This window comes from Lampris incognitus, chromosome 13, assembly GCF_029633865.1.
Source record: "Lampris incognitus isolate fLamInc1 chromosome 13, fLamInc1.hap2, whole genome shotgun sequence".
In the NCBI taxonomy this organism is placed as follows: domain Eukaryota; kingdom Metazoa; phylum Chordata; class Actinopteri; order Lampriformes; family Lampridae; genus Lampris; species Lampris incognitus.
The window spans coordinates 30,419,304-30,491,392 of NC_079223.1; the positions used below are offsets into that span (position 1 = coordinate 30,419,304).

General features: G+C 47.6%; 5 non-coding genes across 5 annotated transcripts; all 5 read right to left on the bottom strand.

The window, feature by feature from the left end:
• Window positions 1-33,514: 33,514 nt before the first annotated feature.
• Window positions 33,515-33,586, bottom strand: trnad-guc (transfer RNA aspartic acid (anticodon GUC)). The gene has a single exon. It is a non-coding gene; the product is annotated as a tRNA-Asp (tRNA).
• A 613-nt stretch (window positions 33,587-34,199) lies between these two features.
• On the bottom strand, window positions 34,200-34,271 carry trnad-guc (transfer RNA aspartic acid (anticodon GUC)). The gene has a single exon. It is a non-coding gene; the product is annotated as a tRNA-Asp (tRNA).
• Window positions 34,272-34,892: 621 nt separating this feature from the next.
• trnad-guc (transfer RNA aspartic acid (anticodon GUC)) lies at window positions 34,893-34,964 on the bottom strand. Its single transcript has one exon. It is a non-coding gene; the product is annotated as a tRNA-Asp (tRNA).
• A 5,057-nt stretch (window positions 34,965-40,021) lies between these two features.
• trnad-guc (transfer RNA aspartic acid (anticodon GUC)) lies at window positions 40,022-40,093 on the bottom strand. The gene has a single exon. It is a non-coding gene; the product is annotated as a tRNA-Asp (tRNA).
• An 8,624-nt stretch (window positions 40,094-48,717) lies between these two features.
• Window positions 48,718-48,789, bottom strand: trnad-guc (transfer RNA aspartic acid (anticodon GUC)). Its single transcript has one exon. It is a non-coding gene; the product is annotated as a tRNA-Asp (tRNA).
• Between the last annotated feature and the right edge of the window lie 23,300 nt (window positions 48,790-72,089).

Here is a 72,089-nt window from a genome sequence, read left to right on the forward strand (position 1 = left end):
GTGTAATGAGATTCTTCATCTCTTGGAACGCCTTGTCGTGGACTGCATCCCACACAAACTCACTGTCCTGTTTCAGAAGCTGTCTGAGGGGTGAGTTTATCTGTGAGAGGTGTGGAGCGAATCTGGCGAGGTAGTTGATCATGCCGAGGACTGTCTCCAGCTCTGCTTTGTTCTGTGGGGGTTGCATGTCCTTGACCGCCTTCACCTTGTGTGGGTCTGGTTTGATGTCTTCGTGTGAGAGCGTGTGGCCGAAGTAGCTTACCTCGGACACGCATATGTGACACTTGTCGGGGTTGAGCCGCACCCCTCGCTCCCTTGTGCGCTTCAGCATCGCTCTGAGACGCTGGTCATGTTCCTCTTTAGTCTTGCCGAACACTAGTATGTCGTCCACTATGGCCGTCACACCGTCCAATCCTTCATATGTTTCATCCACGCGTCTCTGGAACTCGTCTTGAGCGGACACGATTCCGAATGGCAGTCTGAGGAAACGATACCTGCCAAACACTGTGTTAAATGTCGTCAACATTGAGGATTCAGTGCTCAGTTTGATGGCCCAATAGCCTGACCGCGCGTCTAACACGCTAAAGTACTCAGCTCCAGCGAGCTTTGTGGTGGCGTCCTCCAGAGTGGGGAGGGGGTAGTGAGGTCGTTGTATCACTTTGTTAAGAGCTCTGGGGTCTAAACACACTCTAAGTTTGCCTGTCTTTGGCTTCTCAACAATGACGAGTGCGTTCACCCATTCTGTGGGTTCTGTTACCTTACAGATTATGCCGCCTTTCTCCATGCTGTCAAGCTCGTCCCTCAGTTTGCTGCGTAGGGCGATGGGGATTCTGCGTGGCAGGCAAACGACCGGCGTTGCATCTGGTGTGACGCGGAAGGTGCACTCGCCTGGGAACTCTCCTATTCCCTGGAAAACATCTGCATACTCATCCATTATGCTCTGTGATGTGACATTGTTTTCCTCGCTCACAGCCATCACTATTTTTACCAAGTTTAGGTCACGGCATGTTTTCATTGCCATGACTGGTGGGGCGTTTGTGTCAATGACGTAAAAGTCCAGCATCATTGCATTGTCTCTGTACTTACATTTGAGTTTGCATGTGCCTTTCACGCTCAGCGCGCCTCCTCCATATTCAGTGAGTCTGTGTATTGCTGGTTTCAGTGTCACATTTTTGAACAGCGCCTGGAACAGGTTGGTGGGAATAGTATTGGCCTGTGCCCCAGTGTCTAGTTTAAACTTTACCTTCTGTGGGGGTGTGCCAATTCCAACCTCTACGTAGGCCTGCTCGTTGCTTTTTCCGTTGTTCTCTATTGAGATGCAGTCTATGTACAGCTCTGTCTGTTCTCCCACAGCGGTGCTCTCCACTGTAATGTTGTCGAAGTACAGTTCTTCCTGCTCTCTGTCAGTGGTGTACTCTTCTGGGTTCTCTCCGACGGCATGTACTGTGCCGCGGTAGTACTTTGTCTGTCCCTGGGAGCTAGACTTGCATACTTTAGCAAAATGATTGAGCTTCTTGCATTTAATGCATTGTTTACCCTTAGCTGGGCAAGTGGCTTTAGCGCCGTGTAGCCCTCCACAATAGCTACACACCCTAGCGGCGGTGCTAACGTTACCCTCCCTTTGTCTGAAGTTAGCGTTAGCTGCTTTGGGTGCGTTCAGTTTGTAAGTCTTTCTGCCTATTGCGTGCACCGTTTCATGTGTGCTGCCCTGGCCCATAAACTTTAGCTGTTGCTTTGCTAGCTCGTGTGAGCGGGCTACATCTATGGCGTTTTCTAGCGTTAGCTCAGCTCCCTGGCTAAGTAGCTTTTCTCTCACTCTGGGTGAGTTGGTGGCAAACACGATGCGGTCCCTGACCATCTCGTCGGCATTTGGGTAGCCACAGTCTTTGACTAGGAGCTTTAGCTCAGTTACAAATTGTTCGAAGGATTCACTCTCTCCCTGCATCTTTTCATGAAATTTATATCTGGCATAAATCGGGTTTGCTTTGGGGGTGATGTACTCAGTGTACTTATCGTAGTACGTTTCTAGCTTCTTGGCTTGTTCTCCGCTGAGTGTCCAAGTGTTGTGCACATCGCGCCCTTTTTCCCCTATCCAGAGCAGGAGGTAGCTGCATTTCTCCTCTTCGTTCTTCCCGCGCAGGGGGCCCGTGAACATTAGCTCCGTTGTTTGTCGAAATCGTCTCCATGCTTCAGGTAAGTTCGCCGATTCCCAGTCCAGCCGTGGAGCTGGAACGCCGTACGAATCCATATTGGGTATTTAAACTCCGCTACTCTGACACCATGTAATGATCTGTGCCCTCTGGCTATGTTAACTTATAACATTAATGAAGCAAGGACGACTTCTCTCGTGCTGGGTGTTTATTGACCGACCGGATTCCCACTGACGTTGTTACGTACATCACGTGACTTTGTTGTGGCGCTACGGAAAGCCGTAAGGGACATTAGCAAATCAAATATTACTAGCAAATATTACAGTGTGCTGCTTACTCTTGACTGCATTTACATTACCTGGTTCATAGTTCATCTTAGTCAGAGAAGGACTAAGGAAGACTCGGAAAGTACCTTGGGACTATCAGAGAGAAGGAACTGTCTGACAATTTGGTTGGTCCCTTATCTTTGAGCACCCACATTGAATACATGGACAGGGCAGGAAATTGTATTTGAGGCGTCCGGGTAGCATATCGGTCTATTCCGTTGCCTACCAACATAGGAATCACTGGTTCAAATCCCCGTGTTACCTCCAGCTTGGTCGGGCGTCCCTACAGACATAATTGTCCGTGTCTGCGGGTGGGAAACCGGATATGGGTATGTGTCCTGGTTGCTGCACTAGCGCCTCCTCTGGTCGGTTGGGTCGCCTGCTGGGGGGAATAGCGTGATCCTCCCATGCGCCACGTTCCTCTGGTGAAACTCCTCACTGTCAGGTGAAAAGAAGCGGCTGGCGACTCCACGTGTATCGGAGGAGGCATGTGGTAGTCTGCAGCCCTCCCCGGATCGGCAGAGGGGGTGGAGCAGCGACTGGGAAGTGGGGTAATTGGCCGGATACAACTGGGGGAAAAAGGGGGGGGAAATCCTCAACAAAAAAAAAAGAAAAAAGGAAATTGTATTTGATGCCTCTTGCATGATGCACATGTAGCGGACTTTGGATGACCTGATGAAACCAGTCGGGAATTGGGTTAAATACTGTCACTGTGAATGCACACATTTTTACAGTAAAAATATTTCACATCTCTTGCATGAATAAGTGATCTTGTTTTCTGCAATTTTTTTGTCTCTGCACTTTACTTAGTAAATATACTTGATGTAACCCAGTCACACAATGGGTCATTAATAATACCTGGTTAGATGCGATCCAGTTATCCCAGCAAAGGGTTAATATTGTGTTTTGATTGATTTGTGTAGAGCTATGCTTTCTAGCCAATGAGAAGCGTCTGCCTATCCGGAAGTCCCGCCTCCATTGCAGTCAGCTGCTGTGTGCGCGAAATTGTTAGAACGCGCCACAGAAAACACGCATGCGATCTCTCGAGCTAAAAGTGAGAGGAAAAAAGAGTGAACGAAAGAATTCGCCATTGTCCATCAGCGGGGAGACAATCGTCCTGTCTTCTCGTGTCTTTGTGTTGATTTGTTATCAGAGAAGTCTTAAGTTGAGTTGATAAAAGTTAGAGACATCACCAGCATTCCTGTTTTCCACCGGGGCTCCGGTGGAATTTCTGCATCATTGCTGCGTGAGAAACGTCCGTCTTGGTTGGGTCTTTTGAGTGATTGATTGTTCCTGACGAGGAACTGGCGAGCCACCGCTCGGAACCAAGAGAAAGAGAAGATTATCCACCTACTATCTTCCACACGTCTGGTGTGGTAGGACACTGAATCTAACCCCACAAATCTCCCACACGCCTGGTGTGGTAGGACTCTGAAAAACACACACTTTTATTTTTATTTTCTTTATTGAACCAAAAGCGCTTACTGTATTAGGACCCGAGTCATTGAGGGGTAATTGTATATTGCATTGTATAATTGTATGTGTACCTTTGAGTGTTGCAACTACAACACTAAATATTTCTACTTACCATTTTATCCTGGTTGTCCGGCTCCTGTCATTTCTTAGTCCAGTTAATCACGACTCCTACGAACCTAGTAAAGAGGTGTACTTACCCTATGGTTACTACTACTTACCTTAGATGGTTATTAATCATCCTTGCAGGTTATTCCTTATCCAAGTGGGTTACATTTACTATTTATTTCCCACAAACATTTGAACCGACAAATGTTCAAATCAACCGTTTCAGTAAAAACTCTCTTCGAAAGGGTTTTTCATATTCAGCACCTCTGTATGCATAGTTAGGAATTGTATGCTGTGCCGCTTTTTGGAATTATATTTCTTGAAGACGCATCACCAATCCTACAGTGCTGGAAGTGGTCTCTCACACTCTCACAACATGACTAGCATAAACAGATCTATCTCTCTCTAGATGTGACTGTTTGATGCCAGATCAGACAAAGACAGCAGGCCGGACATCAGATCTTTGATCTACCTGCCTTTTGTGTGACTGTGTGTGTGTGTGTGTGTGCTGCATGTATGTGCATGTGCGTGTGTGTGTATACATGGATATTCTCTGCTCTTACTATTTCATATTAACAAGAAACCCTTGAGAATAAAAGGAGAAACCAGCCTTTTGATCCCAAGCTTAGTTTTGTGTATGTGTGTGTGTGTGTGTGTGAGAGAGAGAGAGAGAGAGAGAGAGAGAGAGAGAGAGAGAGAGAGAGAGAGAGAGAGAGAGAGAGAGAGAGAGAGAAACAGAGAGTCGTCATATGAGCATGGCTGTGAGTGGGCCTATGCAGTATGTCTATGGATGTGTGTGCACCAAATCTGAAGGCCATCAAACCTCAGCGACCTGTTGTCTATGATGTGGCAGTAGCGAACATGGATGGAAACAAGATTACAAGGCAAGATGGAGAGAAACCAAGAAAGTGAAGGGAAAAAAACGTGATAAAGAAAGAACAATGATGAAAGAAGGAAGGTACAGAAGGCTGACAGTGCGGAAATGACATACCATTTGAGGAAGAGAAAAAAACTAACACAATGTTTTATTAAAAAAAAAGTTTTTCACACCCGTTCATGTTGTCCTATCAAAATACCAAGGAAATTTAATTCTATCAATAAACACGGTAACCACTTCCAGTAATGTCAGTAGAGGCAGACAGTCCACATGAGGGATGCAAAGTCACATATTGTCAATGCGTCACTTGTGTTAGCTCAACAAACTTGTAAATATCCAACTTGAGTATGAAAGATGATGAGAGGGCAATGGAAACTTGCATCCAGTAGCTATATACTATGAGAGCCTTCAACCCGAGAGCTCGAGAGCAGTTGCCATTTTCACAGACCCAAATCCAATTGGCACCCTCCGTCTGAGTCCATTCACTTAACATCAGCTTCAAAACACATCATATTGCCATATGTACACACACACAGCAACTCAGTATGTACTGGAAACATTGCTGGGGTAGGTGTATGTGTGGGGGACACCATTTGTACTGGTTTTGTTGTCAGCAAGGGAAATAAGCATTTTAATCATGCTGTTGTCTCATTCAGTTTTAAAATGATATCAGGATATCATTAGGAGCCGGCCCATGCTATTCCATTCTATTGCACTTTATCCCAAGACATCAGAGAGATTGATGGTACAAACATTTCATCTCGTCTCTACCGAATCCAAATTACATTCCAGGTAAAGCAAAGGCAATGGGGTCAGCTTGTAATCTGCTAAACCATAATCACTCTCATGCATAATACAATGGTCTGGGGTGTAATAATAATGCAGACATGAAGATAGCTAGCTGCATGGGCAATCTGTTATTTGCTGTAGACATTTCCATTTGACATTTTGGGCATTTAGGCTATGCTTTTAGCCAAAGCTATACTTATAATAAGGATGTGGACATGAAAACGAACGGGAAGAGGGCCTGTTCCATCATAGACCCCTGACAGCACAATGACCTGCCCAAGGTGATCAGGCCATCAAAGAAACACTATAAGCCTTTAAAATTTTTTACTGATGCAATTTCCAAGATCTAGTTACTATTAGTATGTTGGTGGTGGTGAGAATGTGAACCATGGGACTTTGTCAAGTGCCACTATTTGAAAATGCAAGCTGAGAAAATGGTAGGACTAATGAAAACTTTACTGGCTGATGTATCCACGATTTCAGGATGACTCTTAGGTCTTAGCCAGTTTAAAATCAATACACAACCGAAGTTAAGAAATGCATATTTAGTGACTCAGCGGTATTGCTGAGAGAGAGCCATCATGTAAAATTAAACAAATCTAAATCTAAATATTTGGTAATGATTTACATTAACTACATTACACAGCACATTACACTACACATTCATTTCACTACTATAGACAGTCTGTAGGTATGTCATAACTAATCCAGTATGAGTCATAAAGCTTTTATTCATATGTTATGATTCCACCTAGCAGGGTGATAATTCTTGTGTTAGGCCTACTGACTGGTTTCTTGCTTCCACTAATGTTTGCTGTTGCTGTATGCTTGATGATCATACCATACCACATCTGGAGAGCTGAATATTCAGTCAAGATGAGAATTAGGTCTAACACAATAATTTTAATTCTTGGCTTCCCCAGAGATGCACACACAATCAGAAAAGACTGCAGGTGTTTTTTATGCGGTATCCCTGTTGCAGACAGACAGCGATAAGGTTGAATATTGGTTTAATTTTCCATTTAAAGAAGGAAATCAATCAGCTAGCTTCATCTAATCAAGTGTTTTCTGACACTGTTTCTGGAACAACGGTCAATTTTGTCTTGGACTGCTAGGGGCATTCGAGTGTCAAAAGGTGTTTTTACACAGAGATTTCGCAATAACGCCATAATGAATCGTCGTCATTACACTGGCTGTGTTGATTTTTAAAAAAAAATGTTTTTTACACAGAACCAAACAAAGGTGGCATAATCATGCCCCAGTGTGTGATTTTACATAGCGTGCCGGAGTTCTGGAATCAGAGGCGTCAAGATGTGTAACACAACAGCGTCGGCTGTCCCTTTACACAGCCAATGATTTGGCTTTGTGACTACCTCCCTAATGCCAGATCAACAATCACGCCCATTCTGTCTTTGTCCCTCACTTAATCAGTATTAATAAACATAAGCCCAGGTTTCTCTTTGACACTGTATCTAAACTTACTAAAAAGCAGCCATCTATTAGCTGCTTGCCATTTACGGCCCATGAGTTTTCTGCAATAAGGTTGATGAGATCATAAACAAAATTAGTTCTTCAACTCCAGCTACTCCTGCAGATCCTGTCTTACCAAATGCATATCTATACAATGAGTCACCGATAGTCCCTGTTATTACAGCTATTGAGAACATCTCTCGATACTTTGACTAAGCTTAGGTCATCTTCTAAACAAACTACTTGCCTACTTGACTTCTTGCCAGCAAAACTTTTTAAAGACTTTGGCTTTTCCTGAGAACTACAGTGCTAGACATGTTAATTTATCACTTACTACTGGCACTGTTCCCAGCAGTTTTAAGACAACTGTGGTTACTCTACTTAAAAAACAACCCCACCTCGACCCAGGGTCTCTTAATAACTATCGACCAGTCTCTAAACTTCCATTCTTTTCTAAAGTACTAGAGAGAGTTGTGTATCAACAACTTTCGACCCATATAGAAGAAAACCATCTAAGAACTTTTTCAATCAGCTTTCGGGGCCTGTCACTCCACTGAAAGTGCTCTGACCAGAGTGCTGAATGATCTTTTACTTGCAATAGACTGATTCCACTTCTTTGTTTTTACTACCAGACCTCAGTGCAGCCTTTGGCACCATTGATCACTGTATACTATTAGACAGATTAAATTGTAATTTTGGTGTCTCTGGTTTATCTCTCTCTTGGCTTAAGTCCTACTTATCTGGAAGAATACAATGTGTCTACTATAGTAATTCATTCATTATCCAAAGTCCTTATCCTGCTCTCAGGGTCATGGGGATGCTGGAGCCTATCCCAGCAGTCACTAGGCGGCAGGCAGGGAGACACCCTGGACAGGCCGCCAGGCTATCACACGGCCTTGGTTCAAATCTCCAAGGATAAATTTGGGGGCATCCAGACAGATTGAATCGAGCCTGTGTGTTATGTCAGCAATCAGTTGTGCAGCGGCAGATGCATTAACTCGCGGATGAATGTACACTATCTGTCACGTATCGGGAAAGAACCCAAAAGCAGACGGGACAACCAGGTAAGGGAAGAATCCAGTCTTTATTGAAGTGACCGATCTCAGGGGTAGAGCAGGAGGTGGCTCTGTGGCAGGTAGGCAGGCAGGCAGAAGTCCATGAATGGCGACGTTCTAGCGAAGACTGGTCCATAGTGGAGGCCTTTTAAGGGTGAGGGCGATTGCCGGGGTGAAGGGGGGGTCAGCAGGTGTCAGCTGGCATAGCAGGTGTCAGCTGGTGTAGCAGGTGTCAAATAGTGTAGCAGGTGTCAAGGGCGATCGCTTTGATGTCAAGGGCGAGAGGCTGTGACAGTACCCCCCCTCCGAGGGGCGCCACCGGGCGACCTACCAGGCCCGTCAGGGTGCGTCCTGTGGAAGTCCCGGATGAGGTTCGCGTCCAGGACAAGGCGACAAGGGACCCAACACCTCTCCTCCGGGCCATATCCCTCCCAGTCCACGAGATACTGCAGGCCACGACCGTAGCGACGAGAGTCCAGGAGACGACGAACGGTGTAAACCGGATGATCGTTGATCGTATGAGGAGGTGGGAGCGGGGGGGGCGGAGGAACTAGAGGGCTGGTAGAGACAGGTTTGAGGCAGGACACATGGAAGGAAGGGTGAACCCGGAGAGTGCGGGGCAGCTTCAGACGGACCACAGAGGGGTTAATGACTTTGACAATGGGAAAGGGACCAATATACCTGGGGGACAGTTTTTTAGCGTCCGATCTCAAGGGTAGATCCTTGGTAGAGAGCCATACCTGGTCACCGGGGGAGTAGTCCGGAGCAGGGGTGCGATGACGATCCGCCAAGCGCTGGTAACGGCCGGAGGCCCTGAGCAGTGCAGCACGGGCTCGCCACCAGGTCCGACAGCACCGACGGACATGGGCCTGGACAGACGGAACCGGAATGTCTACCTCTTGAGAAGGAAAAAGGGGGGGCTGATAGCCGTAAAGGCATTGAAAAGGGGACAACCCAGTAGCAGACGATGGCAGGGTGTTATGGGCATATTCTACCCAGGGAAGTTGTGAGGACCAAGAGGATGGGTTGGCAGACACCAGAAGTGGGAGGACAGTCTCCAATGCCTGGTTGGCCCTCTCAGCCTGGCTGTTGGTCTGAGGATGGAACCCCGATGACAGGCTGACGGTGGCACCGATGGCAGAGCAGAAAGCCTTCCAGACAGCAGAAGTGAACTGGGGGCCACAGTCAGACACTATATCACGGGGAAGACCATGGACCCGGAAAACCTCCCTGACCAGCAGATCCGCAGTCTCTCGGGCCGAAGGCAGTTTAGATAAGGGCAAAAAGTGAGCAAATTTACTGAAGCGATCAACAACAGTCAGTACAACGGTGTTACCGTCGGAGGCAGGCAGACCAGAGACGAAATCCAAGGACAGATGCGACCAGGGACGGTGTGGAACAGGCAGGGGGCGCAGCAGACTGGCACTGGCCCGAGTGGAGGGCTTATTCTGGGCACAAACAGGACAGGCAGAAACAAAAGTCCCAGTATCCTCCGTCATGGAAGGGCACCAGAACCGCCTGCGGAGGAAGGCTAGGGTACAGGTTATTCCAGGATGGCAGGTAAGTTTGGAAGAGTGAGCCCACTGCAACACGCTAGATCTAACAGCGTCTGGAACAAACAAGCGCCCGGGGGGACCGTTACCTGGGTCAGGCTGAGTCTGTTGTGCTGCCATGACCTCCCTTTCAATGTTCCAGGTGACAGCCGCAGCCGCAACCACACAGGTAGAGGGAACGATGGTGTCAGGATGGAGATGGGCTCAGACTCCTCCCCATGCACACGAGACAGAACATCGGGCTTGGCATTCCTGGAGCCAGGTCTGTACGTCAAAGAAAAATTAAAACGACCAAAAAAGAGCGCCCACCTGGCTTGGCGCGCGGTGAGTCGCTTTGCTGACTGGATGTATTCCAGGTTCTTATGGTCAGTCCACACTATAAAAGGAAGCTCAGACCCCTCCAGAAAATGTCGCCATTCCTCCAGTGCCAATTTCACCGCCAGGAGCTCACGATTCCCCACATCATAGTTCCTTTCAGCTGGGGCGAGACAGGCAGGCACAGGGGTGTGTCTTGCCATCCTCACTGGAGCGCTGAGAAAGGACCGCCCCCACCCCAATCTCAGAGGTGTCCACTTCTACAACAAACTGCTTGGTTGGGTCTGGCTGGATGAGGATAGGAGCTGTGGTGAAGCGGTGCTTGAGGGCTTGGAAAGCTGCCTCTGCTACAGGGGTCCACAGGAACGGTCTGGAGGTGGAGGTAAGAGCGGTTAGTGGGGCCACAATGCGGCTGTAGTTGCGGATGAACCATCAGTAGAAGTTGGCAAACCCGAGGAACCTCTGAAGCTGCTTACGGCTGGTCGGGCTTGGCCACTCAAGAACCGCTCTGACCTTGGCGGGGTCCATTCTCACCTGCCCATCGGCCACGATGTAGCCCAGGAAGTTGACTGAAGGGGCATGGAATTCGCACTTCTCTGCTTTTACGAAAAGGCGGTTCTCCAGAAGCCGTTGAAGGACTTGGCGGACGTGCATGACATGCTCTGACAGGTCTCTGGAAAAAATCAGGATATCATCCAGGTAAACAAAAACGAAACGATCCAACATGTCACGTAGGACGTCATTGACCAGACTCTGGAAGACAGCTGGGGCATTAGTGAGACCAAACGGCATCACCAGATATTCAAAATGCCCCAGGGGGGTGTTGAAGGCAGTCTTCCATTCATCTCTGTCTCGAACCCAGACCAGGTGGTAAGCATTGCGGAGGTCTAGTTAAGTGAACACTGTGGCTCCCTGGAGAGAATCAAAAGCGGAAGTCATGAGGGGCAGAGGGTACTTATTCTTGACTGTGATGTTATTGAGGCCTCTATAGTCAATACACGGCCAGAGGGTCTTGTCCTTCTTGGCCACAAAAAAGAACCCCGCACCAAGGGGTGATGATGACGGGCGAATAAGACCAGCAGCCAAGGAGTCCTTGATGTACCTCTCCATGGACTCCCGCTCAGGCTTGGAGAGGCTATATAGGTGGCTGCTGGGGAGGGGAGCTCCTGGCAGCAGGTCAATAGCGCAATCATAGGGGCGATGAGGAGGTAGGGAGAGAGCTTGCTGCTTGTTGAACACGGCTTGGAGGTCATGGTACTCTAGAGGCACCAGTGACAGGTCAGAGGTCTCAGAGCTTGACACCTGACAGGGGACAGACTGAGGCAGAGCAGACTGGAGGCATATGGCATGACAGACGGGACTCCAACTTGAAATTCTGGCCGATGACCAATCAATATGGGGACTATGCTTAACCAGCCAGGGATGACCAAGTATAATGGGAACAAGGGGAGAATTGATAACGAAAAAACTTAGCTCCTCTTGATGGTTTCCCGACAACAGGAGGTGCACAGGCTCGGTCTTAGAGGCTGGTCCAGACTCACAGTGGCAAGACCTAGCTGCTTCACAACACTTGCATCCAAAAAGCTTTCATCAGCTCCAGAGTCAATTAAAGCCAAAAGTTTAGTGGACTGACCTTTAAAACTGATGGTAGCTTGCAACTGGGTACGTGGACGAGGAGACAGAGGGCAGACAGTTGGGCTCACGAGGATCATCCCCCTCCCTCGTGAGCCTGCTAGTTTGACGGAACGGTGAGGGCAGGAGGCGAGAAAGTGACCAGGCTGACCACAATACAAGCAGCTGTTCTCGGTGATGCGGCGTTGATGCTCCTCCGGGTTGAGCCGGAAGCGGCCGAGTTGCATCGGCTCCGAAGCTGGGGAAGAGTCACGCCTCGGGCTTTCTCGGAGGACGTCAACCTCAGTCGAGCGAGCTCGGCCCCCAGAGTTTGGAGGTGTGGCCCGTGGTAAGTTGTTGTGACCAGGAAAGCGGCGCGTCCTCTCTCGCCTCCTGCTCCCGGAGACGGTTGTCCACGCGAATGGCCAGGGTAACCAATTCCTCCAACGCTCCAGGCTCGGGGTAGGAAACCAATTCGTCCTTTATGGATTCGCTTAACCTGTTGGAAAAGCTGGCCAGGAGGGACTCGTTGTTCCATCCGCTCTCCGCTGATAGTGTACGGAACTCAACTGAGTAGTCAGCGACGCTGCGGGAACCCTGGCGGAGAGAGATCAGTCTTTTTGATGCATCCTTTCCCCGCACGGGATGATCAAAAACCTGGCGAAAAGCAGTGGTGAACTCAGCGTAGGATGAGGAAGTGGAGGCCCGCATCTCCCACACCGCTGTAGCCCAATCCAGGGCGCTTCCCCGGAGAAGACCCATGATGTAAGCGACTTTGGCTCCATCCGTGGAATATGACTGGGGCTGCTGGTTAAACACAATCTCACACTGCATCAAAAAAGGGCGACAAAGTCCAAAATCTCCATCATACTTATCGGGCGAGGCAACCCATGGTTCCTTAGCCGAAGTTGATGGCGTCGGGGGTGGCGGAGCTGGAGGGGCAGATCCCGGGCTAGCAGAGGCACTAAGTTGGGTCTGGATTCCGGAGATCTTTGAGCTGAGCCCACGGAGGGCGTCAGCCATCCCCTGTAGCACCTGGCTGTGCTGGCCGAGGACCGATTCCTGGTTGGCTACAGCCTGGCAGACCGTGGCCAGGTCTGTGGTGGAATGGTCTGCTGGGTCCATAGTGGCTGGAACGTACTGTCATGTATCGGGAAAGAACCCAAAAGCAGACGGGACAACCAGGTAAGGGAAGAATCCAGTCTTTATTGAAGTGACCGATCTCGGGGGTAGAGCAGGAGGTGGCTCTGTGGCAGGCAGGCAGGCAGGCAGAAGTCCATGAATGGCAACGTTCCAGCGAAGACTGGTCCATAGTGGAGGCCTTTTAAGGATGAGGGCGATTGCCGGGGTGAAGGGGGGTCAGCAGGTGTCAGCTGGTGTAGCAGGTGTCAGCTGGCGTAGCAGGTGTCAGCTGGTGTAACAGGTGTCAAGGGCGATCGCTTTGATGTCAAGGGCGAGAGGCTGTGACACTATCGTGAAGAACAGCTGTTCAATCTTATGTTCGGCTATAGTAATATTACATCAAATTTCCCTGATGTTAAATATGGCGTACCTCAGGGTTCTTGGCCCTCTACCTTTCTCTCTTTATATCTCACCTTTTGGCCAAATTATATACAGTTATGGAATAAATGTCCATTGCTATGCGGATGATACACAGCTGTATGTGCCTATAAGGGCTGATGATCAAACTCAAATGACTAATTTAGAAGCCTGATTGGCTACCGTGGAAAATTGGATGTCACTAAACTTTCTGCTTTTAAATTCAGATAAAACCGAGATGCTGGTCACTGGCCCTGCTAGACAGGAACACCAATTTGATCAAGTAACGATAATAATCGACAACTCTGTGATTTCACAAAGGCAGCCAGAAATCTTGGTGTTATGTTCAATCCCAGCCTTTCCTTTGATAAGCACATTAAAGAAATCACCAAGACTGCCTTTTTTCACTTTTGTAACATAGCTAAAATTCAGTCTTTCCTGTCCATGGCTAATGCAGAGACTTTAATACATGCATTTGTTTCATCCAGACTTCCGCCAAACTAACCACCAAACTCCTACATTAGTGAAGACCTTTCCTGGACATCAAACACCCAGGCCCTAGGGAAAAAGGCCCAACAATGCCTGCATTTCCTGAGGAGGCTGAGGAGTGCCTGTATATCCCCCGCAATTCTCACCAACTTCTACCACTGCACCATAGAGAGCATCCTGACCAGCTGCATCTCAGTGTGGTACAACAACTGCACCTCAGTAGACCAGAAAGCTCTGCAGCACGTTGTCAAGGTGGCCCAGCATATCACCGGTACCCAGCTCCCAGCCATAAAAAACATTTATCAAAAACGCTGCCTTCAAAGGGGTCTCTCAGCATCGGCAGAGATCCCACCCACCCCAACCATGGACTGTTTTCCCCCCTGCACTCTGGAAGGCGCAACAGAAGCCTCAGAGCCTGCACTACCAGGCTCAAAAACAAATTCTTTCCCCAAGCTGTTACCCACCTGAATGCGGCTACCCATTGAATGTCTGTAAATATGTTTATACTCGTGCTCTTTTTTTTAACTTATCAGTAGCATTTGGTCTTCATTTGTATATATCTTATACTATGTTTGCTGTGTTTGTCTATGTCTGTCTTGCGCTGTTCGGCGAAGCCACCGCCCTTATTTCGTTTTTAACATGTGCCTGCACATTGTTTTTAATGACAATAAATTGAATTTAATTTAATCGAATTGAGTTAAATTACTGTAATGTTCTGTTTTCAGGTCTGCCACATGCTATTACTAAAAATCTTCAGATGGTTCAGAATGATGCAACTAGAATCCTAACTAAAACTAGAAAATTTGACCATATTACACCAATTCTTGCCTCCCTTCATTGGCTTCCTATCCATGTTAGATCAGACTTCAAGGTGTTTCTGATGATTTATAAAAGCCTGAAATGGGCTTGCCCCATCTCACCTGTCTGATCTCCTTAAACCATACATTCCATCTCGAGCTCTTCGGTCTCAATATACAGGGATCGGGTATGTATCCAAAATTAAAAAGAAGTCAGCTGGTTGCAGGGCCTTTTCCTATCGGGCCCTGTTCTTGTGGAATAACCTGCCTGCTGCCACCAGACAACCAGAGTCTGTTGAGTCCTTTAAATCCAAACTTAAAACTCATCTTTTTGCCTTAGCCTATAAGTAGTTGCCTTTAAATTGAGTGCTTCACAACCTGTACTGCATGGTGGGTCGGTTTCTGTCTCTATGAATTTACCAAGCATTGTTCTGCCAATGAGATTATAGCATATAGATTACTGACTATTGCAAACTGTTTTCTTCTCTCAAGTCTTTTCTCTTTCTCTGAATGATGTCTTCTTTCTCTTTTTCTGTGTGTGAATGGTGTCATGTGAGTCTCCCTTGTGTGCATGTGCAGTCTGTCCTCCTCCCAGGTCTCCATGGTGATAGTGGTCACCACCTAGACACTGCTTGGCATCCCCCTCCATCACATTTTCTATTTATGTATCTTATAAATCCAAATTATTTTGTTATCGTGTTTTAATTTTATATCCTTCTGTTATGGCCCTAGTGCCGTGTGTCTGTAATGTTCCCTCTCCTGTGGAGCTGCTGATTGAGCGCAGGTGATTCCAATCCTCATCAGCTCGGTATAAGCCTTGGAGAGATCTGGCCAGTGGGCCAGTGTTGGTGGCAACAAAAGTGAGAGAAATGGTGAGTGGGTCATTGTTGGCAGCCAGAGTCGGCTAGTGGGCAATTGTTGTCAACCAGTGTACGAGCTCTTGTGTCGATACCCAATACTCCTTGAGATGGAGCGTGAAACCTGTGTTATTGTTGTTGTTGTTTCTTTCTTTTTTGGTCTGATCTGAGGTTGTTTTGTTGTCTGAGCCTGGTTAGTTAAGAGCCAGGTTCTTTAGTTGCCCTTTTTATTGTATATATTGATTTTAGGGTTCATACATGGTTTTGTTATTATACCTCCGCCTCCCACCCTTCTTATTCCTCCGGGACACTTTTATTTACTTTTGTTACTTCCCCCTGGACCTTTTAATGGGGAACGTAACACCTTCTCTCACGAAGATGTGTGACCAAGTTTTTTTTTTTTTTTAATATGGCGATGCTGGCTGGTCACGTGGCTCGGGTCTCGGGTTGTTCCGCTGCCGTCTGGAGACTGCTTGGCATCCTCCTCATCACATTCTTCATATATCTTATAATTCTGTCATCCTCTTTCAGTGTTGTATTGTGTAAACACAACATCCATTGCATGTTGTCCGTCTTTGGAGAGAGATCCCTCCTCTGTTGCTCTCCCTGAGGTTTGTTCCGGTTCTTCCCCCCGCAAAGGAATTGTTCATTATGCGGTGCGAGGGTCTAAGGATAGGCGGTTGTATTGCTGTAAAGCCCTTTGAGGCAAATTTGTAATTCGTGATATTGGGCTATACAAATAAAATGGACTTGAAGTCATACATTTTACACAGAACAGTGAGACGGTGTAATAATGGCGCAACATCCCTGCCTTGAAAAGGCTGTGTACAAAGCCCAAAAGATGTTCCCATGAGCTGTTTTTAGAGACTTAAAAATCAACCCATATGTAGACCCAAATTAAATCTGTGGTTTTATTTATTTTTGCATTTTCTGCATCCCTTTTTTTTCTTTGATGAAAAGCTGCAGAATTATTTTAGTTTCTCGGATATATAGCAGTCATTTTTAAGTTTTCCTTTTTTATTAATTCCCTTGGGAAATTCAGTTACTGCAAATTAACCCATCCTAGCTAGCAGCAGTGGGCTGCTGCCTTCATGCTGCGCACGGGAAACTACTCCAGTTCTTTTCCCATTGCCTTGGTCAGGGTCACAGACAGGAGTGTTAACCCTAACATGCATGTTTCTTTTGGGGGTGGGGGAAACCGGAGCACCCGGAGAAAACCCACTGCAGACACGGGGAGAACATGCAAACTCCACACAGGACGACCTGGGATGACCCGATGACCCCCCCCCCCAAGGTTGGATGACCCTGGGGTTCGAATCCAGGATCTTCCTGCTGTTAGGCGACAGTGCTAACCACTGGGCCACCGTGCGTCCATCGTAACATAAAAAATGGTAATAGTAACGTAAAAAAATGTATTTTAGAAATTCTGGCCACTTAAGATGGGCGTTCTTCAGTATTTGTGAAAATTTAGAGGGGCAGCGCAATGGCCATGAATTTTCAGTTTTTTGTTTTGGTGATATTTAACCCACTCTTCCGAGCCGTTTCAATCTCTGCTCCACCCGCTCTGTCGATCCGGGGAGGGCTGCAGACTACCACATGCCTCCTCCGATACATATAGAGTCGCCAGCCGCTTTTTTTCACCTGAGAGTGAGGAGTTTCGCCAAGGGGACGTAGCGCATGGGATGACGCTGTTCCCCCTCCCCCTTGAACAGGCGCCCCGACCGACCAGGGGAGGCGCTATTGCAGCGACCAGGAAAAAATGCCATCCGGCTTCCCACCAGCAAACACGGCCACTTGTGTCTGTAGGGACGTCCGACCAAGCCGGAGGTAACGCGCGGACTTGAACCGCCGATCCCCGTGTTGGTAGGCAACGGAACAGACTGCCACGCCACCCGGACGTCCCCAAGTTTACCGTTTTTATTATTTTTTTTAAAAAGTCTCTTTAAAGGGTAAATGCAATCATGTGGAAATTGCAGGAAAGAAGAGACGGACAATTTCTCTCACTGACTACACGAACGCGTGTCTTATTTCTCTGTCCAAAACCAGCAGCCCGAGCAACATGGCGCTGCCCCAACCAATCGTCGCCGTAGCTCACCCTGTTAACCCGGAAACACTTTCTTAAAGCGACCAGAACCGATTATGGGACAATATGTCTGTCATGTGCATAAACGACAGGCAAGGGAGCCGCGATTAATAACGTGCTGTGGTGGACACGTATTGGGGACAGAATTCACCCCAGGAACTAAGGGTTAAGTCAGGGTTGCCCTGGCAGGTTACCGCAGGGTTAAGTTATGGTTGTCCAGCCAGTTTTCTGAGGATTCTTGCCGCCTCCGCTCAGTCGAGCTGTGGTTTTGTTGTCTCTCTGATTTACCGTGGATTAAAGAAAGTTGCCTACACGGCTAAAGTGTGAACCTACGGTCTTCTCCGTTCCTTCGGCTCTACACTGGTGACCCCGACGTCGGTTTTCGGATAAGTTTTCTGAAACCACACACATTATGGCTACGAACGCCGTTGCAATTAAACTGCCGGAGTTTTGGGAGTCTTCCGCGGCTACATGGTTCGCGCAGGCTGAGGCACAGTTCGGGCTCAGAGACATAACAGCAGACGAGACCAGGTACTACTACGTAGTGGCAGCGCTGGGGGGCGCTACGGCTTCCAGGATAAGCGGTTTCATAACCAACCCACCGGCCGATCGTAAATACGCCGCACTTAAGAATCTCCTCCTTGAAACTTTTGAACTGTCAACAACGGAGAGAGCACGTCGCCTCTTCGCAATTCAGGGCTTGGGAGATGGCAAACCATCGGAGCTAATGAGCAGGATGTTAAACCTACTGGGTCAAGAAAAGCCATGTTTCCTGTTTATGGAGCTGTTTCTGCGCAACATGCCGCCCCACGTCCAGACTGCGCTCGCTAACTCCACCATCACTGATCCCCGTGAGCTGGCAAAGGAGGCTGACCGATTCTTCGTCGCTACACAACGTTCCTCCCATGCCGGGGTGCCGGCTCCTACCTTCACTGGCCCCCCACCGACATCGCGGGCGTGGCCCGACGGTGGCGCCACAGCGTCAGACCGCTACAAGCCCTCTGGACTCTGTATGTACCACGCTCGATTTGGTGCGAAAGCGAAACGGTGCCGTTCCCCCTGCAACTACAGGCCGACGGGAAACGAGAGGGCCAACACTCAGTAGTGGCCATGAGTGTTGGCGATACGAGCAGGCTACTCTTCATCCTCGACACCATCTCCGGTCGGCGATTTCTCTGTGACACGGGCGCACAGAGAAGTGTGCTCCCTGCTACTGACGTCGACATCATGGGCGGGGAGCGGGGCCCCCAGTTGGCGACGGCTGACGGCAGCCCTATCCACACCTACGGCGTGCGGTCTGTAGAACTGTGTTTTGGTCGACAACGTTTCACGTGGGAGTTCGTCATGGCCAATGTAACACTTCCCCTCCTCGGAGCTGATTTTTTTTGTGCGCTTACGGTTTGCTAGTGGACATTCAGAACAGCCGTCTGGTCGACACTTTAACCTTCTCCTCCTTCGCATGTACGCGGAGGGAAGCGGCCTATGCAGGTCTAGCCAACTCTCTCTCAGAGGCAGACAAGTTCAACCGCCTCCTCGCTGAGTTCCCTGACCTCACCCAGCCTACCTTCTCTGCACCCACCGCTAAGCATGGGGTGGATCATCACATTGCTACGAAGGGGCCCCCGGTCTACGCCAGAGCCAGGCGTCTCGACCCCGCCAAACTCGCCATTGCCAAGTCTGAGTTCGAGCACTTGGAACGCATGGGGATCATCCGCCGCTCTGACAGCCCGTGGGCGTCCCCACTCCACATCGTCGCTAAGCCTGATGGAGGTTGGCGCCCATGCGGGGACTACCGCCGACTAAATGACGCCACCACGCCCGACCGCTATCCTGTCCCGCATATCCAGGACTTTTCTGCAAACCTGTCTGGCAAACGCGTCTTCTCAAAAGTCGACCTGGTCCGTGGTTATCAAGTTCCCGTGCACCCCCCGGACATCCCCAAGACAGCGGTGACTACCCCATTCGGCCTATTTGAATTCCTACGAATGCCATTTGGACTCAAAAACGCAGCCCAGTCCTTTTCAGCGGCTGATGGATTCAGTGCTCCGTGGCCTTCCTTTCATCTTCGTCTATTTGGACGACATACTCATCGCCAGCGCCTCCGAGGAAGAACACCTGTCCCATCTTCACACCCTCTTCACACGCCTCAGCCAGCATGGGCTGATCGTCAACCCGGCGAAGTGCCGGTTCGGGCTGACGGCCATTGGTTTCCTCGGGCACCGCATCACTGGGGACGGGGCGGTCCCCCTGCCCTCAAAGGTGGAAGCGGTGGCGGCCTTTCCACGCCCCCAAACAGCTCGTGCGCTCAGGGAGTTCATCGGGATGGTGACATTCTACCACCGCTTCATTCCCCGAGCCGCCTTTATCATCCGGCCACTGTACGAGGCGCTGAAAGGCATGTCCCCCAACCAGGCGGTCGACTGGACAGCAGAGCGGGACCGTGCGTTCACCGAGACTAAAGCTGCGCTCTCCCAGGCTACCCTGCTAGCGCATACTTCACCTACAGCGCCTATTTCCATAACCACGGATGCATCGGACTATGCTGTTGGTGCGGTTCACGAGCAGTGGGTGGGGGGGGGGGGCTTGGCAGCCTTTGGCCTTTTTCAGTCGCCAGCTTACACCCCGAGAGCGCAAGTATAGTACTTTTGACAGGGAACTCCTCGGTCTCTGGCTCGCCGTCAGGCATTTCCGTTTCCTGCTAGAGGGCCGCGAGTTTACTGCGTACGTGGACCACAAGCCCCTCACGTTTGCCATGTCCAAGACGGCCGAGCCATGGTCCGCTCGCCAGCAGCGACAACTCTCCTACATTTCGGAATTCACTACCGACATCCAGCACGTCGCTGGTAAGTCTAACCAGGTAGCTGACTGCCTCTCTAGAGCGGTCCACCTAGGCCTGGACTATGCACAGATGGCCACGGACCCGAGCATCCTCCGTCTCGGGCTCCACCTGCAGGACGTTCCTTTCAGCGACACAGGTGTCACCCTCCTGTGTGACATCTCCACAGGACAGCCCAGGCCCATCGTCCCGGACAGCTGGAGACGCCCCGTGTTTGAAGCTGTGCACGGCCTCTCTCATCCAGGCGGTAAGCCATCCGTGCGCCTGACCTTTGCTAAGTTTGTGTGGGAGGGACTTAAGAGAGACGTGAAAGCGTGGGCCGACTCGTGTGTTGCCTGTCAGCGGGCTAAGATACACCGCCACATTAAGGCGCCCCTGGAACGCTTCGCAGTGCCAGAGAGACGATTTGACCTTGCCCACGTCGACCTGGTTGGTCCCCTACCCCCCTCCCATGGGTTCACCTACCTCTTCACTGTGGTGGACAGGACTACGCGCTGGCCTGAAGCTGGTCCCCTGGCATCCACGACGTCTGCTGATGTGGCCCGGGCTTTTATTGGGTCGTGGGTCTCACGTTTCGGTACACCTTCCGACCTTTCATCTGACCGCGGGCCACAGTTTACCTCAGAGCTATGGAATGCTGTGGGTGAGGCTCTGGGCGTCAAGCTTCACCGCACTACCGCCTACCACCCTCAGGCGAACGGCCTATGTGAGCGCTTCCACCGGTCCACGAAGGCTGCGCTTCGGGCTACTCTCAAGGACTGCAACTGGGTCGACAAGCTCCCATGGGTCATGCTGGGCCTGCGGACCGCCCCGAAGGAAGACCTACAAGTCTCCTCTGCGGAGCTGGTGTACGGCACGCCACTGCGAGTCCCAGGCGATTTCATGCCCAACGCGTCCCTGATCAGCTGTGGACCAACGAGCCTCCTTGCTGGACGGGGTCAGAGCTTTCACACCCGTCCCTACCGCCCAACACGGCGCTCCGGTGTCCCAGGTGCCCCCAGGTCTGCAGTCAGCGGACTACGCGTTCATCCGTCACGACGCACACCGCCCCCCTCTGCAACCCCCTTAAGACGGCCCCTTCCGCATCCTGGAACGGGGAACTAAGCACCTAGTGGTGGATTTTGGGGGCACGGCCGAGTATGTTTCAGTGGACCGAGTTAAACCCGCACACCTGGACTTGACGCAGCCGTTGGAGTTAGCCCAACCTCCTCGTCGCGGTCGTCCCCCGGCTCCGCCTCCTCCCCCCATGGAGGCCCGCGCTGCCTCTTCTGCTCCTCAGGCCGACCTCTGCAGGCCCACGTCAATGCCTCCCAGAGACACTCCGGCCCCTGTTACCTGGAGCCGCCGCGGACGGCCTGTCGTCCCCCCGCGCCTGCCTGACTTCGATTACTAGGGCTAATTCTGGGGGGGCTCATGTGTTGGACACGTATTGGGGACAGAATTCACCCCAGGAACTAAGGGTTAAGTCAGGGTTGCCCTGGCAGGTTACTGCAGGGTTAAGTTATGGTTGTCCAGCCAGTTTTCTGAGGATTCTTGCCGCCTCCGCTCAGTCGAGCTGTGGTTTTGTTGTCTCTCTGATTTACCGTGGATTAAAGAAAGTTGCCTACACGGCTAAAGTGTGAACCTACGGTCTTCTCCGTTCCTTCGGCTCTACAGTGCTTTATTCAGCCATCTGCTTCCCGACCCGGACCATCCCCAGAATGCCCCAGTACAGAACCGCGCTAAAACATATGGTTGCGTGCCCCTCCTCTTACGTACACAGCATGCTGGGCACTGTAGTTCTCATCACATCTCCCTCCTTTTAAAGAACCTGTACACTCACCGGCCACTTTATTGGGCACACCTGTCCAACTGCTCGTTAACGCAAATTTCTAATCAGCCAATCACATGGCAGCAACTCAATGCATTTAGGCATGTAGACATGGTCAAGACGATCTGCTGCAGTTCAAACCGAGCATCAGAATGGGGAAGAAAGGTGATTTAAGTGACTTTGAACGTGGCATGGTTGTTGGTGCCAGACGGGCTGGTCTGAGTATTTCAGAAACTGCTGATCTACTGGGATTTTCACGCACAACCATCTCTAGGGTTTATAGAGAATGGCCCGAAAAAGAGAGAATATCCAGTGAGCGGCAGTTCTGTGGGCGAAAATGCCTTGTTGATGTCAGAGGAGAATGGCCAGACTGGTTCGAGCTGACAGAAAGGCAACAGTAACTCAAATAACCACTCATTACAACCGAGGTATGCAGAAGAACATCTCTGAACGCACAACACGTCGAACCTTGAGGCAGATGGGCTACAACAGCAGAAGACCACACCGGGTGCCACTCCTGTCAGCTAAGAACAGGAAACTGAGGCTACAATTCGCACAGGCTCACCAAAATTGGACAAAAGAAGATTGGAAAAACGTTGCCTGGTCTGATGAGTCTCGATTTCTGCTGCGACATTCAGATGGTAGGGTCAGAATTTGGCGTCAACAACATGAAAGCATGGATCCATCCTGCCTTGTATTAACGGTTCAGGCTGGTGGTGGTGGTGTAATGGTGTGGGGGATATTTTCTTGGCACACTTTGGGCCCCTTAGTACCAATTGAGCATCGTGTCAATGCCACAGCCTACCTGAGTATTGTTGCTGACCATGTCCATCCCTTTATGACCACAGTGTTCCCATCTTCTGATGGCTACTTCCAGCAGGATAACGCGCCATGTCATAAAGCTCGAATCATCTCAGACTGGTTTCTTGAACATGACAATGAGTTCACTGTACTCAAATGGCCTCCACAGTCACCAGATCTCTATCCAATAGAGCACCTTTGGGATGTGGTGGACCGGGAGATTCGCATCATGGATGTGCAGCCGACAAATCTGCAGCAACTGCGTGATGCTATCATGTCAATATGGACCAAACTCTCTGAGGAATGTTTCCAGTACCTTGTTGAATCTATGCCATGAAGGATTAAGGCAGTTCTGAAGGCAAAAGGGGGTCCAACCCGGTACTAGCAAGGTGTACCTAATAAAGTGGCCAGTGAGTGTATGTTCCAATGGAAACAATAACATTGCTAGATTATAAAACATAGCAACAGCAATACCATATTAGCAATTTACTAATTAACAGCATAACCAGCTAACAATGAAGACATGCACTTCAAGATTCAAAAATTAACATGAAGGGTGGGGTAGACGGCCCAGCCCTTCGACTGAGTGTGGGGATTATTCTGCCCCATTGCTCACTCAGTATCTAAACATCATACCGCTTTGGGGGTTTTACAACTCTGCCACTGGAGGTGATGGTGAACCCAGAGGGCCTTGCTGGCACGTCCGGCTGCGTGGGAGTGCCCGATGAGGTGGTGACCGGTGGGCTGAGTTGTTCCTGCTGCAAGTCATTGCTGTCTCTGGCTGGTTGGGTTGCAACAGTTGCAGGGGCAGGCATGGATTGCAGGTGCCTGCGGTTCCGTCTGAAGACAGCCCCGTCTTCCGTACGCACCGTGTAGGAGCGTGGTTCCCCTGAGGGATTCACCACGACTGCGGGCATGTTCCACCCTTTTTGCCCGTCTAGTTTGACTCGTACCTTCTCACCTGAGTGCAGTTCGGTTAGGGCACATGCAGAGTGTCTCCTGTCGAAGAAAAACTTATAAGCCTCTTTTGCCCTTCTGTCATTCTTCTCCACCTCCTTGTGGTCAAAGAGCTGTGGCTGGAGTTTCCTCTCCAGCACAGGCATGTTGGTCCGGATCTGGCGGCTGGTCATGAGCTGCGCGGGGCTCGCACCTGTGGCAGCAATTGGTGTGGCGCAGTAGCACATCAGCGCTAGGTGAGGGTCAGGCTGCCGCAAAATTCTTTTGGCCATCCCGACGGCCCTTTCGGCAGCTCCATTTGTCTGGGGGAAGTGGGGGCTGCAGGTTGTGTGGCGGAAATCATTGTTCCTACAAAACTGCCTAAATTCGGCTGACGTAAACTGTGTGGCATTGTCACTAATGAGTTCCCCAGGGATGCCCCATCGTGCGAACATACCTTTCAGCTGCTCAATCACTTGTAGACTGGCGGTGGTCCGTAGCTGGGCGATCTCAATGTCCCTGGAATAATAATCAACCACCACCAGGTAGTTTTTTCCATCCTGCTCGCAAAGGTCTGCCCCAATCTTGTGCCATGGGCCGGACGGCAGTGGCGTTGTACGTAGGGGCTCTTTGTACTGTGAGGGCTTATTGATTTGGCAGACTGTGCACTGTGTAACTTTCCGGTAAATGTCCGATCTGATGCTGGGCCACCAGACAGACATCCTGGCTCTTTCATGACACTTTGTAAGGCCTTGGTGCCCTTCGTGAATCCTGTGTAGGATGTCTTCCTGATACACGGGGGGAATTACAATCCTGTCTTGGTACAGGAGCAGCCCGTCTGCCTCGGACAGCGATGCCCTCGCAGCGTGGTAGCCATGCAGATAAAAGGGCACGTGTCTCGGCCATCCCTCTCTGGTGTACCCGATCACCCTCTGCATTGTGTCGTCCTGACGCGTGTCCTGCTTTAACATGTCCAGCTTCGTGCTCGACACCGGTTTGGTTTCGATCACAGCTTCGACATGCGCACGCATATCCCCGTCTGTGTCTGCCCCGCGGCCGTCCTGGAGTTGGTTCCTGGAAAGGGCGTCGGCCACCACCAGCTGTGAACCCGGAACATACACTGCTCTGGGGTTAAAACGCATTAGACGAATTAGAAGCCGCTGGCGTCTCGGCGGCACTTTGTCCAGATCATATGCATTAATGAGGGGGGTCAGGGGCTTGTGGTCTGTCTGTAAGCTAAACTCAGCTAAGCCTAACAGATAACGGGAAAACCGCTCACAGGCCCACACCCCTGCAAGGCATTCCTTCTCTGAGAGTATCTCTTCTCTGCATCTGTGAGAGTTCTGGAGCAGAAGGCAACAGGCTGAACTTCGTCCCCCTGAACCTGCAACAGTGCTGCCCCCAGCCCGTAACTACTAGCGTCCGCGCTCACAATGGTGGGCCTTGCTACATCATAGTATGCCAGGGCAGGAGTGGAAGACAAGATTGCTTTTACCTTGGTGAAGGCTTGCTGTTGGGGCTCCCCCCACTGCCACTCTGCGTCTTTCTTCAGCAGCTCACTCACCGGGTGTAGCACTGATGACAGTTCGGGTAGAAACCTCCCCAGATAATTTACCATACCCAGCCACTGTCTCACCTGAGGGACATTCTCGGGGCTCTGCATGTCTGAGATGGCCTTCACCTTGCCTGGATCTGGTTTGATGCCGTCTTTGCTGATGATGTGCCCGAAATATTGCAACTCACTCCTGCTGAAGCAGCATTTCTCCCGGTTGAGCTTCAGCCCCGATGTTTTGATTGTCTGCAGTACCGCCTCCAAGTTTCTATCGTGCTCGTCCTGGTTCTTGCCATACACGAGTATGTCATCCATGACGACGACCGTGCCCTTGTGGTCTCTCAGCAGAATGCACATTTCCCTCTGGAAGATCTCCGGTGCCGATGTGATGCCGAACGGGAGCCGCTGGAAACAGAACCGGCCTCTGGGAGTAATGAAAGTGGTTAGTTTTACACATCTGGGATCTAGCGGAATTTGCCAGAAGCCAGACGATGCGTCTAACGTTGTAAAAACCCCTGCCCCTGCTAACTTGGGCATAATGTCCTCCAGCGTGGGAAGCATAAACCGCTTGCGCTTAACAGCCTGGTTTAACCGCTTTAGGTCCACACAGATCCGTATCTTTCCGTTCTTTTTGACTACGGGCACCATGGGTGCGCACCACTCTGTGGGCTCGGTCAGTTCTGTGATGATCCCCAAGGACTGTGTAACGGGGGCAGCCCTATGCTGTTTTATGCTGGTCAGCCTGCTGCACGCCCGTCACTCTCATCATTAGCTCTGCGTTGTGTTCTAGTTGGGTGGGGCCCAAGGTGTTGTGGGGGGGCCCTCAGTCTGTCATCATCATCATCATGATCAAGGAAGGAGCGGGGACACACAGGACTCTATTTGGCCCACCTTGCCATTTATTTTGGTTTCAAACTCTTCGACAAACGTCCAGTCCTCCAGCGGGAGCGGTGTTTCTTACGGACGTGGGGGTCGAAGTTCAACCACTACCCGGACTTCACTCGTGTGCGTTAGAAGGAGAAACCGTCCACGGGACTCCGATGTAAGAAAGGATAAACAAGTATTTTATCCCACAGCTTGCAGTATCTTCTTACAGGATACTCAAAGTTACGTTCTCCTCAACCAGCAAAAAAAAACTGTCCTACGGTAAGAAACACGTGTGGCTCGGCTCGATTGCTGCTTGAGACTCCTCCCACAAAAGAAAATGGCCTCTCCCGCGTTCCCTCTTCCGTGTACCCACAAGACCTCTCTCTTAAAGTGACAGTACACGTATATGACGGTCGTTGTAAAACATACATAAAAGTAAATAATGACATAAAATAAAATGTAGTAAACACAAATAACAGCACACAGACAGGATTTGATGATATTTCATACTCAAACAAAATAAAATAAAAACATTAATTTTAACCTGGTTACAACTGCATGCGTTGCAGCTTGTCGTCCACCTTTGGCATGAGAGGGAAAGGGACCCTGCGTGGCGTGCTGAGGGCATAAGTCTGTATATTGGGCTTAAGCTCAATCATGACAGGTTCACAATTAAGCAATCCAATGTCCCCGAAAACATCTTCGCTAACCTGATCTGTTCTTAAAAACTAGGCCCATTTCACATGCAGCTCTGCGACTCAATAGATTGTTGGCATTTGGCCCTTTTATCACAAAAATCCCAATTTTGTGCATCTTCCCCCGTCTCTCCGTGCACGCCACAAATTTCCCCGCACACTGCAGTGGGCTTCTCAGGTCGATTGATGTTTTAACCAGCTGTGGCCGTTCAGGCAGTGACCTATATGCAGTCTGTGACATGGTAGTGATGTCCGCCCCCGTATCGATTTTAAAATTAACCGACTTGCCGCAGATCGGTACCTCCACTTGCCACTTTTTCTCAAAATCAATTCCCTCTATGCAACCGAGGAAGTAGGGGCGGCTTTCACTTTCCGTTTCGCCCTCATACGCATCATCCTGGTAAACGACCTCCCTCACGTCTCTGGTTTTGCATACGGCAGCAAAATGTCCCAGCTTGTCGCATTTCCTGCAACGCCTGTTGCGTGCAGGGCATTCCTGCTGCTGCCCGTGCACGCGATTACATCGGGAGCAGGCTGTTTTGGGCCGCTGTGCGTTTCCGTTGCCCTTATTGTAGTGGTTGCTAGCGTTACTGCAGTCGCGGTTGGTATTGGCGCCCTGTGCTTTGCTAACTGCATTCAGTTCAGCTGTAATTCCTACCGCATTTTGCTGTTTAACCAGTTCGAACTGACGGGGGACCATTTGCACCGCTTTTCCTAGCGTGAGCTCGTCTTCCATCTGCAACTTCAGTGACACGTCTCGGTCAGCAACTCCGATCACAACTCTATCACGAATATGCACTTCCTTTAATGCCCCGAACTCGCAGTGTTCTGCCAACTCATATAAACTCATCACAAAGTCCTCGACAGTCTCTCCAGCTCTCTGCGAGCGCTGGTGAAAACATGCACGTTCGTGGATTACATTTCTCCGTGGTACGAAATGCTCGTTGAATTTACTGACCACCCTGTCATCATCGTTAGCATGAGAAGCCTCTTCGAACGTAAATGAATTAAAAATAGCTTCTGCATCTTTCCCCATTGCCTATATCAAGGAATTGACTTGGATCTCACCGTCCTCCGCATTTAGCTTGGTTGCTAGTTGAAACCGGGAAAACCTCTGAATCCAAATCGGCCATGCCGCCGGTTGCGTGAAATCAAATGCCTCGGGGGGGATTAAATTTTGCCATTCCTCGTCTCACCGGACCAACTTCGATCCCGATTATTGAGCTAAGTGGATTCGAAGATCTTCTGACACCAATGTAGCGAGTTCGGGGGACAACGCAACCACAGGAACTGCCGCGGCCGGGAAGCGAACCCATATCTTATACCGTTGGAAAGCCTGTTTATTTCCCTTTTAAATGGTGCAACATTTGTAAGGAACATGCATTTGTGGGATGAGCTGCAGAGCTGAATATGTGGGTTGTACCCATGGAAAAATTTGCCAAATCCTTTATGCCAATGCCAAACAGCTTATTTTGTTGTTGCTATTGACTCTTGTTTTGAGCTTCTGGTACCCCAGGTGCTGACAATCAGGTGCCTGATATAAGATTTATTGCCAAGAAGCATTGTTACAACAACGAAATAATCTACCAAACACACATTTCCTTACTTTTTGTGCTGTTTATATAGATATATATATATATACACACACACACACACACCTATACACACACACACATACACACACACACACACACACACACACACACACACACACACACACACACATATATATATATACATATATATGAACTTTGTTAAAAGAAACACTCAACGGTAGGGAAAGTGCTCAACAAATAAGGAGCAAAATTATCCATGCCATAAGCAATCATCAGCTGTCTCATAAAGAATTTACTTGACTCACTGGATTTTTTTATATATATGTATACACATACATAGGGTTTTTTTTCTGAAACCGTCAATAGTGTTGTAAGTGCTCAACTAATGAGGAGCGGAATATCAACATGGATATGGGAAAAAAAGTTTTAATGCGTTGCAGTACAGGCCTGTTTCGTGCGTCTCGACATTAAAACTTTTTTTTCCTGTATCGGTGTTGAGAGAGAGAGAGTATATACTGTATGCTGAGCCATCAGATTGTTTTTATGTATGTGTATGTTTTGCCAGTGTGTGTAGATAAATCCGACAGTCTGTCTATAGGCTGATGTGGATTTGTGTTTGTGTGTATATTTTTCTGTCTGTCTATGTGTGTTGTGTGTATGTGTGTGGGACTGTATGTCTGAAGGTAATTTTTTCTGCGTTTGTGGGGATCTGTGAATGTGTGTGCACTTGACATGACACATTCAGGGTTCGTCTTCCAGAGTGATTTGTGTCTGGTGATTGCAGTCTTCAGCTTCACAGACTAATTTTTCAGTCTGCCCTGAATTTCAATATACATAGCTGCTCCATAGTGGGGGGCTTTTACAACACTTACGAGAGAAAAAGAGAGAGCGAGAGAGAGAGAGTTGAACATTAAAAACTGAGAGAAACTGTCTTTTTGCATTTCTTTCTGTTTGTCTCCTTCAGTCTCTTAATGTTTTGGATACTGCTTCTAGACTTGGTAAGTTTAAATAGTTTATCATTGCCATGCTATATGCATCAGCCAAATATTACCACTACTATATCTACTACTGCTAGGAAGAAGAAGAAGAAATAATTATTTCTTTGCCATCTTTGAAAGCAGGACTTCCACACTGGTTTATACCTAAACAGACAAAAAAACCTGTGTAACAACACAAGCAACAATTAGACAAGATAAGAGTAGAAAAGGAGGCTGTGCCTAAAAAAATGTTTTTTTATACTGGGATTCCTATGCATTTTTTCTAACACTTTGTTCTTGGGGCGATACCTTTAAACTGGTAAGTTCACATGGTTGTCAGTCTTTCACATTCCTTAAAAAAATACCTTTTTAGTATTCATCACAACCTGTAAGGTTGCTACTAGAGATCTGCTAAACATGTGACGATAAGTCGATTTAAGAACGGAATAAAGAGTTTACTTCCAAAATGTATGATGTCAAGTCACTTTTATTTGTATAGCCCAATATCACAAATTGCAAATTTGCCTCAAGGGGCTTTACAGCAACACAACATCCCCCGATGTCCCCCGATTGAATCCATTTTAGCAAACTGTACATTGTCAATGAGTTAAAAGTCAGTATTACGTTGGTAAGCACGAGGATAAGATTAAGATATTCATTCATAGAACAACCAGGTTTAATAGGACACAATCATCCGTGTTGTTGTTTTTTTTTAAAATATCAGCTGAACAACTGCCTTCCCTCTCTTTTTTTAATTTTTTTTCCTCTCTCGACAAATTGGATACTGGTTTTGGGATTTGGCCCAATCAGACCCTTTCCGACGTGGGATTTGCAAGTACAATTGAAAACATTAATCTATACCCCATTGCACATATCTTAAAGGAAAGTGGGAGGTCCAATCTCTTAATATTTTGACCGTTTTGCATTGTAACAGACTGGCAAGGGAGAACAAGGACGGACACATCTGGTGGGATTTGGGATTTAGTCATGGCCAGAGGCGGGGCACATCAGTTTTGCTATTGAAACGTGATGCTTTAGTTTAAACAGGCCCTTTCTGCCAGAATCCCTATATCCTGCAGCTATGTTCTGAGATGTTTCATTTAAAGAGTAATGATTTCCACCCGTTGACCCTGTTGTTTCTTTCAGTATGAAGACAAGGTTTTGTTTGAGATGAAGTCTTCTTTAGAAAATTATCAAAGACCTGATAGATGACAGAGATTCCGATCCAAGTCCCGATACACCAAACCAGTCCAAAAATACTTAAGAAGTTTTCAAAGAGTTCACATAAACATTCATCAGAACAACTGACAATTTGTGACAAACTTACAATTGATTTCCTATTGGAATATTTATCATCTCTCAAAAACGGTGACAATTTACTGCAAATGAACAGTCTCTGGACCAGTCCCCCTCCCGCCTTTTTTCTGCTGTTTCTTTTCATGTGGGTATTAGCGGAAATCAAAGCTGAGCACTCTGCTCCCAACTCTGATCAATCTTTTTATGGGAGATCCTCTCTGATGTTGTAATTAGCCCATAGTAGTAAGTTATTACCCAGAGAGGAAGAGGGGGATGGGGGCCAGGGCGGAAGTAGGTGAGGAAAATACAGACATTGAGAGAAGGAAAAGTAGAAAGAAAGAGATAGTGTGCAATTGTTTTTCAGAAACAGGCCTCAGCAGCGTTGTGGAAAACAGCACAATAGTTTTCAAACTGGCTCTTGGGGACCCCCTGCACTACAGATTTTCTATTCTGCCAATGAGTTCATTACGTTCACTTGCTGTTCCAGGTCTAAAAAATCCATTTTGCTGACAGGCATACCTGACGCAACATGTGAGCATAATGAACTGCCTGGCAGGATAGAAAACTAGCAGTACCATGGTTTGAAGAGCACTGCAATGGAGAAGGACTGATCAGTGCTTCTTCAGCACCATTTTGTTGTGGTGGGCCACTGTAGTGGAACACTACTTCAGGACAAGTTAAAATATTAAAGTTATATATCTCATTTTCCATCAGATTTACCAAACCTGGCAGCATGGACGGTCATTGTGGGTTTGGGCCTGCCCACTGAGTCATCTGTGCCCGTCCCTGAAGTCGGACTAGCTAAATGTAATGGATATTAGGAGATTTTTCAAAAAACTCTAGCTGGGTCGTGAGAGGAGAGTTGCAGAGAGGAAACTGGCAGTGCCGCTGTGTTACTGTCCCAGAGGCATACTGAAACAAAACCTGTTGCTGAGAAACCCTCATTAACAAGAGGTGTTTTGCTCATGCAAAGAAATAAATCTATTTAAATGAGGTAGTTTCTTGCACAAAAACAATTCGCCGAACTGACAAGGAATGACATTTGTAAGCTTCGTTAGTGAGATAGCCTTTCAAAGGTGAAAACTAACGGCTTTCTATTATGATTTTTCTTAGGATACATTGAAGAGTAGAAACACGCACAGCTCCAAATCTTGGAACAGTTTATAAGATGCATGGTTGTGGAAAGGCTCAAAAACAAATGGAATACCAGCATTCACAGATAAATAGCCTTCTTATTTATTGTGGGTAACGTGATTCAGCTAAAAGCCATTATCGACAACATTTTGCTTGCTTATGTTGAAAAATCATTTTACCCCCCCCCCCCCCAAGGATAATTGAATGCCCATTCATGAATTTATTTCTCCCGCTGGCTCTTGAGATTTACCCTACAATACAAAGGTCTTTGTCAATATTTGCAAACACAGAGGTAAAACCATCTAAAACCAGTTTCCTTTTTATTTATGAACACTTTGCTCACTTTTATAAGCAAAATGTAATCAACTTTTTGAGTTTTAGGTAGTAGGTTAAGGTAAAGGCTAGGTAGTGGTTAACCCACCAAGCAGGGCTGAACTGGTAACCTGGCATACTGGGCATTTTCCTCGTGGGCCGACACACCTTGGGGCCAATATATTTTTAATTCTGCTTCTAATTCTGAAAACAAAATATTTTATTTTTTTCTGTTGTACTGCTAAAGACCGGCCCATAAAGATGGGACAGTGGTCAAGTAGCTCCATTTTCTATGATGACACTTGACTGGCCCAATCACATCTCTTACTGGGCTGGCCCCAGCCCTCCACCTCTGTCTTCTCTGTTTCTCGTGTCAGATGCTGTGGCTCAGAGCCAAACATCTTTGGATGAAGGACGGCATCTTTCTCAATTGTCAAAATGGATAAGCAAAAATGAAAGAAGAGTGTCCAGAGAACTTGCAGGCCAAAAAAAAAAAAAGGAAAAAAATAGAAATGTGCGGATGCCGCAGTCGTTTCAACATCTAAGTCGACAGCAACAGGTGGAAGGAGGAACGGTGGCTGGCCACGGCCACTGCCAGGCAAAGAAGCAGGAACAGGTGCAAACGTGACAGTGAAGCCAAGGAACAGGGTAAGCAAGAGGAAAGTGTAGAAGAAAGAAGAAAGCCATCTTATTTTGTCATTGCGTACTTACAATGAATTGTATTCTTACAATGAATTTGTCCTCTGCATTTAACCCATCTTAGTGTATAGGAGCAGTGGGCAACTGTTGCGCCCAGGGACCAAAACCAGTTCTTCTTTCCATTACCTTGGTCAGGGGCACAGACAGGAGTATTAAACCTAACATGCATGTCTTTTTGATGGTGGGAGGAAACCGGAGCAATCGGAGGAAACCCACACAGGCACAGGGAGAAGATACAAACCATTCCATCCAAGCTGCTTACCCCAATCGGGGTTGCAGGATGCTGTAGCTTATCCCAGCAGTCATTGGGCAGCAGGTGGGGAGACACCCTGGACAGGCCGCCAGGCCATCGCAGGGTGTGTGTGTGTGTGCATGTATATACTTATATGTATATCTGTGTGTGTGTGTGTGTGTGTGTGTGTGTATGGTCAACACAGTGAACATACAAACTCCACACAGAAAGGACCTGAGATGGCCTGGGGTTCGAACCCACGGACTTCTTGTTGTGAGGCAACAGCGCTAACCACTGGGCCACCCGAAAAAACAGTGTACTCCCCGTCGGGGAATTGAACCCCGGTCTCCCGCGTGACAGGCGGGGATACTCACCACTATACTAACGAGGAAGTAGTTGAAGCAGAAAGCAGGGAGTTCAATTGAGGGAAACAGGGACTCTCAGGGGGGGCGCAGGGAGGTAGTGTGTGTGCCATGCCATGATGACGATGATGAATGATTAATTTAATCATCCATCCATCCATTTTCCGAACCGCTTATCCTGCTCTCAGGGTCGCGGGGATGCTGGAGCCTATCCCAGCAGTCATTGGGCGGCAGGCAGGGAGACACCCTGGACAGGCCGCCAGGCCATCACAGGGCCTGTGTGTGTGTGTGTGTATATGTATATATACGTATATATACGTATATATATATATATATATATATATATATATATATATATATATATATAGCATTTTTTCCCGAAACTGTCAATGGTGTTGTGAGTGCTCGACAAATGAGGAGCGAAATTTCAACACGGATATATATATATATATATATATATATATATATATATATATATATATATATATATATATATATATATATATATATATATATAAATGGTCAACACAGTGAAGATGCAAACTCCACACAGAAAGGACCCGGGATGGCCTGGGGTTCGAACCCACGTCCTTCTTGTGAGGCAACAGTGCTAACCACTGGGCCACCCGAAAAAACAGTGTACTCCCCGTCGGGGAATTGAACCCCGGTCTCCCGCGTGACAGGCGGGGATACTCACCACTATACTAACGAGGAAGTGGTTGAAGCAGTAAGTAGGGAGTACCATGGAGGGAAACGGACTCTCAGGGAGGGCGCAGGGAGGTAGTGTGTGTGCCATGCCATGATGACGATGATGAATGATTAATTTAATCATCCATCCATCCGTTTTCTGAACCGCTTATCCTGCTCTCAGGGTCGCGGGGATGCTGGAGCCTATCCCAGCAGTCATTGGGCGGCAGGCAGGGAGACACCCTGGACAGGCCGCCAGGCCATCACAGAGCCTATGTGTGTGTGTGTGTGTGTGTGTGTGTGTGTGTGTGTGTGTGTGTGTGTGTGTGTGTGTGTGTGTGTGTGTGTGTGTGTGTGTGTGTATATAGCATTTTGTCCCGAAACTGTCAATGGTGTTGTGAGTGCTCGACAAATGAGGAGCGAAATATCAACACGGATATATATATATATATATATATATATATATATATATATATATATATATATATATATATATATATATATATATATATATATATAATGGTCAACACAGTGAGGATGCAAACTCCACACAGAAAGGACCTGGGATGGCCTGGGGTTCGAACCCAGGACCTTCTTGTTGTGAGGCAACAGCGCTAACCCCTGGGTCACCTGAAAAAAAAATGTGTACTCCCCGTCGGGGAATTGAACCCCGGTCTCCCGCGTGACAGGCGGGGATACTCACCACTATACTAACGAGGAAGTAGTCGAAGCAGTAAGTAGGGAGTAACATGGAGGGAAACAGGGACTCTCAGGGAAGGCGCAGGGAGGTAGTGTGTGTGCCATGCCATGATGATGATGATGATGAATTATGATTAATTTAATCAATAATGATAAAAATAAGATAACCTAATTGTAAGATTATCAAAAAGTGAGATGTAGCTACTGCTGGTGCTCACTCAGTCAGTCAATACTAGTGACGTGCGGTGACGTCAATGGCTGGGTAGGCAGTGGGCATTCACAAATCCAACTTAGATCCTTTTGTGCTCTCTATAAAGTTTTATAACAATCTGATCCTTCTTCATTCTTCCAACTACCACATAATTCTAGAATATTGTGCGCCTCTGAGTGAACTACACTTCAAATGAAAATCTAAACAAAAATATTGTCAATATGAAGTACTTTTCTTGTTTTATGTGGTTTATGATATATGTGAAATGACTAAGTAATACCATTGCCTTTCCTTAGAGCTCCCAAAACATTGTGAATTTCATTGCAGTCACTACAAACGGCAGTTATGAGATACTGTTTGTTAATATTGTTTGGAGACAGCGGCGCTGACGAAAAGACAGGAGGCGGAGCTGGGGGTGGCAGAATTGAAGATGCTAAGATTTTCATTGGGAGTAACAAAGAAGGACAGGATCAGGAACAGTTATATTAGAGGAACTGCTCAAGTTGGACGGTTTGGAGACAAATCAAGAGAGGCAAGATTGAGATGGCTTGGACATGTGTGGAGGAAAGATGCTGGGTACATTGGGAGAAGGATGCTGAATATGGCACTGCCAGGGAGGGGAAAAGAGGAAGGCCAAAGAGGAGGTTTATGGATGTGGTGAGGGAAGACATGCAGGAAGATGCAGAAGACAGGAAGAAATGGAAACGAATGATCTGCTGTGGCGACCTCTAACGGGAGCAGCTGAAAGAAGTAGCTGTAGTTTGTAAATATTGTTGAAACATTACCTGAAAAGAAGAACAAAAACACAACACAGAAACATTTGTGGTAAAAATATGTAATTTAATATATGTAAAATATACAAATGCATATATTTAAATGATATACCATTTTATTAATTAATTTCCAGTATTATGATGAATAATAAAATGACTGATAGCAGAAATGAGAGTGAATTCAGGCAAATAAACTGGGGGCTGAGGTGACAGAACGTTGAGATCATATGTATTGATGTCACCTATAGATCAACTAAAAACACTAATCTTTGGCACTACATGTGAAAATAGCAGTTAGTCACTTAGGGCATGCTTTTATCCAAAACAATTTAGAAGCAGGGGTGGTACGGTGGCGCAGTGGTTAGCGCAGTCGCCTCACAGCAAAAAGGTCCTGAGTTCAAGACCCGGGGTAGTCCGACCTTGGTGGGTCGTCCTCTGTGTGGCGTTTGCTTGTTCTCCCCATTTCTGCTTCAGTTTCCTCCCACAGTCCAAAGACACATCAGTCAGGTGAATTGGCCATACTTAATTGTCCCTAGGAATGCGTGCGCGTGCCCTGTCCAGGGTGTCTCCCCACCTGCTGCCCAATGACTGCTGGAACAGGCTCCAGTGTCCCTGTGAGCAGGATAAGCGGTTAAGATAATGGATGGATGGATTTAGAAGCAAACTTATAAGATACAAAGTGACATCAGCACATTAGGTGACAAATGGTGAGAAGGTAAACATATAGTATAGCATGTCTCCATCATTAATACTTCTTCTGTGCATTTAGATGCCAGTCCAGCTCAAGTGTATAATATAATAACTGGTAAACATTTTAAAAAGTGAATCAGCAATTTCCCAAAAATTGTATAGTGAAAGTGAACTGTAAATATTATGAGTAATTGCACTGATTTGTACAAATGGAAGACAAACTGAGATGACTTGCACAAATCTGTGAATTTCAAAATGGTTGGCAACTTTCAGGGCTGTTTTTGATGTATTAGTGGGAGATAAGTTGTCAATCTATGAAAAGAAAATATGGCATGATACCTTCAGCCAGCCTGAATAAAACATGGCAAAAGTACTATTAAAAGAAAAAGTGCTACTTGGGAAGAAATATATGACCCATGTACTCATGACATTCACAGTATTCAATTTCACATTTAGCCAATGTTATATTCAGTAGGCCGACAACAAAACTGGAGGTCCATACAGTAGTCTGATGCAACATAAAATTCCTTTACTTCACTATGCATGCACACGTAAAGCCATCAATTGTTGTAAAACAGGAAACGATACTCACGTACACAACATTTTCCCCTTCCTATATAAATCTGTAATGCAAAGATGTGAGCAATGCTCACTTACCATAATTCAACCGGGAGCTAAACAGTGCTCAATTATTATAACTAAACCAGAGGCTAACACGCCTGAGAGGAACAGACCTAGGTATCTAAAGAGGTTTCAAAGTCCTTAAGGTGGGCAGGACGAGTCCGTACCCGTGTAGACGACCCTCAGCCTTGACTGGTTCCTGCTGCTGAGGCTCAGGTGGAAGGTCAGGTGTAGGCTCTACTGGCAATGGCTCAGAGCAGCTGGTTGCTGTAGTGGAATGTGGAGGAGACTCAGGTGTATAAACTGGAGGAGGTGCTGGCACTTTCCTGAGGCAACTGGCGTGCCAACATGAGCCGGCAGTCTGAATGTGGCAGCCCTCAGTTTGTGTGTGACTTGCAATGGCTGAGATCAGAATGTGCTAAATTTATTAACTTGCTGGGGCTGACAGGTTTGCACCCATTCCGACACCTGAATGCGAGGCTTCCTTGCCCTACGTGCATTGTCGAAGCATGGCTTCATCTCAATCTGGCGCCTAGCCACAGCCTGTTTTGCTTGGGCCTGCCAAACTCTGTGTGCTGCCGCACCCTGGGCCCTGAACCTATCCAGTGTGAGCGTCATCTCACATCCCAACATTAGGGATGCTGGAGAGGTTGTTAGTGGTTGAATGCTGACTCACCCTATCGTGCATCAGCATTTGATTCAGGGCAGTCTGGAACGAGTAGTACCCCTGGAACAGGTGTGCTCTAATGCCATTCTTAAGTGTCTGGTTAAAACACTCTACCAATCCATTTGCCTGAAGGTGAAAGTAGGCAATGCAGTGGTGCTTAATGCCTCTGCTGCGGAGGTAGGAAGAGAATTCTGCAAAGGTTAGCTGCGGCCCATTGTCTGTGGTAGTGCACAGGGGCAGACCCATCTTGCAGAGAAGCTGTCAAGGACACTGATAATGGCACTAGTGGTGACTGTTCCCACCAGAACAACCTCCGGTCACTTTGAATGGAGGTCATACACCACCACCAAGAACCGCTGATGGTGAGGGACCCCTTGCCCATGTACTTCCTCGCAGATGTCCAAGTGGACATGGTCCCAGGGATGGGCGGGCCATGCTAAACTTTGCAAGGGCGGTGGGGCTGGCGGTCCAGTTTTGCCGATGAGGAGGCATGCAGCACAACCGCTGGCCAGCGTTTCAATGTTATGGTGAGATAGCTGGCCACCACACCAAGTCTCTGCATTGCTGTTTGAGCTTCACTATGCCCAAGTGATGCTCCTGCACCATGGATAAAACACGCACACGCAGGCCACTCAGGACCACAGTTCAAAGCCTCTGAGAGACAGACATCTTCCCAGCAGGAGAGCACGTGTTTCATTCTAGCATAAGGTGCCAGTTCGGCAGACACTTGTGATGGCCATCCGGTACATATGTATGTGCAGAGACAGGGTCCTGTTCTGATGCCTGTTTGAGCTCATTCAACGCGATGACTGGCTGGAGGGGCATGGGCAAAATTGGTATTCACTCTGCTTCACCATCCTCCAGTGAAACAGTCGTAGTAGAGGCATCATTAGAGCGGGAGAGGAGGTTTGCTACCATGTTATTCCTCCCCGGAGTGATCTTCAGCACGTAGTTATACTGTCTGAGGTGGTCGGCCAACCTGTGTAGCTGCAACGGCTTGTGGCTTCAGCCTGAGGCCAACAGCAGCGTGGTGAGTGCCTCGTCATCGGTCCGGAGTGTCAACTGATGTCCGTACAGGTAAAGATGCCATTGTTCGCACACCCAGATGCAAGCTATTGCGTCCTGTTCACCCACTGAGTATGATTGCTCTGTGGGAGTCAGGGCCCTGGAGGTGAAGGCGACGAGTCTCTTGACACCGTACTGAAACATGCTGAATCACAATGTAGTCAGGTGGGTTCACTGGAGACTTGGCCTGAATAGGGTTACTACCAGGGGCTGAGCGACCCATTTTGGCAAAATGCTTAAATTTGTTCTTGTATCTCTGTCCCCAAGCCAGGCAGTTCGGTGTCCTAGTATTGAGAGCTAGTCCCACAATTGCCAAAACACCGCCTGCTAAGTTGCCTGTGTGTCTGCTGCACAAGAATGTCACTGTCCGAATCCACATTATCTGCAGAGGAGGATGTGATCAGCGCATGCTCTGTGTGCATCGGCTGGAGCTGCTGCTTGAGGACAGTTACTCGTTAAGTGCCAAAAAAATAAATAAATGAGAATGTCATTGCGGATGCTACTAAACATGTATATGATTGCTGCAGGGGCTGCAGCAGTCATTTCAACATCTAAGTCGACAGCAACAGGTGGAAGGAGGAAAGATGGCTGGCCACAGCCACTGCCAGGCAGAGGAGCAGGAACAGGTGCAAGCATGTGACAGGGAAGCCAAGGAACAGGGTAAGTAAAAGGAGAGCATAGAAGAAAGAAGAAAGCCACTTTATTTTGTCACGTATACACACAACAAATTGTTTTTTTCCACCGAAGTTGTTCTCTGCATTTAAGCCATCCAATTGTATAGGAGCAGTGTGCAGTTGTAGCGCCCAGAGAACAACTTCAGTTCTTCTTTACATTGCCTTGGTCAGGGGCACAGACGGGAATATTAAACCTAACATGCATGTCTTTTTGATGGTGGGAGGAAACGGGAGGACCCGTAGGAAACCCACACAAACACAGGGAGAAATACAAGCTCCATACAGAGTGGACCTGGGATGGCCTGGGGTTCAAACCCAGGACACACTTTCTGTGAAGCAACAGTGCTAAGCTCTGGGCCACCCGAAAAAACAGTGTACTCCCCGTCGGGGAATTGAACCCCGGTCTCCCGCGTGACAGGCGGGGATACTCACCACTATACTAACGAGGAAGTAGTTAACGCAGTAAGCAGGGTGGACCATGGAGGGAAACAGGGACTCGCAGGGAGGTAGCGTGTGTGCTATGCCATGATGATGATGATAAATGATGATTAATTCAATTAATAATGATAAAAATAAGTTAACATAATTGTAACGCTATCATAAAGTGAGACCATTAGCTACTGCTAGTGCTCACTCAGTCAGTCAATGTCACTCACTCAGTCAGTCACTATGGCCCATGTTATTCACAGTACAGATTTTCACATTTAGCCAGTGTTATATTCAGTAGGCCGACAACAATACTGGAGGTCCACATAGTACTTCGATGCAGCATAAAATTCCTTTACTTCACAACGCATGCACATGTAAGGCCGTCAACTATCACAAAATACAAAACACGGTACTCACGTATACAACATTTTCCACCTCCTATATATATCTGTAACGCAAAGATGTGAACAGTGCTCAGTTACCATAATTCAACTGAGAACTAAACAGTGCTAAATTATAATTCAACCACAGGCTAACACACATGAGAGGAACAGACTTATGTATGGAAAGAGGTTTCAAATTTCTTAAGGTGGACAGGGCGAGTCCGTACCTGTGTAGACGATCTTCAGCCTTGATGACCGGTTCTGGTTCTGGTTCCTGAGGCTCAGGTGGAAGGTTGGGTGCAGGCTGTACTGGCAATGGCTCAGACAAGGTGGTTGCTGTAGTGGAATGTGGAGGAGACTCAGGTATATTAACTTGAGGAGGTGCTGGCACTTTCCTGAGGCAACTGGCATGCCAACGTGAACTGTCAGTCAGTCTGACTGTGGCAGCTTGCAGTTTTTGTGTGACTTACAGTGACTGAGACCAGAATGTGCTCATTTCATTGACTTGCTTGGGGCCGTCAGGTTCGCACCCAGGACGACACCTGAATGCGAGGCTTCCTTGCCCTATGTGCATTGTTGAAGCATTGCTTCGTCCTGCTCTGGTGCCTAGCCATGCCTGTTTTGCTAGGGCCCGCTGAGTTCTGTGTGCCGGCCTGCCCCGGGACCTGAACCTATCCAGTGAGAGTGTCATCTCACATCCCAGCATTAGGGATGCCAGAGAGGTGTTAGTGGTAGAATGCATCATTGTTTGATTCAGGGCAGTCTGGAACAAGTACCCCTGGAAAAGGTGTGCTCTAATGCCAATCTAAAGTGTCTGATTAAAACTCTCTACCCCTCCATTGGCCTCAGAGTGAAAGTAGGCAGTGCAGAGTTGCTTTTGCCTCTGCTGCGGAGGTAGGAAGAGAATTTCGACAATGGCTCTAGTGGTGACTGTTCCCACCGGAACAATTTCCGACCACTTTGAATGGAGGTTGTACAGCACCACCAAGAACCGCTGAAGATGAGGGACCCCTTGCCCATGTCCTTCGCTGCAGATGTCCAACTGGACATGGTCTCAGGGACAGGCTGGCCATGCTAAATGGTTGTAAGGGTGGTGTGGCTGGCTGTCCAGTTTTGCCGATGAGGAGGCATGCAGCGCAATCCCTGACCAGCGCTTCAATGTCATGGTGCGATGCCTGGCCACCACACCAAGTCTCTGCATCGCTGTGTGAGCTTCACTATGCCCAAGTGATGCTCATGCGCTATGGATAAAACACACACATGCAGGCCTCTCAGCACCACAGTGCAAAGCCCCTGAGAGACAGACATCTTCCCAGCAGGAGAACACAGACACACGTAAGGTTCCAGTTTGGCAAGCACTTGCGATGGCCATCCGGCATGTATGCACATGCAGAGGTTTGCTAGTATACGATCCTGTTCTGATGCCTGTTTGAGCTCATCCAATGCGATGACTGGCTGGGAGGGGCATGTACAACATTTGTATTAACTTTGCTTCATCGTCCTCCAGTGAAACAGTCGGAGTAGGGGCATCTTTAGAGCGGGAGAGGAGGTTTGCTTCCATGTTATACCTCCCAGAGTGAACTTCAGCACATAGTTATACTGTCGGAGGTGGTCGGCCGACCTGTGTAGCTGCAAAGGCTTGTGGCTTGAGCCTGAGGCCAACAGCAGCGTGGTGAGTGCCTGGTCGTCGGTCCAGAGTGTGAAGTGATGACCGTACAAGTAAAGATGCCATCGTTAACACGCCCAGACACAAGCTAGTGCCTCCCGTTCTCCCACTGAGTAGCATTGCTCTTTGGGAGTCAGGGCCCTGGAGGCGAAGACAGTGGGTCTCTTGATGCCGTGCTGCTCCTGAGAGAGTGTAGTTACCACTGCTCTGGCAGAGGCATTGCACGTGACTATAGTAGGGCATGACGGGACAAAATGAGCCAGCACAGCCGCAGTGGTGAGTTGGTACTTGAGCTTGCAGACTGCCTCCGAACCTGCTACTGTCCAGGTCCATGGAACACCCTTTCCAAGGAAATGGTGGTGGGGCACTCTGATATGGGAATACCTAGGCAGGAATGATAGTTAATAAGCCATCATACCGAAGAATGAAGCCACCTAGGAGGTTGATGCTGGTTCCAGGATTTGGTGGTTGGCCTCGATGTTTGACATGAGTGGAGAAATGCCCCTAGCTGAGACAATAAAAACCCCATGAACTCAACATGCGGTGCTGAAAAGGTGCATTTTTCACTGTTCAGGGTCAGGTTGTGTCACAGCATGGCGCCGTGGAGACGCTCGTCATAAGTGTGTTGGTCCATGCCGTGGATGACTCTGTCGCCCAGATACCATGCCGCCCCAGGTATTCCGGCGATGACAGTGGACATGAACTTTTGGAAGCAGGTGGGGGTGGAGCTTAGACAAAAAGGCGTGCACTTGTACCTGAACATGCCAGCGTGTGTTACAAACGCCATAAGATTCCTGCTGTCAGGGTGCAGCAGCACCTACAAATAGCTGTAGGTCGAGCTTTGTGAAAAGTGTGGAACTGTGGAATAGGGTGGTAAGCACCCTATTTATCTAGGATGATAGTCTTGTTGACGGCACGGAGATCCACACATATCCTGATCCCCCCCACCCCCCGATTCCTTTTTGGCAATGACTAAGTTAGAATTCCAGGGAGAGGCATCAACCAACTCAATGATTCATCAGTGACTGAAGCTCTTTCTTGACCCCCCTCAGGCAACCCCAGAGGGCTCTGACGTTGCGGCAGGATGATGGGCTCACATTATCCGTCAGCAAGGGTTTGTGTGTAAAAGTTCTTAGACAGCCCAGTCCATCAAAGAATGCAAGCTGTTTCTGCTGCTACGTGCTGGTGACCTGAAGTATAGCTGCCCCATTGTTGTCATGCAGAGGAGAAGCCCAACCCAGTGAATATGCCAAGGCCTAGGATGTTAGCACCCCTCTTGGAGATGTGGAATGTGAAGGATGGCAGGGGAGGGGTGCCATAATACACAGGGAGCTAGAGAGTTCCTGCTACTTTGATCATAGTGCTGCCATAAGCACACAGGTCAGTGGAGCATGATTTAAGGAGCATATGAGCAAAAAACCTATTGTAAGTGTTACGTTTGAGCATCGAAATTGCAGCACCAGTGTCCAGTCGCAGCAGTACGCCTACTTCCCCTTATAGCACGGTGCAGGATTTGAATATAACATGGTAGTTGGAAACATGCCGAATCACAGTGTGGTCAGGCAGGTTCGCTGGAGACTTGGCCTGAACAGATTTACTACCAGGGGCTGAGCAGCCCATTTTGGAAGAATGGCTAAATTTGTTACAGTTCTTTCATCTCTGTTCCCAAGCCGGGCAGTTCTGCACTCGAGTACTAAGAGCTAGCCTGAAAATTGCCACAACACTGCTTGTTAAGTTGCCTGTGTGTCTGCTGCACAAGAATGTCATTGTCGGAATCCATGCTATCTGCAGAGGAGGACGTGATCATCGCATGCTCTGTGTGCTGGGTGGAGCTGCTGCATGAGGGCAGGAGATGGCTGCTGCATGCTCAGCAGGTTACTAGTTAAGTGCCAAAAAAAAAAGAAAACGAAAGCAGGTGCGGATGCTGCCAAACATGCAAAATCACATATATGATTGCTGCAGGAGCTGCCACAGTCGTTTCACCATCTAAGTCGACAGCACCAGGTGGAAGGAGGAAAGGTGGCTGGCCGTGGCCACTGGCAGGCAGAGGAGCGGAAACAGGTGCAAGCATGTGACAGGGAAGCCGAGGAACTGGGTAAGCAGGAAGAATGTGTTGAAGAAAGAAGAAAGCCAACTAATTTGTCATTGTATACTTGCAATGAAATTGTTCACTGCATTTAACCCATCCTATTGTATAGGAGCAGTGGGCAGCTGTAGCGCCCAGGGACTAACTCCAGTTTTTCTTTCCATTGCCTTGGTCAGGGGCACAGACAGGAGTATTAAACCTAACTTGCATGTCTTTGTGATGGTGGGAGGAAACCGGAGCACCCGGAGGAAACCCACGCAGATACAGGGAGAAGAATTGGACCTGGGATGGCCTGGGGTTCAAATCCAGAACCTTCTTGCTGTGAGCCATCAGTGCTAACCACTGGGCCACCCCAATAAAACAACAACTGTGTACTCCCCGTCGGGGAATTGAATCCCCGTCTCCCGCGTGACAGGCGGGGATACTCACCACTATACTAACGAGGAATTAATTGAAACAGTAAGCAGGGTGTACCATGGAGGGAAACAGGGATTCTTAGGGAGGGTGCAGGGAGGTGGTATGTGTGCCATGACATGATGAAGATGATGGATGATGATTAATTAATAGTGATAGAAATAAGGTAACATAATTGTAACACTATCATAAAGTGAGACTGTCAGCTACTGCTGGTGTTCACTCAGTCAGTCAATAATGTTCGCTGAGGTCAGTGGCTGGGTAGGCAGTGGGTATTCACAAATCCAAATTACATCCTTTTGTGCTCTCTAATGTTTTATAACAATCTGATCCTTCTTCATTCTTCCAACTGCCACTGAATTCTAGAATATTGTGCCCTCTGACTGAACTACATTCCAAATGAAAAGCTAAACAAAAATATTGTCAAAGTATTTATGAAGTGCTTTTTTCTTGCAGTGGCTGAGAACAGTATGTGCTCATTTTATTGATTCGCTGGGGCCGACAGGTTCGTACCTATTCCGACAACTGAATGCACGGCTTCCTTGCTCTACGTGCATCGCTGAAGCATTGTTTCATCTCCCTCTGTCGCCTAGCCACGGCCTGGTTTGCTTGTGCCCGCTGAGCTTTGTGTGCTGCCATGCCCTGGGCCCTGAGCCTATCCAGTGGGAGCTTCCTCTGACATCACAGCATTAGGGCTGCCGGAGAGATGTTAGTGGTAGAATGTTGACTCGCCCAATAGTGCATCAGCGTTTGATTCCGGGCAGTCTGGAACGAGTGCCCCTGGAACGGGTGTGCTCTAATGCCGTTCTTAAGTGTCTGATTAAAACTCTCTACCCTTCCAATGGCCTGAGGGTGAAAGCATGCAGTGTGGAGGTGCTTAATGCCTCTGCTGCGGAGGTAGGAAGAGAATTCTGCGAAGGTTAGCTGCAGCCCATTGTCTGTGGTAAAGGATGGGAGTAGACCCGATCTTGCAAGTCATGGACATCGATAATGGACATAGTGGTGACTGTTCCCTCCGGAACAACCTCCGACCACTTTGAATGGAAGTCGAACACAACCAACAAGAACCACTGATGATGAGGGCCCCCTTGCACATGTTTGTACTTCGCCGTAGATGTCCAACTGGACATGGTCCCAGGGACGGGCTGGCCATGCTAAATGTTGTAAGGGCGATATGGCTGGCGGTCTAGGTTTGCCGTTGAGGAGGCATGCAGTGCAATCCTTGAGGTTCAATGCCATGATGAGATGCCTGGCCACCACACCAAGTCTCTGCATTGCTGTTTGAGATTCACTATGCCCAAGTGACCCTTGTGCGCCCTGGATAAAACACAGTGCAAAGCCCCTGAGAGACAGACATCTTCCCAGCAGGAGAGCCCACACACATAAGGTGCCAGTTCGGCAGGCAATTGTGATGGCCATTAGGCATGTATGTACGTGCAGAGGTTTGCTAGTACAGGGTCCTGTTCTGATTCCTGTTTGAGCTCATCCAACACGATGACTGACTGGAGTGGCATGTACAACATTTGTATGAACTCTGTTTCACCATCCTCTGGTGAAACAGTCAGAGTAGGGGCATCAGTAGAGCAGGAGAGGAGGTCTGCTACCACGTTATCCCTCCCCGGAGTGAACTTTAGCATGTAGCTATACTGGCTGAGGCGGTCGGCCCACCTGTGTGGCCGCAAGGGCTTATGGCCTGAGCCTGAGGCCAACAGCAGCGTGGTGAGTGCCTGTTGGTCAGTCCAGAGTGTGAACTGATGTCCGTACAGGTAAAGATGCCATCGTTCAGACGCCCAGACACAAGTTAGTACCCTCTCATTCACCCACTGTATAGCATTGCTCTGTGGAGTCAGGGCCTTGGAGGTGAAGGCGATGGATCTCTTGACGCCGTGCTACTCTTGAGAGAGTACAACCACCAGTACTCTTGCTGAGGCTTCGCAGGTGACCATAGTAGGGAATGACAGGACAAAATGAGCCAGCACAGGTGCAGTGGGGAGTTGTTTTTTTTTTTTGCCTGCGTACAGCCTCTGAACATGCTGTGGTCCAGGTCCATGGCATGTCCTTCCTGAGGAGCTTGGGAAAGGTGCTGTGGTCTAGGAACATCCAGGCAAAAAATTGAGGCAATAGGCCATCATACCCAAGAATGAGGCCAGCTGGGAGGCTGACACTGGCTCTGGGGTGTGGTGGATGGCCTTGATGTTCGACGTGTGGAGAAATGCCCCTAGCTGAGACACGAAATCCCTTTCTACTGATCAGGGTCAGGTTATGGCGCAGCAGGACGCTGAACACCCTGTGGAGATGCTCGTCATGAGTGTGTTGGTCCATTCCGTGGACGACTATGTTGTCTAGATCCACTGCCACCCCAGGTATTCTGGTGAGGAGAGTGGACTTGACCTTTTTGAAACAGCTGGGGGTGGATCTTAGACCAAAAGGCGTGTGCATGTACTTGAACATGCCAGTGTGCATTACAGATGCTGTAAGATCCCTGCTGTCAGTGTGCAGAGGCAACTGCAAATATCCTTGCCGTAGGACGAGCTTCGTGAAAACTGTGTAACCATGGAATAGGGTGGTAAGCTCCTCAGTTGTGGGCAAGAGATATTTATCTGGGATGATGGCCTTGTTGACAGCACAGAGATCCACACATATCCTTATCCCCCAGATTCCATTTTGGCAATGAATAGGTTAGAAATCAAGGGAGAGGCATCAGTCAACTCAATGATGGCATTGTCCAAGAGTGACTGAAGCTCTTTTGTGATGCCCTCATGCAACGCCAGAGGGCTCCAACATTGGGGCTGAATGATGGGGATGACATCATCCCTCACCTAGGGCTTGTGTGTTGCCACGTGGTGGTGACCTGAAGTATAGCCGTCCCATTGTTGTCATGCAGGGAGAAGCCCAACCCAGTGAATATGTCAAGGCCTAGGCTGTTAGGGTCTCTTGGAGATGTGGAATGTGAAGGATAGCAGGTGAGTGGAGCCATAATGCCCAGGGAGCTGGAGAGTTCCTACTACTGTGACCTTAGAGCAGCCATATGAGCAAAAAACTTGTTATAAGTGTTAAGTTTGAGCATCGAAACTGTAGCACTAGTGTCCATTGGTAGAGATATTTTAGTTCCTCTAGGCGCACAGTGCAGGATTTGAATGTAACATGGTAGTTGGAAACATGCCGAATCACAGTGGGGTCAGTTGGGTTCGCTGGAGACTTGGCCTGAACAGATTTACTACCAGGCTGTGCGGCCCATTTTGGCAATATGGTTAAATTTGTTACAGTTCTTCCATCTCTGTTCCCTAGCTGGGCAGTTCGGCCTCCAAGTATTTAGAGCTAGCCCCACAATTGCCACAATACCGCCTGTTAAGTTGCCTGTGTGTTTGCTGCATGAGAATGTCACTGTCTGAATCCACGCTATGTGCAGAGTAGGACGTGATAAGCGCATGCTGCGTGCGCTGGCTGGAGCTGCTCCATTAGGGCAGGGGATGGCTGCTGCGTGCGCAGTAGGTTACTAGTAAAGTGCAAAAAAAAAAATTTGGATGAGCATGCCGCTGTATGTGCAAAAATCACATACTATATGATTGCTGCAGGGGCAGCAGCAGTCGTTTCAACATCTAAGTTGACAGCAACAGGTGGAAGGATGAAAGGTGGCTGGCCATGGCCACTGCCAGGCAGACGAGCAGGGACAAGTACAAGCATGTGACAGGGAAGCAGAGGAACACGGAAAGCAGGAGGAGAGTGTAGAAGATGAAAGCCACTTCATTTTGTCATTGTACACTTACAACGAATTGTATTCTTACAACAAATTTGTTCTCTGCATTTAACCCATCCTATTGTATAGGAGCAGTGGGCAGCTGTTGTGCTCAGGGACCAACTCCAGTTTTTCTTTCCATTACCTTGGTCAGGGGCACAGACAGTAATATTAAACCTAACATCCATGACTTTTGGATGGTGGGAGGAAACCAGAACACCTGACGGAAACCCACACAGACAAAGGGAGAAGATACAAACTCCACACAGAAAGGACCTCGGACGGCCTGGGGTTCGAATCCAAGACCTTCTTGCTGTGAGACAACAGTGCTAACCATCTGGTCACCTGCTAAAAGTGTCCTCCCCGTCGGGGAATTGAACCCCGGTCTCCCGCGTGACAGGCGGGGATACTCACCACTATACTAACGAGGAGGTATTTGAAGCACTAAGTAGGGAGTACCATGGAGGGAAACAGGGACTCTCAGGGAGGGCGCAGTGAGGTAGTGTGTGTGCCATGCTACGATGACGATGATGAATGATGATTAATTAATAATGATAAAAATAAGATAACCTCATTTTATCCCTATCTTAAAGCGAGACCGTCAGCTGGTGCTCACTCAGTCGGTCAATACCAGTGATGTGCGGTGAGGCCAGTGGCTGGGTAGGCAGTGGGCATTCACAAATCCAAATTACATCCTTTTGTGCTCTCTAAAGTTTTATAACAATCTGATCCTTCCTCATTCTTCCAACAACCACAGAATTCCAGAATATTGTGCCCCCCTTGCTGAGCTACATTCCAAATGAAAATCTAAACAAAAATATTGTCAAAGTATATATGAAGTACTTTTTTCTTGTTTTATGTGGTTTCTGATATCTGTGAAATGACTAAGTATCACCATTGCCTTTCCTTAGAGCTCCCAAACCATTATGGATTTCATTGCGATCACTGCAAACAGCAGTTATGAGTTGCTATTTGTAAATATTGTTGAAACATTAACTGAAAAGAAGAACACAAACACAACACAAAGAAACATTTGTGGTAAAATTATGTAATTTAATATATATAAAATATACAAATACATATATTTAAATTATGTACCATTTCATTAATTCCTTTCCAGCATTATGATGTATAATAAAATGACTGATAGCAGAACTGAGAGTGAATTCATGCAAATAAACTGGGTGCTGAGATGACAGAACGTTGAACTCATATGTATTGATGTCACCTATAGATCAATTAAAAACACAAATTTTTGGCACTACATGTGAAAATAGCAGTTAGTTAAGCAAACTTACAAGATACAAAGTGACATCAGCACATTAGGTGGCAAATGGTGAGAAAGTAAACGTATAATAAATAGCATGTCTCCCATCGTTGATACTTCTCCTGTGCAGTTAATGCCAGTCTAGCTCAACACATAATATAACAACTTGTAAAAATTTTAAAAGTGAATAAACATAATCACAAAAATTGTATCGTTAAAGTGAACAGTAAAAATTATTTATGAGTAATTGCATTGATTTATACAAATGAAAGACAAACTGAGATGACTTGCAAAAATCTGTGAACTTCAAAATGGTTGACAACTTTCAGGGCTGTTTTTGATGTCTTAGTGAGAGATGAATTGTCAATCAATAAAAAGAAAATGTGGCATGATGCCTTCAGCCAGCCTGGGGGAAAAAAACAAACAAAAAAAACATGGCAAATCTGCAAGTAAAAAAAAAAGAAAAAGATAAAGTGTGACATGGAAAACCATATATGACCCATGTCATTCACAGTACTCAATTTCACATTTAGCCAGTGTTATATTCAGGAGGCTGACAACAAAACTTGAGGTCCACACAGTAGTTCAATGCAACATAAAATTCCTTTACTTCACAACGCATGCACACGTAAAGCCGTCAACTGTCACAAAACATAAAACACGGTACTCACGTACACAACATTTTCCCTCTGTAGCGCAAAGATGTGAACAGTGCTCAATTTCCATAATTCAACCGGTAGCCAAACAGCGCTCAATTATTATAACTCAACCACAGGCTATCACATCTGAGAGGAACAGATTTGTGTATAAAAGTCCTTAAGGTGGGCAGGGCGAGTCTGTACCTGTGTAGACCGACCCTCAGCCTTGACGTTCTGGCTGCTGAGGCTCAGGTGGAAGGTCGGGTATAGGCTGTACTAGCAATGGCTCAGACAAGCTGGTTGCTGTAGTGGAATGTGGAGGATACTCAGGTGTATAAACTGGAGTAGGTGCGGGGACCTTCCTGAGGCAACTGGCATGCCAACGTGAACCGTCAGTCAGTTTGAATGTGGCAGCCCCCAGTTTGTGTGTGACTTGCAGTGGCTGAGACCAGAATGTGCTCATTTTATTGATGCGCTGGGGCTGAAATGTTCATGCCCAGTCTGACAACTGAATGTGAGGATTTCCTGCCCTGCGTGCATTGTTGAAGCATTGCTTTATCTTTGTCTGGCGCCTGCCACGGCCTGTTTTGCTTGGGCCTGCTGAGCTCTGTGTGCTGCCATGCCCCGGGCCCTGAGCCTGTCCAGTGGAGCTTCATTTCATGTCCCAGCATTAGGGATGCAGGAGAGGTGTTAGTGGTATAATGCTGACTCGCCCTATAGTGCATCAGCATTTGATTCTGGATTGTCTGGAAAGAGTACCCCTGGAACAGGTGATGGCACTTTTGATGGCCATTAGGCATGTATGTATGTGCATAGGTTTGCTAGTATAGGGTCCTGTTCTGATGCTTGTTGGAGCTCATCCAAGGTGATGACTGGCTGGAGGGGCATGTACAACATTTGCATGAACTCTGCTTTACTGTCCTCCAGTGAGACAGTCGGAGTAGGGGCATTAATAGAGGAGAGGAGGTCTGCGACCATGTTATCCCTCCCCGGAGTGAACTTCAGCATGTAGTTATACTGTCTGAGGTGGTCGGCCCACCTTGTGCCACTGGCTCATGGCTTGTGCCATGAGCCTGAGGCCGACAACAGCCTGATGAGTGCCTAATGGTTGGTATGGAGTGTGAACTTACGTCCTTACAGGTGAAGATTCAATTGTTCACACACCCAGACTCAAACTGATGCCCTCCTGTTCACCCACCAAGTAGCATTGCTCTGTGGGAGTCACAGCCGTGGAGACGAAGGTGATGGATCTCTTGATGCCGTGCTGCTCCTGAGAGAGTACAACAATTACTGCTCTGGCAGACGCATTGCAGGTGACCATAGTAGGGCATGACGGGACAAAATGAGCCAGCAAAGGTGCAGTGGTGAGTTGTTTTTTTAGCCTACAGACTGCCTCCAAACATGCTGCTGTCCAGGTCTATCGCACTTCCTTCCTGAGGAGCTGGCGGAGGGGTGCTGTGGTCTGGGAATACCCAGGCAGAAAAGGGAGGTAATAGATTGTCATACCCAAGAATGAGGCCACCTGGGAGGCTGACGCTGGCTCTGGGATGCAGTAAATGGCCTCGATGTTCAATATGAGTAGAGAAATGCCCCTAGCTGAGACACGAAACCGCACAAACTCGACATGAGGTGCTGAAAAGGTGCACTATTCATTGTATAGGGTCAGGTTGTGGCGCAGCAGGGCGCTGAACACCCTGTGGAGATGCTCATCATGAGTGTGTTGGTCCATGCTATGGACAACTATGTCGTCCAGATACACTGTCACCCCAGGTATTCTGGCGAGGACAGAGGACATTGTGGGAGTGCAGGAATGAGGAGATGGAGAGATCGAGTTGAGTCAATTCTGTTTACTCGCCACACAAAACGACACCAATACAGCACAATCTCTTATGGCAACCAGCTAACCGCTAGGCTGCTGCAAACACGGCTCCCAACCCGGAAAATCTAAGCAGTGTCCACGTCAGCACTCTGAACGTCTGCCTTAAAGGAGCAGCAGCCCCTGGTGAATCTACCCTCGATTGTGTATCACCACACAGGCCCCCCCAGAATTCACCATCACGAAAAAATGCAAAGCAGTAATGTAACACAAAAGTACTCAGTGAAACACAAACAGCCAACAGGCGAACAGTCCTCAGTTAAACAGTCAACGTCTTGGGGGGCGGACCAGGCGGCCAAAACGGCTGCGCTGAATGGGTATGGGGGCGGGGGCAGGGGCAGGGGACAGAGCCGGAGCCCGGGCCAGGGGCCTGAGAAGGGGGGCATCCACGTCACGAGGGCAGGGCCAGTTCGACCGGCCCACCCATGTCCAAATGGGCAGGCTTGAGACGGTCCACCGAGACCCGCTCCGGCTTGCCCCCCATGTCCACCATAAAGTTCTTAGGCCCCACTTCCAGGACGCGGAAGGGCCCGTTGTAGGGGGGCTCCAGGGGGGTACGGTGGCTGTCATGGCAGATGAAGACATACCTGGCCGACAGCAGATCCTTGGGGACGTAGGACTGAGGGAGGCAGTGGTGAGATGTAGGGATTGGAGCGAAAGCGTTGACACTGTCCCGGGCCACAGCCGATGAGAAGCTGCTGATCAGGGGGCCACAGCATCCGGGAGAAACTCACCCGGGATACGCAGCGGCTGGCCGTAAACCAGCTCGGCAGACGAAGACTGGAGGTCTTCCTTGGGGGCAGAGCGAAGGCTGAGCATGACCCACGGGAGGCGATCGACCCAGTTGCTGTCCGTGAGGCTGGCACGAAGAGCGGCCTTCGTAGACCGATGAAATCGCTCACAAATTCCGTTGCCCTGCGAGTTGTATGCTGTGGTGCGGTGGACCTTCACCCTCAGCCCCTCCGCGACTGCAGTCCAGAGCTCCGATGTGAACTGCGGGCCCCTGTCAGAGGTGAGGTTAGCCGGCGTGCCAAAACGGGCCACCCAGGACCCGATGAACGCTCGGGCCACTTCAGTAGATGTGGTCGATGACAGGGGAACAGCCATGGCAGCGTAATCGAGTCCCAAGTGAACGGACCCTGCCACCGCCCGGGAGAGGCAGTCAGCGACCGAGTTGTCCTTGCCAGCCACGTGCCGGATGTCCGTGGTAAACTCAGAGATGGCAAAGAGCTGACGCTGTTGGCACCCGGACCACGGCTTGGAGGTCCTGGCCATGGCAAATGCCAGCGGCTTGTGGTCGACGAAGGCAGTGAAATGGCGGCCTTCCAACAGGAACCTGAAGGGTCGGGAGGTGAGGAAGAGACCCAGAAGCTCCCAGTCGAAGGTGCTGTACTTCCACTCGTTGTCCTTAAGCTGTTTGTTAAAGAAGGCAAGGGGCTGCCAGGCGCTGCCCACCCACTGCTCGCACACCGCCCCGACCGCATAGTCAGAGGCGTCGGTCGTGAGGGCAATTGGGGCAGTGGGGGACGGGTGCGCCAGCAAAGCGGCATTGGCCAGCGCAGCCTTGGCGTCGTCGAAAGCTTCGTCCATCCCCGGGGATCAGTCTACCTCTACCTCGGCCTTGGCTTCCTTGCCCTGCAGGGCCTTGTACAAGAGCCGCATGCGGTGAGCTGCATGGGGAATGAACCTGTTATAAAAGTTCACCATGCCCAAGAACTCCTGCAGGGACTTCACAGTGTGGGGGCGTGGAAAACTGGCGACGGCGTCCACTCTGATAGGAAGCGGAACGGCTCCTTGCGGGGAGATGCGGTGGCCGAGGAAGTTGATGGACGACAGGCCAAACTGGCACTTGGCTGAGTTGACGATGAGTCCATGGGCACTGAGCCGCTCGAACAACTGCCAGAGCTGCATCAGGTCCTCCTCCGCGGATGCGCTGGCCACGAGAATGTCATTCAAGTAAACAAACAAGAACAGCATATCCCGTAGCACAGAGTCCATCAGCCGCTGGAACGTCTGCACTGCCCCCTTGAGACCAAAGGGCATCCGCAGGAACTCCAAGAGTCCAAATGGCGTGATGACCGCTGTCTTGGAAAAGATGGTGGCCCCTGCCAGGTGGGCGGAGAAGTCCTGTATGTGCGGGACAGGGTACCGGTCAGGGGTTGTGGCGTTGTTCAGGCGACGAAAATCGCCGCAGGGGCGCCAACCGCCGTCAGCCTTAGAAACCATGTGTAGGGGGGAAGCCCACGGGCTGTCCGAGCGGCGCACAATGCCAAGGCGTTCCATGGTGGCAAATAACTCCCTGGCGATCGCGAGCTGAGCAGAGTCGAGGCGCCGAGCATGTGCGTAGACCGGGGGGGCCGTCAGTGGAAATATGGTGCTCCACGCCGTGCTTGGCCACCACTGACGAGAACGTAGGTGTGGTGAGGTCAGGGAACTCTGCAAGCAGTCGTTGATACGTATCTCCGGCGGCGAGCATGTTTGACAGGCCGAGCGTCCCTGCACCTCCCAGTGTGCACGGGTATGTAGCGAAAGAGACAGCATCAATCAAGCGACAGTTCGTAACATTCACCAGCAGCCTGAAGGCGCACAGGAAGTCCGCGCCCAGGAGGCCATAATGAAGTCCCAGCCGAGACGCCGCCCGCCGAAACACACCTCCACATACCTGGTGCCGTAGGTACGTATGGGCGTGCCGTTCGCGGCATCCATCGGGGGGCCTTGTCCGCCGGCCATGGTGTCCGCCGGCCATGGTGTCCGCCGGCCATGGTGTCCGCCGGCCATGGTGTCCGCCGGCCGATGCAGGCAGGATGCTACGCTGAGCGCCCGACTCAACCAGCAGCCACCGGCCAGATAAGGCGTCCTTGATAAACAACAGCTTGCTGTTCTCGCCAGCGCTCATAGCTGCTACTGAGCGCCGGCCCTGGCGTTTCTCTGGACGCTGAAGCTGCATGGCGGGCGACACCGCTTGGCCCTGGCACCAAACCTGTTGTGGTAATAACACAACCCGCTGTCACGCTGGCGGCAGCCCGCTGCGTCCTCCAGAGGCGGGGGCGAGGTCTGGGTGGGGAGCATCGCATGAACGAATTGCTGCCGGTTGGCGAGGAAAATCCTGTCCGCTTCCGCACTCAGAGCGCGGTAGTCTTTGGTGGAGGAGAGGGGGGAGCTGGCTAGCGCTGTGCGCACAGGCGCTGGGAGCTGCCATAGAAAAATATGGGTGAAAATGAAGGAGGGGTCCGCCGAGCCCAAAATGGCCAACGTCTTCTCCAGCAGCTCAGAAGGTTTGCTATCACCGAGTCTGTTGAGTGACAACAGGTGATCCGCCTTCTCCATTGCCGACAGCTCGAAGAGCTGCAAAAGGAATGCCTTGAGTGCACCGTATTTTCCCATAGCCGGGGGGCTTCCAGTAGCCCCATAGCACGGGCCGTCGTCTGGGCATCTAACGCCGCCACCACATGGAAATACCTTGTAATACCCCGCGTTATTCCTCCCAGCTCAAACTGGGCTTCAATGTGCTGAAACCATGACTGGGGACTGTGCTGCCAAAAATCGGGCAACTTTACCATCGCTGCTGATATGCTAGCGCTAACATGAGTCATACCGTTAGCATCACTCGGAGCCGAAGCGGTGTCGTTATCGCTTTGGGTCGACATGTTCGTTGTCACCAATGTGGGAGTGCAGGAATGAGGAGACGGAGAGATCGAGTCGAGTCAATTCTGTTTACTCGCCACACAAAACGACACCGATACAGCACAATCTTTCGTGGCAACCAGCTAACCGCTAGGCTGCTGCAAACATGTCTCCCACCTCGGAAACTCTAAGCAGTTCCCACGTCAGCACTCTGAACGTCTGCCTTAAAGGAGCAGCAGCCCCTGGTGAATCTACCCTCAATTGTGTATCACCACAACATGACCTTTTGGAAGCAGCTGGGGGCGGAGCTTAGCCCAAAAGGCATGCAAGTGTACCTGAACATACCAGTGTACGTTACAAACGCCATAAGATCCCTGCTGTCAGGGTACAGAGGCAACTGCAAATATCATTGCCATAGGACAAGCTTCGTGAAAACTGTGGAACTGTGGAATAGGGTGGTAAGCTCCTCAGCTGTGGGGAAGGGATATTTATCTGGGATGATAGCCTTGTTGATGGCATGGAGATCCATACATATCCTGATCCCCCGGGATTACTTTTTGGCAATGACTAGCTTAGAAATCCAGGGAGAGGCATCAATTGACTCTATGATGGCATCATCCAACAGTGACTGAAGCTCTTTCGTGATGCCCACACAATGCCAGAGGGCTCCGACATAATGGCTGGATGACGGGCTCACATCATCCCTCACCAAGGGCTTGTGTGTAAAAGTTCTTAGACAGACCAGTCCATCAAAGAGAGAAGGCCATTTCTGCTGCCACGTGGAGGTTACCTGAAGTATAGCCGTTCCGTTGTTGTCATGCAGGGAGAAGCCCAACCCAGCGAATAGGTGAATAGGTCAAGGCCTACGACGTTCGCTCCTCTCTTGGAGATGTGGAATGTGAAGGATGGCAGAAGAGTGGTGCCGTAATGTACAGGGAGCAGGAGAGCCCCTGCTAATGTGATATTAGAACTGGCATAACCACACAGGTCAGTGGAGCGTGGTTTAAGTGGCATATGAACAAAAAACTTATAATTGTTAAGACTGAGCATCAAAAGTGCGGCCCCAGTGTCCAGTAGCAGAGGTAAGCCTACTTCCCCTAATTGTACAGTGCAGGATTTGAATGTAACATGGTAGTTGAAAATCTGCTGAATTGCAGTGTGGTCCAGTGGGTTCACTGGAGACTATCAGGCGCTGAGTGGCCCATTTTGGCTAAATGGTTGAATTCGTTACAGTTCTTCCATCTCTGTTCCCGAGCCAGGCAGTTAGGCGCCCTAGTATTAAGAGCTAGCTCCACAATTGCCACAACACTGCCTGTCAAGTTGCCTGTGTGCCTGCTGCATGAGAGTGTCATTGGCCAAATCCATGCTATCTGCAGAGGAGGATGTGATCAGTGCACGTTCTGTGTGCACTGGGTTGAACTGCTGTGTGATGGCAGGGGATGGCTGCTGCGTGCACAGTGGATTACTAGTTAAGTGCCAAAAAAGAATGTGGGTGCGGATACAGCTAAACATGCAAAAATCACATATATGATTGCTGCAGGGGCTGCAGCAGTCGTTTCAACATCTAAGTCGACAGCAACAGGTGGAAGCAGGAAAGGTGGCTGCCCATGGCCACTGCCAGGCAGACGAGCAGGAACAGGTGCAAGCATGTGACAGGAAAGCCGAGGACCAGGGTAAGCAGGAGGAGAGTGTAGAAGAAGAAAGCCACTTTATTTTGTCATCGTATACATACAACAATTTATATGATAATAATAATAATAATAATAATAATAAATCAATGTAATATAGTGCTTTTCTAAAACTCAAAGTCACTTTACAATAAACAGAGTGAAACAAGACGACAGATAAAAATAACACAGACATACAAGGGTGGATGGGAAGGGGGGCTACGAGAGGGAGAAGCGGCAGCCACACACGACGCCAGCAGTACTCTCCGACTTGGACAGATACAAAAGGGAACGAAATTGTTCTCTGCATTTAACCCATCCTATTGTATAGGAGCCGTGGGCAGTTGTGCCCAGGGACCAACTCCAGTTCTTTTTATTGCCTTGGTCAGGGGCACAGACAGGAGTATTAAACCTAACATACACGTCTTCGTCATGGTGTGAGGAAACTGGATCACCCGGCGGAAACTCACACAGATACAGGGAGAAAATACAAACTCCACACAGAATGGAACTGGGACGGCCTGGGGTTCGGACCCAGGACCTTCTCGCTGCGAGGCAACAGTGCTAACCACCTGGCTACCAGATAAAACAGTGTCCTCCCCGTCGGGGAATTGAACCCCGGTCTCCCACGTGACAGGCGGGGATACTCACCACTATACTAACGAGCATGTAGCTGAAACAGTAAGTAGGGAGTACTCTCAGGGAGGGCGCAGGGAGGTAGTGTGTGTGCCATGCCATGATGACAATGATGAATGATGATTAATTATATGGTGAGGAGAGTGGATATGACCTTTTGGAAACAGCTGGGGATGATTTTTAGACCAAAAGGCATGCGCATGGACCTGAACACACCAGCATACTTTACAAACGCCGTAAGATCCCTGCTGTCAGGGTGCAAAGGCAACTGCAAATATCCTTGCTGTAGGACTAGCTTCGTGAAAACTGTGGAATCATGGGATAGGGTGGTAAGCTCCTCAGCTGTGGGCAAGGGATATTTATCTGGGATGATAGCCTTGTTGACGGCATGGAGATCCACGCATATCCTGATCCCCCCCAGATTCTATTTTGGCAATGACTAAGTTAGAAATCAAGGGAGAGGCATCAGTTGACTCAATGATGGCGTTGTCCAAGAGTGACAGAAGATCTTTCGTGACGCTCACACGCAATGCCAGAGGGCTCTGACATAGGGGCTGGATGACGGGGATGACATCATCCCTCACCAAATGCTTGTGTGTAAAAGTTTTTAGACAGACCAGTCCATCAGAGTGCGGGCCATTTCTGCTGCCACGTGGTGGTGACCTGACGTATAGCCGTCCCATTGTTGTCATGCAGGGAGAAGCCCAACCCAGTGAATAGGTCGAGGCCTAGGATGTTAGCACCGCTCTTGGAGATGTGGAATGTGAAGGATAGCAGGTGAGTAGAGCCATAATGCTCAGGGAGCCAGAGTGTTCCTACTATTGTGACCTTAGAGCTGCCATATGACCAAAAACGTATTATAAGTGTAAAGTTTGAGCATCGAAACTGCAGCACCAGTGTCCATTAGCAGAGGTATTCTACTTCTTCTAGGTGCACAGTGCAGGATTTGAACGTAACATGATAGTTGGAAACATGCCGAATCACAGTGGGGTCAGGTGGGTTCACTGAAGACTTGGCCTGAACAGGTTTACTACCAGGCTGTGCAGCCCATTTTGGCAATATGGTTAAATTTGTTACAGTTCTTCCATCTCTGTTCCCTAGCCGGGCAGTTTGGTGCCCTAGTATTTAGAGCTATTCCCACAATTGCCACAATACTGCCTGTTAAGTTACCTGTGTGTTTGCTGCATGAGAATGTCACTGTCTGAATCCACGTTATGTGCTGAATAGGATGTGATCAGCGCATGCTGTGTGCGCTGGCTGGAGCTGCTCCGTTAGGGCAGGGGACGGCTGCTGCATGCGCAGCAGTTTAGATTTAAAGGACTCCACAGACTCTTGATTGTCTGATGGCAGCAGGCACAAGAACAGGGCCCGATAGGAAAAAGCCCTGCCACCAGCTGACTTCTTTTTAATGTTGGGTACATAGAGGAGCCCTGTATTTTGAGAGCAAAGAGCTCGAGATGGACTGTACGGATGGGGCAAGCCCATTTAGGATTTCATAGCCAAAATGGTATATGTAAGTTCAGGTAGTACGATGTGTTTGGGTGCGGGGATGTGGGACACAAGCGCTTTGCTTGCCCGCACAGAGCGGGAAGTGGAGGATGCGACTAGTCAGCTGAAGCGGGGGGAGTAACAAGGCCGATGGTCGCGAGGAAAGGTGTGAAACCCTGTAAAATGTAAACCTGGAGTCTCCTAAACTCCATAGTAATTCGGGGAAAGATAAAATGGCCATAAATGACATAGTAACTGTATCAGAAGGACCCAGTGTGCGTGGAGTTAGTGGCGCTGCTATGTGTGTGATATTCCTGGCAGCTGCTGCAGCCGAGCCCGGGCAGGAGGCAGAGAGTGACGGGGGAGGAGGAGGCAGTGGACCCCCTGTCACCAAGAGGTGGGACGACAAGTGACAGGACAAGCGAAGAACCACATTTACAATCTACCATTATTATTTTCATAATTTGATTTAATTGATGCTTGGAGAACAAAAGATTCAAACAGCAGATGGTATACATGGACAGGGCCGTCGCAGGGGGTTGGTTGCGAGGCCTTTTGCGAACGTGACATGTGAGGCCTTGCTCATTGACATGCATGCACATGAGTCACGGTCACATGCACATAGCTATTCTATTTCTACTGCACGCGTAATCTTGGTGCAATACATTTTTAACAACTGGAATAATACGGCATGATCATGCACATAGTCGTAGCTACGACTTTTTGCTTTAATAGTCTTTCAAAGGAAAAAACAAATCAGTAGTAAAGCTATTGGCTTTACATCATCAATTTATCTCAGCTGTCACTTTATTTTGGCATGTTGAAGTATGACAGTATGTTATAATTCAATATTTCTTGTCTATAGTCTACATTTAATGCAGATTTTAGATCATTCTTCAGTCCGGTCATTACAAGTAGCCTACGGTCACAGTCACATGCAAATAGCTATTCACCACATCTCTGGAAGTGTTGACAAATTTAACCAGCGATCCTTGCAGTGACTTATGAAATACTTCCTTCTTTTTAAAAATTTTCCTTTTCTCAGCACTTGACTCGTTTATGAAATCAGTCGCACCCTCATGCAGCCAACATTGTTTGCCCTTCTCCTTTTTTCTCGCAGTGAGCAGCGAGATGGAGCACATACTACGTAACGACGCAGCAGGGAAAATGAAAAAAAAAACTGAATTTAAAATTTTTTTTTCATGTGACCTTGACTCTGCATAATGAAATTGACACAGGAATTTCATTTTCAAAAATATATATAAAAAACAAAAAAACAAAAAAAAAGAAAACTGCAGGATTGCAGGCCAGGTGCAAGGCCCTGTGCAGTTGCACACGTCACACAGCCCATGTGATAGTTCTGCACATGGGTAAAGGTTTTAGATAACGAGGTCAGTGCTTCCAAGCTAGAAAGGGTGTATATCAATAGACACCTTAACACCAGGTTAGTCAGGAGCAACATATTTCCAGTTGGTTTTACAGATCACGACTTAGTCAATGTTGTTTTATGTTTTTCACAAAAGAAAAAAATCTTTCTGGCAGTTGTGAAATGACTACAGGCAAGGCTGGATTATGGACCGGGCATGCTGGGCGAGTGTCCCGGGGGGACCACGAGGGGCCCCAAAAGGTCAGGGGTATTGTGTTATAGTGTCGACTACCATGTTGGCTATTTGCATTAGTTTTACATTTAACAATGTTTAGTATTGTTTGCGTAGCCTATCTGATGGGGCGGGGGGCCCAATGGACGTGTGTGCCCCGGGGGCCCCTGGTGGGTTAATCCTGCCATGACTACAGTATAGGTGTTTTTATAAAAATAATTGGAATTCTTTAGGGACTCTTTAAGTCAATTAACACAATTAAGTCAATTATAGAGTTGCCATAGCAATTTGCATTCCTACTCCTGTTTGTACGTGAAGCCCATTTAAACTGCAGTTCAAATAAATTGAATACATTTAAATTGAATGCATTTTTGTATATTTTTTACTCTTTTTAATAAGAACTGCTGTGTGGTTTACTACGGCCTCATGTAATCTTACACACAATACCAACAACAACAATAATAATAATAAGTCTGAATATTTAAACTCTCAAAAAGAAATACAATTGCCCCACTAATGTTACATGTCAATACCCAATAAAACCTAAATGAATAAATTATGATTTATTTCGAACATATAAATAAGCAGGATATAACATATCGATAAGCTATTGCCAATAATCTGAAGTGATCAACAAATCCACACATCAAACTTAGTGAACAAATCTCCATATACATCAGACTATTTGTTACATGTTCGAAAAGGAGTAGGAGGAAGTATACACTTATTTTTTCCTACCCCTTCTCACCTACTCTTAAGTTAATTCAGCTACTATACATTACAAAACGGAAAAGAAAAAAAATCCAACAAACAATGTATAAAATATATATCTATATATCGGTTTTTTTGGCACATTGGCAGCTGATGAGTGTTTGACACATGCAACATGCTTGTTCTGCAGTGTATTAAAGTTGTATTTTTTCTACATTTATCTTAATATTCTGCTCCTCATTTGTTGAGCACTTTTATCAACAATACCATTGATGGTTTGCGGAAAAAACAAACGAAAATGTATATATATATATATATACCCAGATATCCACTTGTTGTCATATAAAGGAAAATGAAAGAAAAAAAATTAGGCAAAAATGTAAATGCAAAGTTGCTGAGAAAATTACCGTATGCCTTACATTGTTAATGAGGACCTGGTCGACTACCCTTTCTTTCTTTTTGAAGGAATCATTTGTTAACTCTTTTGTACTTTAACATTGGCGTAATACATTGGATCTAATGAAATTACGCACTACTTGAGTAGTTTTTTTTTTACGATACACTTTTTTTACCCTTACTCAAGTAATTATTTTATGAGTAATTTTACTTTACTTGAGTAAACATTATCATAAAGTAACTCTACTTTTACTTGAGTACAGTAGCGGACCATGCATTTCAGACCTAGGACTTCCGTGAGATGTCACCTCCTCATAATTACCCAAAGACAGCCGTCATATCGCCATGCTACAATGTTTTAGTCGCAAAAGTGGTTATCATCACATTCGTCACCATTATGAAGTTATTTGACACCTTTCACTTTTACAACAGCGACATCGTGTGGCGACAAGGTGTAACGTACAGCCTTACTGGAAGTAATCCCGCTGGGCATATAAATATGCTATCAAGAAACTCAACAAACACGTCCCAGCCGGGCCGCTGGGCATAAAACAATCAAACATTAAGCAAATCAACTAGCTGTACAAAAAAAACAAAACCTTTGATTCACCATTGCTGTCTATTTGAAGACAAAATCCATTCTCCTTTCTTTCTGGATGAAACGGTCGATCACATGATCATAGAGCACTCCTTTGGCTTTAAAATAAGACAAGCCAGGTTTTGGAAGCCTGTGTAGTTCCATGACTCCTTCTCTGATGAGAAAAGCAAGCACACCCAGCAGTAAAGTTTTCCGCTTTGCTCGGATCCAGTGAGCCACGGGTACCTTTCGTAGGTGCTTGCCTGGAAATGCCGTACATACAGTGCATCCGGAAAGTATTCACACCCCTTCACTTTCTCCACATTTTGTTATGTTACAGCCTTATTCCAAAATGGATTAAATTCCTTTTTTTCTCATCAATCTACACACAATACCCCATAATGACAAAGTGAAAAAGGTTTTGTAGAAATTTTTGCAAATTTATTAAAAATAAAAAAACTGAAATATTGCATGTACATAAGTATTCACACCCTTTGCTATGACACTCAAAATTGAGCTCAGGTTCATCCTGTTTCCACTGATCATCCTCGAGATGTTTCTACATCTTGATTGGAGTCCACCTCTAGTAAATTCAATTGATCGGACATGATTTGGAAAGGCACACACCTGTCTATATAAGGTCCCACTGTTGACAGTGCATGTCAGAGCAGAAACCAAGCCATGAAGTCAAAGGAATTGTCTGTGGACCTCCGAGACAGGATTGTATCGAGGCACAGATCTAGGGAAGGGTACAAAAATGTCTACAGCTTTGAAGGTCCCAAAGAGCGCAGTGGTCTCCATCATTCGTAAATGGAAGAAGTTTGGATCCACCAGGACTCTTCCTAGAGCTGGCCGCCCAGCCAAACTGAGCAATCGGGGGAGAAGGGCCTTGGTCAAGGAGGTGACCAAGAACCCGATGGTCACTCTGACAGAGCTCCAGCGTTCGTGGAGATGGGAGAACCTTCCAGAAGGACAACCATCTCTGCAGCACTCCACCAATCAAGCCTTTATGGTAGAGTGGCCAGACGGAAGCCTCTGCTCAGTAAAAGGCACATGACAGCCCGCTTGGAGTTTGCCAGAAAGCACCTAAAGGACTCGCAGACCATGAGAAACAAGATTCTCTGGTCTGATGAAACCAAGATTGAACTCTTTGGCCTGAATGCCAAACGTCACGTCTGGAGGAAACCAGGCATCTCTCATCACCTTGCTAATACCATCCCTACAGTGAAGCATGGTGGTGGCAGCATCATGCTGTGGGGATGTTTTTCAGCGGCAGAAACTGGGAGACTAGTCAGGATCAAGGGAAAGATGAATGGAGCAAAGTACAGAGAGATCCTTGATGAAAACCTGCTCCAGAGTGCTCAGGATCTCAGACTGGGGCGAAGGTTTACCTTTCAACACGACAACGACCCTAAGCACACAGCCAAGACAACGAAGGAGTGGCTTCGGGACAAGTCTGTGAATGTCCTTGAGTGGCCCAGCCAGAGCCCAGACTTGAACCCCATTGAACATCTCTGGAAAGACCTGAAAATAGCTGTGCAGCGACGCTCCCCATCTAACCTTACAGAGCTCGAGAAGATCTGCAGAGAAGAATGGGAGAAATACCCCAAATATAGGTGTGCCAAGCTTGTAGCTTCATACCCAAGAAGACTTGAGGCTGTAATCGCTGCCAAGGGTGTCTCAACCAAGTACTGAGTAAAGGGTGTGAATACTTATGTACATGCAATATTTCAGTTTATTATTTTTAATAAATGTGCAAAAATTTCTACAAAACCTTTTTCACTTTGTCATTATGGGGTATTGTGTGTAGATTGTTGAGAAAAAAAGGAATTTAATCCATTTTGGAATAAGGCTGTAACATAACAAAATGTGGGGAAAGTGAAGGGGTGTGAATACTTTCTGGATGCACTGTATGTCTTTTCCGGTTGGGTCAGAGCCGCTAACTGTGGGGTTGGTCTGCCCATCTCCACAATCCTTTGCTTTTCCCCAAACGATCATTTTGAAAATGGTGTGACTAATAAATCTGCCCCCACATCATTCACCAGTTCTCCTTGAGACATTATTCTCATTCACGGCTAGCTAGCTTAGCTAACTAAATCAAAAACACAAACGTTAGCTAACATTAGCCACCAACTACCGCGATGTGCTGTGGAATGCAACTACAACGGTTTCAACCACAGACCTAGGCGCTGCTGCTGATTGGCTGAACAATCGGTCACGTAGGCTGTATGCAGCGAAGGCCCTATGACACTGTGCAAGCATAAGGGAATACGCCCATCTGCTACACATCAAAATCTGATTGGTTGGGTAATCTATCAATCCAGAATTAACGCCTAATTTATTTAGATAGCGGAGACCTTCACTCGAGATACCGAAGGTGCTGGCAGAAGGAGTCTTCTCACATCGTTACAACAGAGGGAAAAGCTGATTGGATGATTTTTTTGGCTGAGAGACTGCAAGCAGAGCCTCCCGAATTCGTATGTGTAGTCGAAATCGAAATGTAATGCGATATTAACAGATTGATTAGAAGATTACATTATATTTATGAATGTGTTTTCCTTTTCCTGTGGAGTCTTAGACCTTCACCGAAGGCCTAGAAGGCCCTGACGGTTCGACGCAACTTGAGTACCTTTTTTGTTTACTCTACCCACCGCTGCTTGTCACTGGTTTTAATGTTTTGGCTGATCGGTGTATGATATGGTGCTGTTATTACAAGTCATTTACAAGTCATTCTCCAGCTACAGTAGGTTCAAACTGTTTGGTGTTGCTGTCCAGTAAGCATGCACATTCATATAGTAGGCACGTGAGCCTACTGTTTAGTCAACTGTAGTTCAAACTCCCCAAACAAACAAGCTCTTGGTGTACTGATGCTGGTGTTCGACCGATTGTGAGGGCCAGTCTAGGCCAAAAATGGCAGGGCTAATTTTTTGTCTCAGTCCAGCCCTGCTGCCATGTCTCAAACAGACACAGAAGTGATCATTAACCTGCTGTGTCTTATATAAATGCCAAAGGGTACCTTGCCCGTCATATGTCTATGCTTTGTCAACATCGTCAATATCTTCTCTTCGGCAGTCCATCAGAAGAATGATGACTGTGATGCAGTTTAAGCTTGGCAAGCACGCTTGCCAACAGTGTCAATATATGATGCCGTGGGATGAGAATGGGCACAATTATCAACATGGAACAGTTATTTTTGTGATGTGCTATTGATCTCCGATTGAAAAAATTATGCCAAAACCAGCTGTTTAGGGGCTGTAACAATAATGAGTTGGTAAAATCAAATAAAGATACCGTCATGCAGGACACTAAGTCAAGCACTTTTCAGTGCTCGAATAAGTAGCTTGCCCTTTTCCTCATGCTGCAAGGTTACTGTAATTAATGCCTTTTTTAAACTATAAAGGTGGCAGCGATATTATTCCAACTAGAGTGCAGAAAAAGAAAATTAGTCATTGCACTTTACAGCACTCAGTAGAGACTGAGAGAGAGTCTTATCTAAATAAAAAGTTCCCTGCCATGCTATGCTGTGCCCATCTGTCTAAGCCACCACTCTAATTCAAGGTAAACAATTAAATAAATGTTCTTATGTGTGATGTTCAGTGTCCTGCTGAAATATTGTATCTCCATAATGCCCCTTTCACCCACTGTAAATAGCTACTAACATGCCCCCCACCCCATGTGTGGGCAAATTATTTTTAATCCTGGAATGTGGCCAAAACAATGATACTGTGTAGTTTGGAGTCTTTTGTTTCCAAAAAGCCAATTTACAGGCAGTTGAGGAAAACTGTTTGATTTTTTTCACATATTTTTCTATACATTTTTACAAAAGATATGTTTGATGATTGTTTTTACATTGTACAGTTCATGCCAAATGTTTGTTATGATCAAAAGGCACTATTGGCAACAAGGTTCCTGCAGGAAGCTAGAGAGGATGCTATCTGAATAAAGAATGTTGAATATCTCTGTGTCCTATCTTCTCATACTAATACAACCTCAAGGGCACTAGCTAGATAAAACATCTTCAGACCGCCCTGCTGTCCTCGTCGATTAACAGTTTGGCTGTCTGCTGTCGGAGCTGTCCAACAGCTTCTGTTCTGTTTCATCTGTTAAAACTTTAGATAGACAGCAGCCAAGGAACTATATGAGCTTTCATCCCGTTTGACCTCTGTTGTGTCTCAATGAATTTTGAACCTCTCATTCTCCACGCTAACTCTCCACAATATCTTCTTTTTTTCTTTTCTTTTTTTTTTTGAGGAAAATGCCACAAATTATTCCACATTTAGTGATGCAAAAAACTCACTTTCAACTGACAGTTGGGGACTGGAAATATTGGCAGATATGAGTTAATGCCATGTTTTTGAGAAGGCTAATGTTCTGCTGACTTGACCCATCTGATGAGCACATACCATTCTGTGCACACAACCTTTCTCACAGAAAAACACAGACACACCAACCTTTACAAATCCACCCATCCTTTTAATCTCACTGCTTTTGCACTATTTTCTCCCATTTTGAGGGGATTCTCCATCTGATGGGAAATCAAAGAGCAGCCACACCAAAAAGCCTTGTACTTGAGCGTAGATGGACACCTTCTTATATGGCAAAAGGAATGTAGTTATGCCAGTTATCAAACTATTTGTGCCCCAATAAAAAAGGGACATCTAGTAGAGCTAATCCAGGTCAACAGGAACCACCACCAGAGGAGAAGAAAAAACTACAGTGATTCCAAGGCTACAATAGTACTGAACCTTAAAATCTATCCACCGATGTCTGTGGCAAGAGCCTTACGTATCCAAGGAAGATGAAAACATGTTATTCATTAATGTTTTTATCTATTTGTTTTATGACGACAACAACAATGATAAAACAGCTTTCCACCACTATATCAATGATTGTATGTAAGAGCTGATATCAAAATTCAGCTACAGTTATAAACATGCATAGCAATTTTGAGTGACTGTGTGGCAGGTAACTGGTGTGTTCCTATTGTCGACAGTATTTTTGATGTCATGACTGCAAATGTTTACCTGAGGCTGAATTAAAAGTTAGAAACCTTGCAGTCTCTAGGGAGATATTTGAGCAATTCTATCAGTGAAGTGAAGTCTGTATGTTAGAGGTCCATTGGCCCTCATCAAATTTTCTAAAGCCCCCCCCCCCCTATACACCCAACTCTTCCTTTGAGTCCCTCTTCCTCTGTCTTCATTAGTTTATTCTCCATCCATCTGCCCTTTGGTCTTTGAGCCATTCATCCTTGATGAAGTGTGCAAAGCTTTGAATCCTTGTTCATACAGGATTTCTCCTACCCACCCACACAAGCACACAAAACCACACACGGGTTCTGTTTTACTGGTCTACTACACCCTGTATAGGTGAGTTCATACTAGTCTTTTTTAAATTTTTACTTTTTTTTAAACATTCATACTACAATGGGCTGAGCGGAAGCTGGATAGAAAGAAAATGCTTTGGAAAATGCTGCCATCTGGCTAGTGCCATCCAAAGCTTGGATAAATTCAAAAGTAGGATGCTACTCTTGTCAATTAAAAGAGGCAAGATGTAAGACTGTATAGGCAGTTGATAATAACTGGTTTGCCTCTACATATTCTTATCATCTCTGCCAGGCTGTAGCCTGGAGGGGATCATGTGTTAGCGTATATGTGTGTCTGTCCACAGCTAATCTTGCAAACTACCGGACGTATCAGCCTATTTTGTTTGCACAACTATGAGCGCATGATGAAGAACCTCTTGTGGTTGTAGTGATCAAAAACTTTCCAAAAATGTTTGTTCTCGCTATCGCCACTCCCTCTCTCCATTCACTCTCTAGCTCGCTCGACCAACACTGCTTTCCGTCGCTGCCTGATCTGAGTCAAGCGTGCGCATGCGCGACTCACATCCACGGTTGAGCCAAATTGGGCAATGATAGTGCCAGAACCAAAACATTATGTATTCGGGTATGAGTCTTGAAAGTAAACAAGAATTCGATCGTATTTCACAAGCTAGCAAATCATTCACTGCTGATCTCAGAATAGGAGGCTGAACCAAAAATAATTTGCCTTATTCACCTCGCCACCATGTGGAAGTGCCATAGTCTCCAATGTTAAAACTCTGCTATAAAAATACAATTTCAAGAGTAGAATTAATTACAATCACAGCTGAAAATCATCTCAGTGGCTACAATAAAACATTTCCCATCGCTAAGCTACGTTTTCTTACCGTTGTTTCTTTTTCAATGAAAGTCAATCAGCATAGCATCCATTCGCATTCATTAATTTCATATCATGAAAACACGTGATGGTTAAACACATCTGAAGTTTTTCAATAAGGGCTTTGAAATTATGATAGGCTGATCTCTGTCATTTCATATCAGACTTGGTCGCATTTGTGTGACGATCTGCCTAGGAGGCTGCACATCCACAGAGTGACAGGCAAAATGTTTTTATTAGGTACATTTTTAGCTTGAGCGCTGCATATTAACCTTTTTTCCTCCATATTTCTAGTTTATTCGACTTGGGCACTGCGCAAAAATCTTATAATGGCAGGAAAACAGTTTTTTTTCTGTCCGTGTGTACGTCCCTTGGTGGTTTGTCGCCAAGTTCGAACATGGGAGAAGCGGAGATACGTACGTCTGGCAAAGATCTGCTCTCTACTGTGTGCTTTCCTGTAGTTCGAATTGAGATGAATTGAAATAGTAAGGCTGAATAAAAACATCAGTCCACAAAAAAAATGTTTTCTGTCAGAAAACATTTATACTACTATAGACGTAATGGCTATACAAACTGTTGAATAAGAAATAATAATAGTCATCCATCCTCATCCAAATCGCTTATCCTGCTCCTCAGGGTCGCGGGGATGCTTGGAGCCTATCCCAGCAGTCATTGGGCAGCAAAAAAACAACACTGTGGCGAAGTCGGGGGGGGGGGGGTTAACCACAGGAACTGCCGTAGCCGAGACGCGAGCCCGTATCTCGGGAGCTGCGGGAGACATCGCTAACCGCTCGACTAAAGGCGCGTTAGCAAAAGGCCAACGTGTCTACTTATCCATGCACGTTACAATACAATTGATAGAACGCCAAGATGAAATAAAAGAAATCGAAAGTAAAAAGGTCAAGATTGGTTCACTAGGGCGTCCGAGTATCGAGGTAGTCTATTCCGTTGCCTACCAACACGGGGGGATTGCCAGATCGAATCCCCGTGTTACCGCCAGTTTGGTCGGGTGTCCTACAGTCACAATTGGCCGTGTCTGCGGGTTCGAAGCCGGATGTGGGTAGGTGTCCTGGACGCGGGCGCTATATTGCCTACCAACTGGTAGGCAGCCCCATGCGTGCGCTATTCAAAATCGCGCTCACTTCATGACCTCTCAAGCTGCACTTTCAAAGAAAAAAAGGAAAACAGAGATGGGGTGCCGGGTGAGGTTCCTGTAAGTCGGGGGTCACAGATCAAGTGCAGTAATAGAAATCAGGAGGACGATTGAAGCACTCCATGTAATAGGGTAAGCTATGAGCCTTGTTATGTCATGTGACCAGCTTAATGAGATAACTGACTGAAAGTTGCCTCACTTTTGACTACTGTTAAATAAGAATAACATGACTATTTTGTCTGTCACCTTATTAATTGGTAACACGACAAAATGAGGGTCACAGCTTGCCCTGTTTTGTGGGTGTAATGTACCATGAATGGATCACTCTGGTCATTTCTATTATTAGATGTAAGTGACCGCAACCCTAATGTCGTTTTTTACCTACTTTTAATTTGAGATAGCTATACCTATGTATGGGGACTTTTATTTTGAAGAATGTTTTCCTTGCCGTCCGACTAGCGGAAGTTCACGTTGGCTCAACGATAAAGCAGGTGACGTGTGCATGTGAGATCACAATATGAAAAGGATCGTAGTGTTTACTGCATAACTCGAGAATTAGCCTAAATGGTTATGATTATTGAACAACAATTGATTCGAAACTATTGATAAGCAGTTTAAAACGTTTGCGACCAGAAGACTGTTAGAGATGAAGAGCAAGTTGCAGTGTCTGGCAAGTTGCTAGCTGTTTCAAGACGTGTCTCAAGATGGCGTCCTAAGATTTTCCTAGCCCTTTGATAAGCGGAGTGAGGTACGTCAGGTTTTACGCTAAGTATAGCCTACTATTGCTCATGCGTTTTCTTTTATGGTGCATTCCTCTAAATTTATATTATTTTGTGAAGCTATGAAGTAGTTAACCTAATTGTGTTGTGACTGTCATGCTATTCTTTATAGTTAAGAATGTACCTGTGTGGTTTGAAGCAATAAATGCACCCGTTGAGACGCTCCACGTTTCGTCTTTATTAGAAATATAGAGGGCAGCTACACTAGACTTTGACCCCAACTTAGAGAAAACAAGAATGTATTAGATTAAAAAATTAGACAACATATTGGAGCTATTGAGAAAGGGGTTTGGACTTTTAAGGCCACACCACTGCGTAAATAATTTTGAGAGGCACTTTATGTATTTTACAGCATTCAGTACCAGTACTTAGGGTTCCAGACATTGTGAATTTTCCATCATTTCAATCCCAGTTTCAGAGAGCCAGAATTTTTTTTTTTTATCATTGCGTACCAGTAGTCAGAGTAGGTGGTTTAACACCAGATCAGGGGCAGAAGCTATGATAATAACATGTTTCACCTTTCATTCCATGATGAAGGTGATGAGATCAGGAAGAACCCCACCAGCTGTCATACCACCATAACACAGTCGCAGTCACTGAGCAGGGGCCTCTGCTGCATACGTGTAGATTTCCACTCAAAGAATTTAATCCAGAGACTTTAGTTTTTATCCACTACACTACTGGTGTGGTGGGTAAATTGGTGATCAGTACCAGTATTACATTTATTACAGTACCAGTATTACAATGTTCAGTAGGCTAATAGTGAATGATAATGAGCAATAATATCAGGGACACTTGATAAATATTAGGCCTACCTGTTTCGAGGTTTAGCCAGCGCAGCGTCAGTTCTGTATCAGGGCTCTTGTCTAGTTTATCTGAACACTACCCACACACTGCCTCGGCTCAGGCTCAGGCCTGTCACTCAATCCATCCCATATGACAATCTGACACTGTTTACATTTGCCTGATTTCTGTCAACGGTTATACATGGCTTGGATGTGCTATGCAACTCATTTCCACACATTACTACCTTACAGAATCTCAGATTGTTCTGGGAACGTTAGTTTATCGAAAAATCTTAAACACTGAAATAAACTCACCGAGCACAAGTAGCAATAAGCTGA